Source organism: Bubalus kerabau, chromosome 2, assembly GCF_029407905.1.
Source record: "Bubalus kerabau isolate K-KA32 ecotype Philippines breed swamp buffalo chromosome 2, PCC_UOA_SB_1v2, whole genome shotgun sequence".
Lineage (NCBI taxonomy): Eukaryota > Metazoa > Chordata > Mammalia > Artiodactyla > Bovidae > Bubalus > Bubalus kerabau.
The window spans coordinates 120,014,792-120,086,880 of record NC_073625.1 but is presented as its reverse complement, the minus strand read 5'-3'; the positions used below and the strand labels follow the sequence as shown (position 1 = coordinate 120,086,880).

Below are 72,089 nucleotides of genomic sequence, written 5' to 3'. Positions count from 1 at the left end.
TCTATCCATGGGATTCTCCAGGCAAGAATACTGGAGTGGTTTGCCATGCCCTCCTCTAGGGGATCTTCCAGACCCAGGGATCTGTGTCTTCTGCATTGGCAGGCAGGTTCTTACCACTAGCACCATCTAGGAAGCCCCAAAATATAGTCACACCGGGAGCTAAAGCTTTAACATATGAATTTGGGGAGATGCAAGCATTTGTCATTAATACCATCTATGCCTGATGCTCTAGAGAAAGCCAGGCTGACCTAACATGGCAAACTGATGTCTAGGAAAATGCCACAATCTATTTTCCCCAGTAAGTTCTTGAGCACTAGCTGCTGCTCTCTCCGTTGCATGGGTAATTCAGCATCCACAGTGCCCACAGTTGCTCCCTCCTTTGTGGTGGTGTGGGCTCCATTTGGCAGTTCCTGCGTGCTCTTGGGATGCTTCTGGACAAGTTTCAAGGCAGTTGGTCTCTACCAATTCTGTGAACTTCTCCATTTCCTCTTAACAGCGCTGTCTTTTAAGTCAGCTAGCATGGGCTTCTGCTGCTTGGCCACAGGGAACTTTGATACATTTATCATGTAAGGAACAACTAAAGGAGTTGTCAGTATATGGTCTGAAGCAGGGCGCCTCATGCTTTCCAGGTGGTGCTTGGTGGTAAGGAATCCACCCGCCAACGCAGGAGACGTATCCCTGGACCAGGAAGATCCCCTGGAGAAGGAAATGGCAACCCACTCCAGTATTCTTGCCTGGAGAATCCGATGGACAGAGGAGCCCTAGTGGGGTTCAGTTCATGGGGTTGCAGGGTCAGACACCACTGAAGCGACTGAGCATACAACATGGGGAAGCCTCAGAGAGTTGCTGTTTATCGACAGAGAGCTGAAGGGCTATCACGTGAAAGAGAAACAGGCTGTTTCTATGTGGCTTTGAAAGGCAAAACTAGACCAAGGAGGAACGCTCTGGGGAGAAATACTTGGATTCAACACAAGGCATTATCAGTCGCAGTTCTGAGCTGCAAGCAGCAGAAGCCCATATTCTGCATATTTTCTATGTACAAGTCATCAGATACACGATTTGCAAAAATGTTCTCCCATTGTTTTGGTTGTCTTTTCACTCTCTCGATGTTGTCCTTTGAAGTACAAAATGCTTTTAATGTTCATGAGGTCCAGTTTGCACATTTGTTGTTGTTGTTGTTGATGGTTTTGGTGTCATATCTAAGAAACGATTGCCTAATCCAAGCTCATGGAGATTTACCCCTATGTTTTCTTCTCAGAGTTTTACAGTTTTAGCTTGACATTCAAGTTTTTTATCCATTTTGCTATTTTTATATATGATATGGGGACTGGGTTCAACTTCATCCATTCACATGTTGATGTCTAGTTGTCCCAGCACAATTTGTTGAAAACATTATTCTTTCCTTATTGGATTGTTTTAGCACATGTGTCAAAAATCAACTGGCCATAAATATAAAGGTTTAGTTCTGGGATCTAAATTCTATTCCTTTGATCTATATGTCTATCCTTACACTATGCTAAGTCACTTCAGTCGTGTCCGACTCTGTGCGACCCCATAGACGGCAGCCCACCAGGCTCCCCCGTCCCTGGGATTCTCCAGGCAAGAACACTGGAGTGGGCTGCCATTTCCTCCTCCAATGCATGAAAGTGAAAAGTGAAAGTGAAGTCGCTCAGTCATGTCTGACTCTTAGCGACCGCATGGACTGCAGCCTAACAGGCTCCTCCGTCCATGGGATTTTCCAGGCAAGAGTGCTGGAGTGGGGTGCCATCGCCTTCTCTGATCCTTACACTAGTACCATTATTTATTGATTTACTGCATTTCCATAGAAAGCTTTGAAATCAGAAATGTGGATCCTTCAAGTTGCTCTTCTTTTTCAAGATCGTCTTGACTTTTCTGAGTCCCTCAAATTTCCATATGAATTTTAGGATCAGCTTATTGATTTCTGCAAAGACTCAAGCTTGAATTTTCATGGAGTGCATTGACTCTGTAGATTAGTTTGGAGAATACTGTCATCTCAAAAAATTAAGCCTTCTGATCTATGAACATGGGATATCTTTCAATTTATTTAGAACTTAATCTTTCATCAAGTTTTTTTATGATTGTCAAAGTATAAGTTTTGCATTTATTTTGTTAAATTTACTCCTAAGCATCCTAATTATTCTTGATGATATTGTAAATTAAATTGCTTTTAAATTTTCATTTTGCTAGACTCAGGCACTAGTTCTAAACTTTTTTTAGTAGATTAACAACATTATTTTCTCGAAATAAAATCATGTCAACTGCAACAGTTTTACTTCTTCATCTCCAATCTCAGTGTCTTATTTTGTTTGTCTAATTGCCCTGGATGGACCATCTAGTACAATGTTGAATAGAAATGGCAAGAACGGATATCCTTGTCTTCCTGATCTTAGGGGGAAAGCAATCATTCTTTCAACATTAATTGTGATGTTAGCTGTGAGTTTTTTTATAGATACCCTCTGTGAAGTTTAGGAAGTTCCCTTCTATTCCTAATGTGTGGAGTGTTTGATCATGAATGCTGTTTTTGTTAAATGATTTTTCTGAATCTACTGAGATGATCATGTATTTTTTGTTCTTTGTTCAACTGATAAAGATGTATTACATTAATTGCTTTTTGAACTTTAAGCAAACCTTGCATTCCTGGGATAAGTCCCACTTAGTCATGGTATATAATCCTTTATATGTTTGCTAGTATTTATTGAAGATTTCTATGTCTACATTCACAAGAGATATTGGTCTGTAGTCTGTTTTTTTTTTTTTTTCTTGCAATGTCATCATCTGGTTTTGGTATCAGAGTAATACTGTCCTCATAGAACTAATGGGCAAATATTCTCTCCTTGTGTTAGTTTTTTTAGGGATGTCATAACGGATTACTGCAAACTGGTGGCTTAAGATAATGTAAAGTTATTCTCTCACAATTCTGGAAGCCAAAAGTCTGAAACCAAGGTGTCAACAGGGTTACTTCCTTCTGGAGACTCAGGGAAAGTCCATTCCCTGACTCCCTCCTGGCTTCTGACAACTTTTGGTATTCCTTGGTTCCAGTCCCTACCTCTGTCTTCGCATGACCTTCCCCTCTGTGTATCTCTGTATTTTCCACTTTTCTATCTCTTATAAGGATTTAGGGACCACCCTAAATCAAGAATGATCTCATCTCAAGATCTTTAACCAAACTGTATCTGCAAAATCTTATTTCCAAAGTCACGTCCACCAGTACTGGGAATTAGTGCTTGGACATACTTTTGAGGGGCAGTTACTCATCAGTCCCACGAACTGCCAGTCTTTGTAAGGTTTCACTCACTTGTCTGCTCACTCCTTCAGCAGTTATCCCAAAGATCATAGGAGGAAATAGAGCTGTAGTAATAAATTGGATAGAGTCCTTGATCTGAAGAATAGCACTGTCTTGTAGAACTTTGGGGCACAAATATAAAGAAGGAGATGGTAAGAGCCATAGGATTTAGAAGCTGAAGGACTAATGGGAACAGCCCAGAGGAGGGATGGCTTTCCAAGCAGAGGGTAACATTGTCAGCAAAGGAAAGTGTTAAAAAACCAGAGTTGCAATTTGGCAGAATTGTGAGGGATGTGGATGGGAACAGTGGGAAAGAGGGCTAGAGAAGCAACCACTCAGAGAACTCAGACTCTGACCGTCATTGTTCATCATAATGTGAGGATGGGCTGAGTTATTCTCAACCCTCAGGACCCCATGTTCATACCTTCAACAGCCTCTAAAAATAGCCTGAGGGTCTGTGACTTCAGGTAGAGCTCATATGAGCTGATCCTGCAGCTAGAAGGTGCAGGCTAACCATGAACCTCAGATGCCTTCCTTGGGGAGGCCTCTGTGGATGACTCCCCAGAACCAGTCAAGCTCCCCAATCCAGGCTTGTGATGAAGCCAATTCTGAAACCTCTTACTTCCTCATCCAGCAAGAAAATCTCTATAGCAAACTGGTCAACAACCTTCATTTCTTTTGCTACAAAATCCTGTGCAACCAACAGCCATGGGGCTGCTTCTTGGAGTGACTGTGGACAGGAGGCACTGTCTCACTTCCAGAAGTCATCATGGTGGCACTTGTGATAGGTGTGTGTGTGCTCAGTTGTGTCCCACTCTTTGTGACTCCATGGACTGTAGCTGCCCCCTGTCCCAACCCCCGCCCTCCACGCAGGCTCTTCTGTCCATGAGATTTCCCAGACATGAATACTGGAGTGGGTTGCCATTTCCTGCTCCAGGGGATCTTCCTGACCCAGGGATAGAACCCCTGGGGGAGTTACTATTGCTCCAAACCTGTGCTCGGGATCCTGCTAAGGGCTCCACGTAGGGAATGGAGAGCAGAGTATGGGGAGGAGAATCATGCTGGCTGGACTGTGGGGCCTCTGATTCTGACTAAGAGAAGCGTCTCCCCACCCTCATTGGACTTTATCCACGGCCTCTCCCCTCTAGAGAGCAAAGGCTAGGGGCAAAGAGGAAAACAGATTCCCATCGTAAAAACTTCTGGGTCTTCAGCCAAGGAACAGCAAGTTCCAAACAAATTTACACGAGGCTGTTTGAAGGGAAGCATGTCACAGACGCTTAACAATAAACAGCCTCGGTGCGCAAGCCACGCCGCTCTGCCACGGAAGAGCAGGCTCAGGAGCTGATCTCCTGGGAGGAGCCCCTTTGGTGGAACATTTAGACACAGGAAGAGCACACACTGGTGGGGACTTCCTCCCCTCAGCACCATCTGGGTGAAAAGAAGGTCAACGTGTGCAGGTTCAGAAGCACGAGGTTATGACACGGAACATGCAGAGACTTGCCTCTGCTAAACCTGGTTCCTCCTGATCCAAAATGAACAGCTTAAAATCCTCTGCACCACCCCGGCTTCTTCCTGTGGTGTCCGTTATCCCATCTAATTCACTCTGGAGCGTTCACTGAAACAGGCAGAGAGCACTGCTTCCCACCCCTCTGCATTCAGTAACATTGGGAGAGCAGTCCCTGGGGTCATCCCCACGTGCCCAAAACAGCTTGTGCTTTGCCCTCAGAAGAACTGAGGGCCACAGTGGACTAGGGCCAGGAGATTTCCAGCTCCAGCTCCTTCACTAACATGCTTGGTGGCCTGGGCCATGTCATTTAACATCTCTGGACCTGACTTTTCTCTCTGTAAAATAATCCAGTGTTAAATGACATGTGTGCATTGCAAAGCACAATAAGCTCCTTAGAGATCTAATCCAGGGCTCTACGAGCTACAGCTCACTAGCTAGTCTTGTTTACAGCCTGTTTTTGTAAATAAAACTTTTTTGAGACATGGCCACATCCACTCATTTGCATATGGTTTATAGTTGCTCTCACACTACCTGACGGAGTTAGGTAGAAGAGACACCAACTGTGTGCATGGCCCACAAGCCTAAATAAAGTATTTGCTGTTTGACCCTTGAGAGAACAAGTTAGCCAACCACTGCTTTAGGTCAACACTGTCATTATACTGGCAAGGAAACTGAGGCATGGACAGGGAGAGCAATTTGCTAAAACTCAGAGTAAGTTAGGACAGAGGCCGGGACAGCCCAGCTAATCCAATTCATGTCAGCCAAAAGTTCTCATCTGGCCTAAATATTGGGTAGAAGCTGTGTTGGGGGACAGAGGAGATGGCTGTCACCAGAAAAGTGAGTTCTACATGGCTGGTGAGATGTTTGTCAGTGTGGGGTTGCTGAGCCCAAGGGCAGAGTCAGGTGGCCCTCTTGAAAGATAGCAGCATTTCAGGTGGGACTCAGGTGAGAACTGGCCTCTAGGGACATTTTAACCACAGGTCACAGATCTTGGTAAACTTTACTTGGCTTTTGAACTATAGGGAGACATTTTTCCTTGCCTCTTTTCTCACTGGCTACTTCCTCCTTCTAGCATTTATTAATCTGACTGGTTAACCATTGACCTCAAATGCAGCCTCCTCTTGTTTCAAGTCTTGCTCTCCCTGTTGGCTTCAAGAAAAGAGCTCCCACTAAACAAACCTACTTTTCTTCTCTTTCTTCTCACAGCCAGAGTTAAGTGATAAAGGAAGGTGGAGTCAGGGGTACCCATTTTGCTATAAAAGACACACCCCCTAAAACTTGGGCCCCAAGAGGGAAAGGGACCCTTCCCATGCAGGCCAGTCATTTTAGAGAAGAGATTTATAAAGTGTTAATTTATAGTGCATTGAACAGAGTATCATATTTCCTGCTTCTAAACTCAACTATTGTTTTACTTTGATTTCCCTCCCAGTTAAAGGGGCATGTTTTAGGGAAAGAGAAGCAGGACAACAGAGGAGGAAACAGAGCCAGCCCCTGCTGGATGACAAGGGAAAAGCCTGGGGACAGAAGGGCCTCAGAGCCTGGGGTCAGCCTCTTACCACTTTCTTTGGAAATGTTAGAATCCTCTAGAATGCAAGCTCCATGAAGGCAGGAATTCTCTTTGTTCATTGCTGGGTTCCCAGCACCTAGCATAGGGTCTGGCATGGAGCAGGTACTCAAATACTTGTTGAATGAATGAGAGCTCATGATCACTGGTCACAGTCTTGATTCGGGCTCCACAGTCATTCATTCAGAAGCTTCTCCCCAGCTGGGAAAGAAGTTACTAAAGCAAACTTCGTTAGGAACAAGACAGACTCTGTCCTGAACTATTAAGACAAGCTCCAGAGAAACATCCCTCCCAAAGGTCATATTTCCACCTGGCCAGTGACCAACACAGACCTTTCATTTCTGTGCGTGCTAAATTGCTTCAGTCGTGTCTGACTCCGTGAGACCCTATGGAATGCAGCCTGCCAGGCTCCTCTGTCCATGGAATTCTCCAGGCAAGAATACTGGAGTGGGGTGCCATGCCCTCAGTCTCATTTAAGGGCAGTTACACTTTAGTAATACCGACTAGTCAGGGAGCACTTATTTTGTGCTCATATATATTTTTACTTAGTCTCACAATAGTCCTGCTAGGTAGATATTATTAGCCCCATTTGTTTTACAGAGAAGAAAACAACAGGTCAGTGAATTTGCCCAAGGTCACACAGTATGGCTTCCATCAGGCTTGTCTGACCCCAGAGACAGTACTCTTCTCACCAACCACACGCTCAGCCCCAAACCAGCTCTGTGACCTTGGGCGCACACACAGGGCAAAGTTCTGACCATCTTTCTGAGCTTCAATGTCTGTATTCTCAAACCCAAGGAGCCAAGCAACATTATGTAAGAAAGTGTTCCACACGTGGGTCTGTGAACAGGTAACCTCATTCCTTAGTGGGTCACAATGTAATTTTGCTTTTGGAAGTTGAAATAACAGCACCCTTTATTGAGGGCAACTCAAAGTGCTTCCTCCCACTCAATTTGGGGACAATGGGGCCAGCCGGCTAAGTTCTGGCTCTGTTTCCTTTTCTAAAGTAAAGAGGATTCCAGCAGATTTTCAGGACCAGCCTTGTTCTTCTGGCTGCAGTTCTTTACAAGGGTCCCACCTTTCTTTCCACTGGTTCTGTGCAACAGTGAGAGAAAGCAGGTCCCTCCGGGGGGCAGCATGCTGACACGGGGCCCTGCGTCTTTGAGCACTAGTCCTCAGGCAGCCTCTCGGATACCCACACATATGCTACTTTCTGCAGTTAAGTTGGTGGGGGGAAAAGATAAAGGTGGGGGGGTGCAGCTTCTGAAGGACGTAAACCCTGGGCAGCCAGCTGTGGGGCCAGGAGTCCTAATTCCCTTACTGCCCAACTGAGGAGATGGAGGAAATTCAGATCCTTAGACTAGAAGGAACCTGAATGATAATCACATACCTGGTCTTCAAGCTCTTTTTAGCTGCTGAGTCCCAGCTAATGGTGTGTAAAACAATTAAAAGCCCATCTTTCCAGTTAAATCCAGAGGAGAAGGGCCAACCACCTTCTTCTCCCATCTCCCCAACTTGTCCCCAGGGGAACTCCCAGGGTGTCCACAGAGCACTGTTGGAAATGATTTTCATCTGACCAGAATCCCCTAATTTTACACCCAGAGTCCACTAAGGTGAGCCATTTACCAAGGTTGACCTCCTGGCTGGTGGCAACCTGGAGCTCACATTCAGGATCCAGCCACTGCCTTGATAAGCCAGTGGATTATCAAGAGGACTGTTGTTCAGTTGCTCTGTCACGTCTGACTCTTTGTGGCTCCACGGACTGCAGCTCGCCAGGCTTCCTTGTTCTCCACTATCTCCCGGACTTTGCTCAAACTTGTGTCCATTGTGTCGGTGAAGCCATCCAAACATCTCATCCTCTGTCATCCCCTTCTCCTCCTGCCTTCAATCTTTCCCAGCATTGGAGTCTTTTCCAATGAGTCTGCTCCTCAAATCAAGTGGCCAAAGTATTGGAGCTTCAGCTTCAGCATCAGTCCTTCCAATGAATATTCTGAGTCAATTTCCTTTAGGATTGACTTGTTTGATCTCCTTGCAGTCCAAAGGACTCTCAAAAGTCTTCTTCAACACCATAATTCAAAAGCATCAATTCTTTGGCACTCAACCTTCATTGTGGTCCAACTTTCACACCCATACATGACTACTGGAAAAACCATAACTTTGACTATATGGACCTTTGTCGGCAAAGTAATGCCTCTGCTTTCAAATACTCTGTCTAGGGTTAGGAAAGATTAAAGGTTGTGCTGGAAGGACACTACAAACCGGATGTGGTTATCTGAGAGCCAGGCATTTCACCTGAGCTACCCTGAGAACAGGCTACTCTGAGAGCAAGGCCAAGAGTGATGCTCCCACTTTGCTCTATTCTTGGGGTTGTGAACCTCCAAATCTGTTATCTTAGCAAAATCTCCTATTCTCCCAGGGCCTCATCCTTTGGCCTTTCTTGCACCTGCTGTGAAATCTCATCCAGACCTCCTTGCTCTTGGTTACTCCATTTTCTATAAGTCTATCGCTCTCTCTCAGCTCATTTCTTGTTCTATCTAACTTTGGAACCATCACTCTAAGCAATCTCTAGCCAGTGCCCCAACCCTTCCCCCTCAGAAGTGCTCATCTGTACGTTCATCGAAGACTCTATGTTCCACACCTCCAGCCCTGACCTCTCTCCTAAGTTCCTATCCCATAGCTAAGTGCTGAGTGGGACTTGCTGGTGGGTGAAAGTAGAAAGCCCATGTTCTCCACATCTAAAGAAGGAGGGCAATAGCCAGGCACATGTGTTTCTTCCAGCTTGACCTTACATTAGATTCACCCAGAGAGCTTTTAGTCCATTGAGAAGCCTGGGCTCCACCAAAGACTAATGAAATCAGAATTCGTGGGGGTGAGAAGCCCAGTACTGGTGTTTTTAAAATAAACTTCTAAATTTAATGATAATATACTTCAGAAAATTATATAAAAAGCTTGGCAAATTTTCACAAAGTGAATACCCAGACATTACTATCACCTATATTGAAGGAAAAAAGCACTGCCAGCAGCCTTAAACCTCCCACACATTCCTTCAGCCCATGCTCCTCCCCAAGAGAGGAATACATTTCTAATTTAGTTAGAATTATTGAAATCAGACCCCGATGCTGGGAGGGATTGAGGGCAGGAGGGAGAAGGCGATGACAGATGACAGAGGATAAGATGGTTGGATGGCATCACCGGCTCAATGGACATGAGTTTGAGCAAGCTCCGAGAGTTGGTGATGGACAGGGAAGCCTGGTGTGCTGCAGTCCATGGGATCACAAAAAGTCGGACATGACTGAGCAACTGAACTGAACTGAACTGATTGAAATTTGTATTTGACTATTTGAAATTTGTAGAAACAGAATTGCAGAGTATGGCTTCTTTGTGCCTGATGTCTTTGATTCGATATTTTATTTGTAAAAACTCACCTGTTCTTTGGTTAGCTGTTATTTATTTTCATTGGTGTTTAGTATTTCATTGTCTGACTGTCCACACATATACCTACCTTTTCTATTCTTAACAAACATGTGCGTTGTTTGCAGTGTTTAGCTCTTACAAGCAGTCCTGCTATGAACATTCTTGTGCATGTTTCTTGGCACAGGTGTCTATACCTGAGTCTATATCTAGGAGTGGAATTCTTCAGATATATGCATATGTTCAACTTCCATGGATAATGGCAAACAGTTTTTAAAGTTGTTGTACCACATTGGTGTTTTGCAAAAGTTCCTCAGATGATTGCTAATGGGTGGCTGGGGTTGAGAACCCTGCCGAGCTTTATTTACTAAAGACTGACAAAACCAGTGTCACCACCAAACATCACCCTGGAACCCCTTCCTCGTCTCAAGACTGGCAAGAGGAAGGGGTTGGGGAAATCAGTGGCCTCATTCCAAGAGACAAGCGACCCCTTCTCTGCTCCATGGGGAAGGAAGGGGGCTATATCCAAGTGTAAGGCCAAGTGAAATGGTGTCTCCACAAGCATCTCTCTTAGAGATTGGTAGAGAATGGGATGTCTTCAGGTAAAAAGGGGCTTGATACCTCATTATGAGCCTACAGACAACACTCATTTCCTTTCTGGCCTTGCCAGACTGGCCAACAGCAACAGGGATTAGGAAGGACTGTGGAGTCTGAGCCTGCAAAGAGAAGCAGGCACCCTCAGCCCACCTCCACCCCATATCCTGCAGCCGTCTGACCATGACTGTCTTTTCTCCAGCTGCTCCCAGTTAGCAAGTGCAGAGCAGGGAAAGGACAGTAGGCATGGTGTTGCCTGGTGGCTGCCGAATGAGGGAGTCCCTTCGCAAAGAGGGAACTGGGGGTGGAGGCTGCCAGTAGGGGCCTGGTTTCAGGGGATGCTCTGCACCTGGAGGGAACAACGTGAGGCTGAAAATAGCAGTCACTCTTCCTAGTGACACGGCCACACCAGTGGAGGCCACCAGCAACTCAAAGAACCAGAATGAGGCCAGGGATGCCTCCTGACCATACATGAGGCCAGAAACACAAAATGATCTTCACTTCCCTAGCGCTCCTTCCTGCTTCAATTCATAAAACAGAGAGGCCGGGAACAGGAAGAGGAGACTGAAAAGAACTGGCCTTGCCCCTTCCTGACATAAATCCTAGGAGAGCCAGCCCTAGGAGAAGGGAAAGCTCTGAACCAGACGAGGGGTTGATGAATTAAAGGAAGTTCAACTGAATTATTATTTTTTCAGATAAAATTCATGTAACCTAAAATTCACTATGTTAAGCGCTTGAAAGTGTACAATTCAGTGACTTTAAGTACATTCACTTAACTGAGATTTAATTAACAGAAGATGGTGAAGTCTGTCCAAGATGCCATTAAGAGATAGAAGGAAAAGCAAGGATTTTCCCCCTGACTGGTTAGAGGGGAATGAAGAACAATTTTATGACAGTTCTATACACTTTAGTTAATACTGAGTATCTCCATTCGTTTATCCTTCAGGCAAGTCAAAACTCATCATGCCCGAGTGCATGTATATCTTGCTCCTCAATTCACCCTTTCAGGGGCAGAAAAAAAGACACCAGTTGATGCATTCCATCAGCCAAGTCCAAGTCTGATCATCCTGCAGATTCCTTCAGCCAGACCTCTTGTCAGCCATGAAGTCTGTACATTTTAGCATTGAAACAACCACCCTGCTCCCACCCCAGGTCATCCTCTCCTTTTGCCCCTCACCGCTGCAGCCTTTGCTCCAAGAACGGCTGTTCCTCCCAAGACTGCGGCAGCGGCCTCCTCTCTGGCTGCCCTCCCTCCTAGGCATGCTCCAGATCTTCATAAGCTCTGCCCTGAGAGCACTATACACCTGGCACCTGGGTGTCAGCAGCAGGGTCACGTTCACGGCAGGGCCTTGCCTGACCACCAGCTACTTGCCAGCCAAGCGCCACCATCGCTTGTTTTCATTCTACCTTTTTCGTCTTTTCCCCACTGCTTATTACTCTCTTGAAGTAACCTCGCTGATTTACCTACTTATTGGTTTATTCTCAATCTCTACTCTTCCACCCTAGAATATAAGCTCCATGAGAGCAGAGACCTCACCTGCCTTGTTCTCCACCTCATCCCCTGCATCTCGAGCTTGCCCTGCTCAGTATGAGGGCCATGAGCCATTGATGTGCCTTGAGCTTCTGAAATGCAGCTGCTCACAGTTGAGATGTGCTATTAGAAGTGTAAAATGTTACCAGTTTTGAAGACTTAGAATAGGATAACCTGAAATATCTCAACATTTTTTATATTGATGACCTGTTGAAAATATTTTGCAACTATTGGGTTAAATATTGATAAAATACATTATCATAAACCAATTCCACTTGTCACTTTTTCCTGTTTTAAACATGGCTACTAGAAACTTTAAAATGATGCACATGGCTCACATTGTATTTCTACTGGACATCTCTGCTCTAGACCATTACTGGCTCAACGAACCAGTAGATCTTGAGTGAACAATTGTCGAATGAAAGAAGTAGCCAAAGTGGTCTAAGAGCAAACCTCGTCTTGTAACTCACTGGCTATAAACTCTTAATTGGTCCCCAGTTTCAGTTAGATCAAATTTCTGTTTTATGACCTGGCATATGAGGCTGTCACGATCAGGTCCTGCCTCTCCTATTGGATTTATTACCTGCTCTTTCCCAACCAGGATAAACTGTCTCTTTGAAGGTGTTGTTGTTATGGTTGTTCATTTGCTAAGTTGTGTCCTACTCTTTGTGACCCCATGGACTGCATCACACCAAGCTTCCCTGACCTTCACTATTTCCTGGAGTTTGCTCAAATCCATGTCCACTGCTGCCTTTCTTCCAGTGTGTCTACTCCCAGGCAATTTTCTTAAAAAAAAAAATGTTAATTTAGTTGGCTGTGTCAGGCCTTCGTTATTGTGCACAGACTCTCTAGTTGTGGCTTGCGGGCTCCAGAGTGCACAGGCTCAGTAGTTACAGCAAGCAGGCTTAGCTGCCCTGAAGCATGGGGAATCTTAGTTCCCCAACCAGGGATCAAACTTGTGTCCCCTGCATTGGAAGGTAGATTCTTAACCACTGGACCACCGGGGAAGTCCCCCAGGCAGTTTTCAAGATGCTATTCAATGTCACCCTTTCAGAAAATGCTTTCTTATTCTATAGGCAGCATCACCTCATCACCTGGCAGAGCGACCAGTCTACTGTGAGCCTCCTTATTCCCGTGTGTTGGATAAAGTCACTGCCTCATGTGTATCCTCACCACAGATTAGGGCTCCCCCAGGGTGAGCAGGGCTGTGTCCTTTGCTGTACTGTGTTTAGTCGCTCAGTCATGTCTGATTCTTTGAAACCCCATGGACTGTGGCCTGCCAGGCTCCTCTGTCCACAGGGATTCTCCAGACAAGCATAGTGAAGTGGGTTGCCATGCCCTTCTCCAGGGGATCTTCCCAATCCGGGGATCAAACCCAGGTCTCCCGCATTGCAGGCACATTCTTTATGGTCTGAGCCACCAGGGAAGCCCACGAGTTCTGGAGTGAGTAGCCTATCCCTTCTCCAGGGGATCTTCCCAACCCAGGAATCAAACTGGGGTCTCCTGCATTGCAGGTGGATTCTTTACCAGCTGAGCCACCAGGAAAGCCCCGGGGCTGTGTTCTGTCATTTATTCTGTGGGCCTGGCAGAGTCTGCAGCGTGATTGGGGTCAGCTGCTATGTGGTTCCCACTGGGGTCTGGAGTTACAGTCAGAGGGAGGCTGGGATGGGGATCATCTGAAGACTCAACTAGGCTGTCACTGAAGATGGCTCCTTCACTCATGTGCTTGGTGTCTCACCTAAGGTGGTGAAAGAACTGGGTCTGGTTAATTGGCCCCTCCATGAGGCTAGTTTAGGAATCCTCATGCCATAGATGTCTTGGATAGCAGACTTCTTATGTGCAATGGCTTTCCTCACAGCAAATGTCCCCAGAGACCCAGGGCACAATTGCAAGGCTTCCTATGACCCACCTTGAAGTCAAGCAGCATCATTTCTGCCGCATGTGATGGCCTCAAAGTGAGTTGTGGGGAATTTGAGAAAAGGAGACTTCTCAAGGATGTGGATGTAGGAGGGGAGTTCATCTGGAGGCACCTTTAGGAACCGACTGCCACAAGTCTAATCTGAAACTTAAACCAGGAAAGACAACCTTAAGTATCTCTGGGAACAATACAGGGCAAAACCAAATACTTATTGTAAATAATGTGCTTAAACAAAGTACTTTCAGTAGGGCTTTGGGCCTCAGTTGTGTATCATATTCTACACCATTCAAGTCATCAGGGTAAACCTTTAACACTTTGGGACAAACTAATATTTGTAAGTCTTTACCAAAGACAAGGCACAAGGGTTTTAGAGGGTGGCCAAAGTCATCTGGAGAAATCTATAGAAAATATTTGCTTAATGCTGGGGCAGCATTTAACTGTACAGCATATAAGATATTCAACACTGTTACTTATAATAACAAAAAGCTAGGAAAGACCCTTGATACCCAGTGTAACCATCTGGCTGACCATTATGCAAGTATTCAGCTCAGTCATGTCTGACTCTTTGTGACCCCATGGACTGCAGCACGCCAGGCTTCCCTGTCCATCACCAACTCCCGGAGCTTGCTCAAACTCATGTCCATCGAGTTGGTGATGCCATCCAATCATCTCATCCTCTGTAAAGATGCTTAACAAATTTTAATGGCAAAATGCATAACAAAAGGTTAGGTGGAAAAAGAATTAATGTGTAAAACTATACATAAAAATTATTCCAGTTATGCTCAAATATGTACCTGCATAGAAAAAAGGACTTGAAAGATAGATATCAAAATTTCAATAGTTCAGCAGGATAATGGGAAATGTTTTACATGTTTCTCTTTTGTGCTTTTTGTATTCTGTAAGTTCATACAATGCCCTATGTTGTTCCCAGAGATACTTAAGGTATCTGAGTTTCAGTTGTCTTTAATCAGTCTCATATTTTTATAATCAGAAAATAAAATTAAGAGTGAGAGGAAACTCCACTGGGAAGCTGGGGCTGCATCATGGCTCCAAGGTCCCCCAAAAGCCTTTTCTCCCAGGGCTTCCTGGGATCAATATAATTATGCCTGGTAATTATATCAATATAATTATCCCTGAGGTCTTATCAGCTATTACCTTAGAACAACATTGTATGGTTTCTTAAGTATCTTAACCTCTCTAGACTTCGGTTATCTACTCTATAAAATTAAGGGGTTGGACAATAAGATTAAATCTATAGAACTGCAGAATTTACAAGCAGTTTCCCTTGTCCTAGTTGATTCTCACAGCAGCCTGATGTTAGACGCAAGCTCAAACCCATCATCACCATTTGGCCCATAAGGAAGTAGAGGCTCGGCAAGGTAAGGTCACTAGTCCAGGGTCACATAGATGATAAATAAGGCTCAGGATTTGAAATCAGGTCTTCAGGCTTTGTATCTGGGACCCTAAGTACTGAGTCAGGTTTCCTTTTCTATATGAGCTGTAAAGTCCCATCCTGTGATAAAATTCCAGCCAAACCTTCTGCCTTCTGAGGCTGCATGTAAAGACTTAATCTCTCCTTCATTTCCAAATTCCAGGGATCTTGCAGGCAGCTCTGATGTCTCCTCTGAGTCACATGCATCCTTAATTCCATCTGCTCTTCCTCAAATGGCATCGTCTGGGGGGCACACACCATTTCAAAATCTTAGAATTTCAGAACTGGAAAAGGTCTTTAAAGGTCATCTGGCCCAGGCAGCTCTGTCAACCTTTTACAGACACCTTCTCATCTGAAAGCTATGTCCCTCAACAAAGCTCCGGAGGGGGTGCCTGGGGCTGGGGCAGGCTGACAAACCTGCCCTTTCCCCCACTCTACCGCTGACATCTGCCAGGTTACCTGAATTCAAAGAGGGAATGTGGAGGCTTCGAGGCAGAGTGACTCAGCCTTTTAACAGGGACACGGCGCACAATGGAAAGATCTGAGAGTTCCAAAGGGAAAGAAAACCAGAAAGGCCAAGACAACTCCCACGCAGAGAGAGCCAGTTGAGAACAAATCTTAGGGCCAAGAAGAAACCCTGGGGAAAAAAAAAAAAAATCCCTCTCCTGGGAGAGGGCTATTGTATATGCTCAGGGTCAAAAGAGGCTGGCTGAGCAAAGGGGCTCCCCCACCTGCTGGGACTCTCCAGAAAGAGTTCTTTTTCTTCTGTCCGGGTTCAGCAAACTTCCTGCTTCCTCTGTCCCAGGGCAGCGAGCCCCCTCGGGGCTGGTCAGGGAGGACACTGAGGCTTGGCAGCCACCATGGCAGCTTGCCGGGCGCTGGCACAGACTTACTTGGTAAATACCGCAGCTTTGATAATTCTTGCCTCACTAGTCTCTTGGGATTCTTTTCATATACACTAAGAAAAAGAAGTTGCCCTTCCCTCTGCCCACAAATTCAGACACTTTTCTTTTGTGGAGGACTTCATGGAAACCGATACCTATTTCTAATACCAACTTGTGGAACAACACATTTTTAAACAGGTGACAAGCAAAATTTTTTAAAAAAGAAAGTTTTCCCCCAACCCCCCTCAACCTCAGAAAGAGCTCTGTTAATATAGACATTCAAAAGCAAAATTATTTCAGATTAAAACAGAAACATTTTATGATTGAAGTCTCTTTTAAACAAAATGGCTTGTACAAGTGAAAAACTATTAAGCATTTAAAATCCTACAATCATTTTCCCCTCCAAGTAACATCCTTTGGTGTGACTAAATGTTCCTTCACTGTATCCAGTTTCAAGGAGATCACAGAGACTCCTGTCAAGAAGCAACAGTTAGAACTGGACATGGAACAACAGACTGGTTCCAAATCGGGAAAGGAGTACATCAAGGCTGTATATTATCACCCTGCTTATTTAACTTACATGCTGAGTACCTCATGAGAAATGCCAGGCTGGATGAAACACAAGCTGGAAACAAGATTGCCGGGAGAAGTATTAATAACCTCAGATATGCAGATGACACCACCCTTATGGCAGAAAGCGAAGAAGAACTAAAGAGCCTCTTGATGAAAGTGAAAGAGGAGAGTGAAAAAGTTGACTTAAAACTCAACATTCGGAAAACTAAGATCATAGCATCTGGTCCCATCACTTCATGGCAAATAGATGGGGAAACAATGGAAACAGTGACAGACTTTATTTTTTTGGACTCCAAGATCCCTGCAGATGGTGACTGCAGCCATGAAATTAAAAGACACTTGCTCTTTGGAAGGAAAGTTATGACTAACCTAGACAGCATATTAAAAAGCAGACATTACTTTGTCAACAAAGGTCTGTCTAATCAAGGCTATGGTTTTTCCAGTAGTCATGTATGGATGTGAGATTTGGACCAAAGAATTGATGCTTTTGAACTGTGGTATTGGAGAAGACTCTTGAGAGTCCCTTGGACTGCAAGGAAATCCAACCAGTCCATCCTAAAGGAAATCAGTCCTGAATATTCAATGGAAGAACTGATGTTGAAGCTGAAACTCCAATACTTTGTCCACCTGATGCGAAGAGCTGACTCATTTGAAAAGACCCTGATGCTGGGAAAGATTGAAGGCGGGAGGAGAAAGGGACGACAGAGGACGAGATGGTTGGATGGCATCACCGACTTGATGGACATGAGTTTGAGTATGCTCCGGGAGTTGGTAATGGACAGGGAACCCTGGAGTGCTGTAGTCCATGGGGTCACAAAGAGTCAGGCATGACTGAGTGACTGAACTGACTGACTGACAGAGACTCCAAGGCCATACGCCTTTGTTTGGGGGATTCCATGAAATATCACACAAGGGAAGGAATCCTCATTAGATATCCCTATCAGAGAACTGTAAACCTCAGACATCAGAAATCATTTCTCTCCACCCCATCTGATGTCAGAGTCCCTCTAAGGCTGTCTGGCATCAACGGTGTGTCAGGCTGGTGCATGCTAAGAATTTGGAAGACTTTCTCTTCTAATTACCACAACAGCCAAAATGAGAGATGTGTAATCTCCATTTTCAAGTGATGAAACTGAGTTAAAAGAGGTCAAGAGATGTGTTCAAGTTCACAGAGCTGTTTAATAAGAGGGCAGGGCAGAAAGGTTCCCAAGTCCTTCTTCAGACGGTTATCTAGCTGCTTAAGTCACCCACTGATCAGAAATTCCCCTTCTTAGACAACCAGTCCTGTTTGAGGTTATTTTCGAGACTTCCTCCTTATTCTGAGCTACAGTCTGTCTCCTGGGACCATCCAACCACCAGGGTGATTTTATGCCTCAGGCAGAGCAGGGACCAGACTTGTCTTTGAGGATGTTACCTAGAGGACATTCTAGGAGGTGTCTACTAGGAAGTATTATTTCCAAGCTCGAGGTCAGAAGTTGAGGGTGCCGTCACACCAAACTCACATACTGCCCAGGATATGAACCTCTGGGTTTCAGGGGTGTGGTTAACACAGGAAGGGGAAGCAGACAGTAGATCACTGTCCTCACACCATACTCATTCACAGGACAGTCAACTCAAGAGGAGGACACATGCCCTCATTAGACATAATCTCAAGATCCCACCTTAATTTGTCTACAAGCCATTTCCTGGTTCTTGATGGCACAACCTGGAAATACAGGCTGTAGTGGTCATGATTCTAGAAAGGTCACGTGGAGCCCTTGCCAAGTTTCACAGGTGCTTATGTATTCTGCTGACACAGCCCTTTGTATATCCTCTTTAACACATCATCTCACTGGGAGCCGTTTGTATTAGTCGCTCCTCTAGACTGTGACCCTGTAGAACAAGGATAGCAAGCTATGGCCCACAGGCAAAAATCTCTCCCACTGGTTTGTATAAACCAAGCTTTGTTGGAACACAGTTGTTCTAATTTATTTTTATATTCTATTGCAATTATTGAGAAAAGCAATTTTCTCAATAATTGCAGAGTTGAGCAGTTGTAACAGACTATATGGGGCTTCTCAGGTGATGCAGTGGTAAAGAATACACCTGCCAATGCAGGAGATGTAGTTTCCATCACTTGGTCAGAAAGATCCCCTGGAGGAAGAAATGGCAACCCACTCTAGTATTCTTGCCTGGGAAATACCATGGACAGAGGAGTCTGACAGTCCATGGGGTCACAAAGAGTTAGACACAACTGAGTGCACGCACATGCGTGCTCACACACACACACACACCAGACTATATGGACCACAAAAATATCTAAAGCCTAAAATATCTACTATTTGTCCATTTACAGATAAAGTTTGTTCACCTCTGTTCTAGAGAGCAAGGACAGGGTGTCCTTCATCTCTCTATGCCTGAAATAGCCATAGTTTTCTCATATGCAAAACAGCAATGATACCTTTGTCGCAAAGATATAGTGAAATACACAGGCGATGTCATATTTAGGGGCAACATATGTAAAACACCTCGCACAGTGCCTAGCATAGGGAAGATACTCAATAAATATTTAGTGAATAAGTATGTAAAGTAGAAGGTCAGTCTACCCCAAATGAAATGATGGATGTGAAAGTGCTTCACAAACCATAAAATGCTCTCTAAGACCATGGTGGGTTCTCATCTCGTTGTCAAATACAGATATGTCTAGAGCAAAGCCTGCCCTTCCCTAGGGCTTTCCAGATCCTGATTGTATGAGTAAACTCTCACAGACAGTCTTAATTTGAACTGATTCACATTCTAATTTTTATGTGGCTCTTCTCCACGGGTCCCTCTAGATACTGATCCTTAGGTTAGAACTCAAGCTTCATAAATAAGAGTTACACAGTATTCATGGCTGGACCAGCCTAGTTGAGCTAAAAATGACTTCCTTTCTTTGTGTGACCTTTCCAGTTGACCAGAGAAACTGACATGAGGTTTGGAAGGCAGAGGGAGGGGAAAATCATTTCAGCTGAAGGTCTCCGCAGGAGCAGTTTGCTTCATGCTGGCAGGGCCAGCAATACACCTTTACTGTCCTGCCTGAGGCTATATTAACCCCTCAGTCTATTGTCATAATCCAGTCCCAGGGACCTTGATAGCTCTCGATTCCATGGGAAATCATACAGGCCTACCACATTGACTGGTCCTGGAGGGCAGGGAATGGCAGCTACTCTGAATACTTTGGTAAGAAAAATGTAAGCAGATGGAGGAAAATGAATATCACAGATAATCAAGAGGCAGATCTTTTGGTGAAATTTCTAAGAGTTCAGTGATGCGGGCATGTTAAGATGTTCTATAAAAAGTGAAAGAGAAATCGCAGCATTAAACAGCATATGATAACGCAGAAAAATTCCATAAAACTTACCAGCAAAGCAAACCACTATAAAAGGAGCATTTGCATAATCACCATTCAGGTCACCCCAGCGCCCCTTCCTGTCACACCTCTTCCATTCCAAAATCACTTTTGTTTTGACTTTTACGGCAGCCTCCTCCCTAATTTTCTCTCTGCTCCCATCACCTAAATATGTACTCCTGCTCCCTGAACACCAGGGAAGTGGCAGAATGCCCCGTGAACCTCTGGATTTGGGAGGCAACTGTACTTCATTCAGTCATGCTGTTTCAACTCACTTATTAAGTAACTAAAAGGCTGCCACCTCTGAGTTGGGTCTGGAAAATGAGGAGATTTTGCAACATATCCAGCCTGCCACACAAGATCCTTTGCCATCTACATGGAACATAAGGGTCAGTAGATTCATGTGTGCTAGGAGTGTCTTGTGGCAGATCAGGGAGCTTTATGGAAATCTTTAGCTGGTTCATATAAGTAAGTAATAGCATAAACCTTTAGGCTTTTTGTGCAGACCTATGCCATTCTCTGCAAGTAATTATTCTCCATTTAGGTAAATTTTCATTTTGCTCTTATTATTGAGCCTTCCATGGACCAGCAACTGACCATGAGACCCAGGCAGGCCATCATGAACTGAGTTTTGTCTCTGTGTATCCCAGTCTGTCTCTGCTGTCTTTCGCTTCATGTCCAGTGTTTCTTCTCAGTTCCTTCCCTGCTGACCTATTGCAGCTTCAGGCCACCAGCAAATGCAGAGCTTTATTTGCAGGGCTTTGTGGCCCCTGGTGGGTGACTTTTCTCTGATCCTCCAACTGTCCCCTTTCAATTTTTCACTTTTCCAGCTTCTACAACAATTGTGAAGGTCAAATTCCTATAATAGAACCTTTATTCTATACAGTCATAGTGGTTCTGCTTTCCTCATCAAACCCAAATGAGTATAACTGCCTATTAGGCACATACTTGAGTTTACTTTCCTAAGAACTCTGCCTGGCAGATTTAATCCCCAAGTTTTCCTGATGAAGAAGCTGAGAACTGAACAGTTTGCCAAGAGTCTCATTCTACGAACACTGGAATCAGATCCCACCCATGTCTATCTAATTCCAGAACTGAACTGCATTGCCAACTCTGGGGCATGGGAGGAACCTAAGGTCTTTGCCAAACTACCTCTGGGTACACCCTTTGAGTGTCTGGTATAAGTTGTTTCCATGGGCATCTTGGTCAACCCAGCCAGCAAAACTTAGGGATCTGCTCATTTAAGTGTTCTTCTTTCTCTGTGCCCTGTTTGGGTTAATATTGCATATTAAAACATTTAAATTATGAAATAGTTCAAATATGCAAAAAAGTCTAGAAAACAATATAGCAGACATTCTTGTCTTCAGCATCCAAAACTACCATACTTGCTTCAGCTTGACTTTATTTCCTATCTAAAAAAAATAGGAAAAAAAAAAGAATGTTGCAGCACTGTTTACAAATTACCCACGAACACAGGAACAGGTAATAAATGTGATGTTCAAATGCAAATAAATGCCACCTAGCAATTAAAATGAATAAGCCAAATCAATATTTTGAGGGGGAAGGGCAAATTGCAAGTGTAAAAGAACAATATAATAGTATTTATGTACCTGTTAAAAATCAATGGTTCCATAGCAATACAAGGTTACAAAATTTTACATTCGTTTCCAGAACTGGTCCCTCAGGGCTTTAACCTTGCCTCAGTGTATTCTTGGTTCTTTCCATCCTTGTCTCCATTTCCAATCTCAAAGATTTTTCTGAGATGTCATTTTATCTCCTTACAACTGATTCTCTTGGGATCAGCCACCCACCCACAGGAAGTCTATAACTCCATTCAGAGATTTATAACAATCTTCTGCATGTTGAAGCATAAACTATGGGCCTTTCCCTGAGAAGATAACTCATCATACTTATTTACAAATATTATAACTCTTTAGACTGAAATTGGTCTGGTAGCACACCAATCCCTGGTTATTTGCTTGGGATGCCCTCAAACCTCTTTGAGCCCTAAAACCTAAAAAAGGTTGGCGACACCAGGTTTTGAGGAGGATGGAGAGGCAGGAATTCTTGGGCCTTGCTGGTGGAAGTGTAGGGAGACGGGTGGAAGCACTCTGCAAGACTCTTTAGCAGTATTTACTAACTATAAAGCTACATCTGGTTTTTATGACCCCAGTAACTCCACATTCAGGAAGATCCCAACAGAAATGTATCCACAGTGATAAGAACATACTCAGCAATGCCATTCAACACAAATGCCCATCAATAGTCAAACAGATAAGTAAATCGTGGTATATTTCTATAGGGCGATGGTAGAAATACGCAAACTGCATGCTCACACCAGCATGGATGGTCTTGTTCCTAATATCTGAAAAGGGGAGCCCAACACAGAAAAGTACATGCACATGAGTCCATTGTATGGAGGTCAAGAGTTATCAAAATTAAATCCTGCTATTCAGGGACCAGGGGTACATATTTAGGTGATGGGAGGAGTGAAAATCAGGGAGGTGGTTGCCATAATAGTCAAGACAAAAGTTATTTTGAATGGAAGAAAGGAAGGGTGACAGGAAGAGGCACTGGGGTGCTGACAATGTTCTGTAACTTGACCTGAGTGGTGGTTTCACAAATACTCCTTTTATAGTCATTTGCTTTCCTGGTATGTTTTACTGTTTCTGTATGTATCAATATGCTGTTTAGTGGTTTCGAAAATCCCATGTATCACAGCATCTTGATAATTTTACAGTGAGAATGAAAAGGATGGTTTGCAGGATCTTTTGGAGAAAACTCAAATTTTCAAATGCCATTCTGGCAGTGGTTTTTCCCCACAAAACTTTCATTTCATGCCCTAGGAACAACATTTATTAGACCTCTTCACTTTCAAAAGAGGGCTTTTCTTTCTTTTTTTATTTTTCTTTTGCAGAAAAGATTTAATCACTTAACTTGTCGTGTGTTACTACATAGAGTAAAAATAGAGAGAGTGAGCACTTCCCACGGGAACAATGGGGTACACCAGGCACCCCCTCTTCACAGTGTACCCTGTTTCAGTCACAGATCCTGGGGGACCCTGGGGAATGACTGATACCCCCCCAAAAGTGCTAGGCTTATCAATCCAGTGATAGCCAACAGAATTACTTTGTCCACAATTTGTACAATTTGTTCATTCCCTTTCATGGAAGAGAAGTCGGTCAATTTTCTAGCTAGGAAGATGAAAACAGGCACATTGGATAGAGGCTTTCTGACTCTAGAGCCTGTGGGAGTAATCACCAACCCTTCTTCCATGCCCGGGCCATTGTCTAAATTGGGGATCGGCACATGTTTGAGAATCTTTAAATTCTCCCTCTCCCCATGGTCAAACAGCCAGTTTTTTTTTCCTTCCAAAATATCTTTTGATTCTGTCACTGACTTTTAATTTCCTCAGGTTAGCACTGGCCAACCTAATTCCTCATGTGATTTATTGCAAAAATCATCACCTGTTCTCTCTACAGAACTCCTGTCTTTCCAGCTCTGAGTCCACTGATGGCCGTCCATCGCTCCTTGTCAAGTTCAGATCCTCACCGTGACTTAAGGTGCCCTTCATGGCCTGGCCCCTGCTTTTTCTCTTCAAGCCTTACCTCCTACTCTTGTCTTTATATATCTGCCCACTAGTGACTCCAGACTATGTACTGTACCCGCTGCAGCAGGGATGTTCTAACTACAGTGCTTTTTCCTGACAGCCCCTCCCCCTGCCCCCTCTGCCATCTCTCTAGTCCCATTCATCCTTCTAGACCCAGTGCAAATGACAGACCCTCCAGAAGCATTCCTTAATGCCTTTCAGCCAGAACCTATTTCCCCCATTTCTCTGCATCTTTCTTGTCATCTTTATCAGAGTCTGCCTTGGCTGGTATTTGCACAGCTGTGACTGCCTCTAGACTGTAAACTCTTGAGAAGAAGGACAGTGTCTTACTTACCTTCTGATCCTTAAAGTCTGGCATAGAGCCTGACATATCCTAGCGATTCAGTAAGTATAAATGGTTCTGTATCACCCACTTGAGTCTGTATTCAGTGGAGAGGACTTACATGGCACCCTCTTTTCCTGACATTCTGACCTGGTTCATCCCAAAGCAAGTGGATAAAGCAGAAGTCAGGTGGATGGAGCTTTTTTTTTCCGGCCAAAAGGAGACACGTGATACTGGAACAGCACAGAAGACTATTTATTCAGGGTGCAACTCTGGCAGGATGCCCACCTGAAATAGACGTTCTCTGCCCCAGTCTGGGACTCCAAAGATTCTGACAAGGTGAATCAGGACAAGAAGAAGTGGAAAATTTCTCATTCACATTTCACTGAGAAACTTGAACTAGAAATCAGTGTTTCAGGCCAGGCCTATCTTGTTTTCCCAGACAGGACTCTCCAGTTCTGCAGTCAGCCCTGAAAGGAGCTGTAGCAGGAATAGCACAAAGTTGCGGGAAGGCTCTCGTGTGGCTTTCCCTGTTAGGAAAACACCATCCCCCTCTGGATGCCTTCAGGACACAGATTCATTGAGAATCTTTCCGTCCAGGCAGGGCATGGGGACTATTTTTCAAGGGAAAGCACCAGCATAACCACTGGAGAAATATACATGGTTAATTTCCCTTGCGTCCTTGAAGCTTTCTTTCTTCGATAAATCATCCTGCGTGATCATGTGACCTGAGACCGGGAAGTGGTTTTGTCTTGGCCCCAAGCTGTGGCCTCCAGAGGGAGAGACTCTGTCCCATTTGGACAACCACATGAACACACAGATGCTGCCTTATTCTTACACAAACAGGCAGACCAGATGGAGTTTCTAGAGTCTTTCATCTATAGGCCTTTTCAAGAGCTGAGCAGGTACCTGTCAACCTATCCACCTTGTAAATTTAAAGGCACTGGAAACGACTATGCTGAGAGAGATACTGAGGGCTGCAAGCATGGGCAAGGACATGCATGGGAGCCTTGGAGAAACCCAGTGTCAGAGTTGGCAGAGAACCATTGTCCTTGACAAACCTCTCAATTTACAGAGCCAATCACAGGCATCCATGGAAGAAAATCTTGTCACCAGTGTTTTCTAAGGACTGTCTCTTAAAATTACTGGGGGAACTGGTCACAAATGCCACCTCTGGCCCATTCTAGACTCAGTCTCTGGGAACTCCCACAGGAACTGGGGTTTTAACTAGCTTCCATGTGATTCTGATAGGTCCCAAATTTTAGGAAGCTGTGCTAAGCATTTTGGCCTTTCTGCTTGGACACCAGCTGGGCCCAGCCTTCTTATAGGCCTCATCTGGCTCTGTTTGCTTGTCCCTCCATTACTATCAGTCAATCCTGGGCTTTCTCACCCCCAGATCATTTCTCTCCCCTGACAATGCTCTCCCCAGCCTCCTTCTCCAGCCCCCCATCTAAGGCTTCTGGCACCCAAACTGCCAACATTCACCCCCACCATCTAACCCCAGGAGTGTTCCAGCTGGACAGGGCCCCAGAAAGGATCTAATGCTGCCTCCTCCTCCTGTTCCCAATCCATACACGTTCCTTCCTCCGCTTCCCTTTGTGTATTAAGCAATGACGTTATTTGTGGAAGCAATAACACCTGCTGTTTCCGGAAGCCGGAAGCACCATGTGGTCTCAAGAGGGATCTGTGAGACGATAAAGGCTTTTGAATTTGAGGACTTGCTCAAGGCTTCTTATAAATTATGTCCTGGGACTATTTAAAAAGAAATAACCATTTTGCCAAGTGTCTCTGCAGACTTTGGTGTATATGGTTCAAAGCTTTGCTAAATTCATGCGATGAAGCTTTGGTTGTTATAATCTCTTTCCTCCACCCACCCACTTCTAGCCATCAACCATTCATTTAAGTGAAGGTCATTTTGAAATTCCTTTGTGAGTGATATTTACTTGAAGGCAGGCCTGTCTAGCCTTAAAGGAAGCACAGAAGCAGGATGGAAACTCATAGCTGTGGCAAGCTGGGTCACATTCCTGCTCCACTTTGTGCAGCTGTCTTACCTGGAGGACTTTACTACTTCTGCCTAGAACTTCAGTTTTTTCATCTGCAAAAGGTTTGTCACATCTACCTTGCAGATTAGTGTTATAGAGTCTAAAACACAGTAAATATGCTGATGCTGACACATAGTGAATATCCTTCTCCTTTTTCTTAATTTCACAAATGGCAGTTTCAGATCATGTGCTGCAGAATTCCTACATTTGGTTCGCTGGGTTTTAAGACCCTTCCTGGCAGTGAGAGGATCCTTCTGGAAAGGACTAAAAGTTGTTGAAGAGAGGAGTAGTTTGAGTCATTACCATTGAAATGACAATTTTGCAAGTAAACATGTGGGATGCATTCAGTCATGGTGACTTCCATAATACATTTTGACCTGAGTGCTACTGCTGTGCTAAGTCACTTCAGTCGTGTCCAACTCTGTGTGACCTTATGGACTGTAGTCCACCAGGCTCCTTTGTCCATGGGATTCTCCAGGCAAGAATACTGGAAAAGATTGTCATGCCCTCCTCCAGGGGATCTTTGAACCCGGGTCTCCAACATTGCAGGCAGATTCTTTACTGTCTGAGCCACCAAGGTAGTCCCATGCATTATTGACCAGAGATGTATTAATATGTTTTAGGGAGTGATACAATTAACATCACTGTGTAAAGTTGCTAAGAGCTTAATATTTATCAGATTTATTATACAACTTATGATTGCAGTTATCATTCACTTTTTGCTCAGTTCAGTTCAGTTCAGTCACTCAGTCGTGTCCGACTCCTTGCGACCCCATGAACTGCAGCACACCAGGCTTCCCTGTCCAACACCAACTCCAGGAGTCCACCCAAACCCATGTCAATTGAGTCGGTGATGCCATCCAACTATCTCATCCTCTGTCGTCCCCTTCTCCTCCTGCCTTCAATCTTCCCCAGCATCAGGGTCTTTTCAAATGAGTCAGCTCTTTGCAACAGGTGGCCAAAGTATTGGAGTTTCAGCTTCAACATCAGTCCTTCCAATGAACACCCAGGACTGATCTCCGTTAGGATGGACTGGTTGGATCTCCTTGCAGTCCAAGGGACTCTCAAGAGTCTTCTCCAACACCACAGTTCAAAAGCATCAATTCTTTGGCGCTCAGCTTTCTTTATAGTCCAACTCTCACATCCATACATGACCACTGGAAAAACCATAGCCTTGACTAGACGGACTTTTGTTGGCAAAGTAATGTCTCTGCTTTTTAATATGCTATCTAGGTTGGTCATAACTTTCCTTCCAAGGAGTAAGCGTCTTTTAATGTCATGGCTGCAATCACCATCTGCAGTGATTTTGGAACCCAGAAAAACAAAGTCAGCCACTGTTTCCACTGTTTTCCCATCTATTTGCCATGAAGTGATGGGACCAGATGCCATGATCTTAGTTTTCTGAATGTTGAGCTTTAAGCCAAGTTTTTCACTCTCCTCTTTCACTTTCATCAAGAGGCTCTAGTTCGTCCTCACTTTCTGCCATAAGGGTGGTGTCATCTGCATATCTGAGGTTTTTGATATTTCTCCTGGCCATCTTGATTCCAGCTTGTGCTTCCTCCAGCCCAGTGTTTATCATTCACTTTTTGCTCAGTAGGTTTTTCTCCAACCTTGTTCATATTATAAATGTAAAACTTTCAAAAATGATCCATCATGAAATTTTCAGTGAAGAAGAATTTTTCAATGAATTTTATGCAGATACTTTCTCTGATTGTCAGGGTGACATATATACAAGTATCTTAGAAGATGACAGTTCTTGAGAATATAGTTATAATTCAGAAGATTGAATATTAGATCAACAAAAAGACAAAAAAAAAAACCTTAGTGACTGTTTCTTATATGGAAAGTGAAAATGAAACTCATGGTGTGGGAGAATGCTCCTTTGCTTCTACAGAAGAGTGGATTGAAGATAACATTTCACGAAAATTAGAAGATTTTACAGAAATGTCAGTTATAACTATTGAATGTAGCAATGTGAAAAGTGTTAGTGAAATAACAAAATTAATTTTTGGTTGACCAAAATAAAAAACCATAAGCCTTAAGCATTAGTTTCTGTAAAAATCCCCTGGTCAGTAATAAGAGAGAAAGGGACAAATTACCTGAACTAGACTAGATGACACCCAAGATTCTTCCCATTCTTATTATTCTGTGATAGCCAATTTGACATGGCATCCAAGGCCATCATCATCACAATCAAATCTAATAAGGTTCATTTAATATTATTCCACAAAACCCCATAATTCTTCTAGGCCACTCAGTTTACCATGTTCCACGAATATCATGTCCCTTCCTGCCACTGGACTTCTGATTCTCATATCTCCATTCTTCCTTCTTCATTCCAATACTAAATTCCACCTATCCTTGGAGGCCCTTTTCTGTCAAGCTCCTCCTGCTTCCTCAGCTGAGGCCCACCCCTCCAACTTCTCATCTGCATTTCTCTTAGGGTGCTAATGTTAAACTACCTTGTGTAATAGGTATGGGAGAACACGTTTTTCCAGTCTGAGGACTCTAAAGATATATAGTGGATCTCAAGTTTATTCAGAATGCCCCCAGAACCTGGTGAAAGTTGTCCACGGAATGTTTACTGAATTGAGTCAAGGAATCCTAAGGATTAATTCACATACACTAAATCTTAGGCTTTATTATTTTTCTTATTTAGGGCATGTTGGTATCAAGGATCAGATACCCTCTCAAACAATTTCAAATGAAAAGAGTGGTCACTGAGCGGATGCAGGGGGCTATCATTGACCTCCAAGGACAGGCAGGGGGTAATGTTGGGTCACAAGGGAACAGAAGAGGCTCTCTGTCCTTTCAGAGCTACAGGATCTTGTCTCTAACTCTTTCTGCACGTCAACTCCATTCTCTTCTTGGCAGACTGGATAGACCACTCTACAAAACTCTTATTTTCTCTCTTGCATAATATAGGCTTGCTGTGATTCCTGCTTTGTCATACACAGTACTAGCTACTCTCTCAATAATGCAAGATCTTTCACTTCAAGCATACTCGTACCTTGAGTGACTATGTCTCTCCATTCAAATTATTTCAAAAAAGATGCTGAGAGGCTTGCCCAGACCCTAGCCCAAAGTCATGTGTTCATCCTTGGGCCAATCAGCCAATAAAGAGCCATGGTAAATGATAAAGGCCCTGATGCTGGGAAAGACTGAAGGCAGGAGGAGAAGGGAATGACAGAGGACGAGATGGTTGGATGGCATCACTGACTATGGACATGAGTTTGAGCAATCTCCAGGAGATGGTGAAGGACAGGGAAGCCTGGCATCCTGTCCATGGGGTCGCAAAGGGTCAGACATGACTGAGCAACTGAACAACAACAAAAATGATATCAGTAAGACTTCCTGGGTCCCACTCTTCCATCAAGAAGGAAGTTTCAGGGAGGTCTGCATTGCTTTTCAATGACTGGGCATTGGTTGGACTGTCATCCCTAAATGAATGTAATACAATAATGTCTACAAAAAGCAGTGAAGGATATGGAGACTACAGTTCGGGTATTCAGTGTGGACCTACAAGTCAAAGTGTTGGCTGTTTCCCAGTGATTTCACAGGAGGTCCTTGGATGCTGCTGAATTTAGATCTCTGGAGCTGTGGGAACTTGTGGGATCAAGCCCCTTGAAGGTTGGCTCAATCTCCGTTAGAACATACACTTATATTTGTGTTTCCTTCCCAGGAGACACATGAATGGAGTGGAGAGGCCAGGTTAGATAGACATTTCCAGTCTCCTCTCCTAGTAATCACCAGCAGTATTACTCGAGTTGACAAGGTGAGGACCTGGGGGCAAAGGAAGAGAGTGAGTATGAAGGGTGAGGATCCAAGGAGTCAGGGGCATACCCACTAAGTCATGTAGAGGATGCTGGAATAGGACACTGAAGGTCAGTTAAAGCAGGTTTGGGCTAATGCCACAAGCTGATACTTGGGCACTGTGCCTTCCTTCTGAATCATTTTTTTCAGCATAAGACACACTGTGGTATTTTCTGTCTTAATTCTCCACTAGCCTCTTTCATCCCTTTCCACGGACCACCCCAGTTTTCCATTCAACTGATAACGATTACCAAATCCACAATCTCTCTGGGAGTTTTCCACAGAACTGGGGTATTTGTTCTTTGCCACAGAGATTTGGTAAGGTGCAGAGGATTGCTTTGCAGGAACTTCAAAGACCTTCAGATTTACAAACCACTGCATCTGCTTCTATTATCCTCATTGACTTAAACATTGAAAGACTAATACCTTAGTTTCAGATGGGGAAACCAAGCGGCACCTCCACCATGGTCCCCTTTCACTGTTTTCCCCTCTCTGTCTTCTGCCTTCAGGAGACTCTTACTCACCCTTCAATGCCCCATTGAAAAGTCTCTTCTTCTGCAAAGCCTTCCTTGACTTCACAGCCCAATCAAACCTCTCCTCCTCTAGACTCCAATACCCCCTCCTACCTCTCATGAAGGTAGCATTTGTCATGCTCTACTTGGGTCTCTCTGACAAGCCTGGGTGATCTGTGGTGGCAAGAACCACATCCCCTTCATTTTTATGGTAGTTGACACCTATAGACTCTGAGGATTTGTTGAAAGAAGACCTGTGCTCTTTTATCCCACTTATTCTTTGTGGGATATTCAGCAAGACCCAGTTTCCCTAAAGCTTAGCATATGCATCTCTAAAACAAGGTCAGAAATTAGTTTCATCCTGCCTACTCAAATCCCAGGAGACCAGTGATGGTGAAAGCTTCGCAAATCCCAAAGAACTACAGGGGTGTGTGGGGATTATTCTAAATGCCGATTGCACTGCTCTCAGGGACATCTGCTGACTTGGCCCAAGACAGAAGGGCATTGCAGCCATGCATGTTTTTGTTTCAGTTGTTGGATTACAAATCGTGAGTTGCCCTGAATACTGATGCCAGATGTACCTCCTTTGCCTATGTGGATCATTCCTTCGTCCTGGACAACAACCTCACAATAGCACCTGCCTAAAAACTTAGTTTATCTTTGTCCCAACCCACAGGGCACTGGTGTGTGAAACAGTTCTTCTCAAGCTCTTCATTCATACATTCACTATTTCAGTGCCCTTCCTGCCTGAGACAAGCAGGAGATGCCGAGTAGGAGGTGGTGAGCGCTCTAAGAGCGCCTCGCAAAAGTTCTCAGGAGAAAGGGGGGACCTGTAGGGGACTCCGGGGAGAAGCTTCCTGCGGAGGCTGACACCTGCGCTGCCTCTTGAAAGACAGGACTAACCAGAAGCCCCTGAGGAGGGTGGAGAGGGCTTTCCTTGCGACTGAAACAGCTTGTGCAAAACCTGAAGGTGAGCGAGAACTGGGTATGCTCAGGGAACAACAGATTGTTCAGAGCGGCTGGAGTGCAGAGCTAAGGGGTGCGTGGGCAGAGAGAAAGCCCGCACAGGAGGCAGGAGCCAGACGGGGAAGGATCTGATGAACCGCGACTTAGTACCTGCCGGGAGAGATGTCTGAAATTCCATCGCTAACACTTGCCGGAGGTCACGCAGTTAGCCTGCGGAGGAACACGTCCCAGGCTCCCGGGCCGTGCTCTTTGGCATCCTTTACTCTTACGTAGGTGGCGGCTGCCTCTGGCCACACGCCAGCGCGAGCCCTGAGCCTGGGCCGGGGAGGCGGCTTCCAGCGCCGGCAGGTCCTGATGCTGCCCTCAGAGCCTCTGGGCTGGGACCGAGGAGCCGCCAGGAGGCAGGCAGCCCACGGGGCTCCCCAAGACACCCATACCTTCCCCTCCCTGGCCAGTTTTCATTTTTCCGAAAGCTGTATTGGTTCAGGGGGCTAAGGAACACCCATCAGGACTCCCCGCCTCCCTAGGCGGGGGCTCTGCCTTTTGTCATCCCTCTCGGCATGGGGGTAGGGGTGGCGGCTAGAGGGTGGCCCCTGTCGTGTGAAAAGCGCCCTCCTCCCGCGCCCCCGTCCCCGCCTCCCTGCCCACCCGCAGCCGTGAGCCGGCTTCCAGCAAGGAGCCGGCGAGCCGCACAAAAGAAATGGCAAGAGGGTGAGTCACCCTGAGGCCCTGAGGCTCTCGCTGCCTGGGCTGCAGCCCACAACAGGACCTTTGTGCTGCACTGCGGCAGGACCAGAGGGATAGCCTCGGGGAGGCGGGCATTTCAGGGCGCTAACGCCGGGAGGGGGTGGAATCTCCACCGGAAGGAGGATCACTTCTGGGCACCGCCACTCTGCAGAACCATGGCTGGGGACGCTCAATATGCTGCTAGAGTGACCCGTGTACCATCTTGTCCAACTGCTTGTCCCCTCCGAGAGTACACCCTAACGGCGGGGGTCTGTCCCCTTCAGACCTCCTTTCACTGTGGGGTGAAAGGCTAGAGGCCTGGGGCAGAGCCATTCAACTCTCTCTTCCTACCACCGTCCTCAATACAGCATTGAGAAGATGCTGGAGATGGATATAGGATGGATGGATGGATGGATAGCTAGCTGGGTAGGTGGGTGGATGGATGGACCAACAAGTGGATGGAATAATTCATTCACACAAGTACAGCGTGTAAGCAGCTAGCCCAACACTCTCATCTCACAAATGGGGAAATGAAGGCCCAAGACTTGGGACGGCCTGGAGACAGATCCCACAGCCAGTAGGTGGCCGCTCTAGATTGTGGGTATCATGCTGCCCGGCCTGCTTTGCTCAATCATGTACCTGCTGTAGTGTGGCCCAGGGAACACGTGGAGGGCAGGATGGATGTGTGAACAGAAGTCAGAGTGGTAGAAGCCTCTGTGTGGATAACACAATCACCAAGGTTAAGGTCAGGTCCTAGGGACTTACTGGTGAGTGAGGGAGAGAAACCAGAGCAATGAAAGGCAGGGTTCCAGGCCGTAAAGTGATCACAATCTCTTGGCCTAGGCTGGTCATAGGGTTTAGTAATGAGCATTTGTTGAGGACCTCGTGTATGGCAAGCATGAATATTTACTCCTTTGCACAACCCTGAGGGTGGTATCATTACATATAAAGGAGCCTGGGAGACCAGTGCCCATTGGGACAGTCAGATGCCAGCTCTGCCAGGCTTCAGAATGACAGTCACCTGGTGGAGCCATCATGTGACAGGATTGGGTTCTCAGCCTGCAAGCCCAGACACTCAGTGTTTTCCTCAGAGAGGGTCCACCTCTCAGGACTAATTCACCTCACTGTCAGTGTCTGACATGTTACCAAGAGACTGAGGCACAGGGGATCTGAGCTCTTCTCCTGGAGAAAAAGTGAGTCTGTAAGGCTGGCAGGGGGCATGGAAGCAGAAGGAGAGGTTAAAACCCAAGCCAGGGAGCTCTGATTACCTAGGGCCCTCCCTTTCATAGTCGGGTGGCCTGCCCTGAACTTCTGAAGCCAGGCACACCCAGGGCAGCATGCAAAGACAAGGCCTTTCTCCATGGCTTTTTCTTTCCCAATTCCCTTGACAGTCATACTCACCACACTCCTTACAACAATCTTCTTTCAGTTCAAACCAAATCAACAGACTAGTCAAAAGCTTCAGACCAGCTGTTACAGCCACGCTCTGGAGACCACACCCTGGACGCCCTGATGAGATTCAGACAGTCCAGGAGTCCTGCCATCTCTTGGCAGACCATGGCTTAGACAGATGCAGCCCATATGTGGCAAGCATCACTCCCTACCTCTGGCATTTCCCAGTTCCTTACAGAAGCTGATTTGAATTTAAGGATGAGGGCACTGGACTTCCACCTCCACAGAGTTCTTAGATTATCCAGTTTAAAGATGAAGAGTTTAGAAGCTCAGTAACTTGCCCAAAGTCCTCCCAAAAATAATGGCACCAAGATTCAAATCCACTCTATTGTGGACGATTCCTCTCAAGACTGTTAACAACTGTTGTTGTTGTTCAGTCACTAAGTCATGTCCAGCTCTTTGCAATCCCCTGGACTGCAGCACACCAGGCTTCCGTGTCCTTCACTATCTCCCAGAGTTTCCTCAAACTCATGTTCATTGAGTTGGTGATGCTATCTAACCATCTCATCCTAATGATACTAAAGGCCACCAATGCCTGAGGGCTTGCTGTGTGCCAGGGATATGCGCTTGGCACCTTACATAGGTTTTTTTTAACATACTTCTCTTAGCAATGCCTGAAGACTGTTCTCAACTTCATTTCAAAGATGAGAGTGAACATGAGAAGCAGGAAAGAGACTTGCTCCAGCCAGGGCGACAGTTCAAGTGCTGAATTTCAAACCAATCATGAGCCTCTCTACCCAAGCTCTTTGCCACCCAACTCCAGGGCAGAGTTAAGCAGGATTTCTGCAATAAGACCCCCTTCTTCTCAACAGTACTCCTGGTCCTGCCCTGGGGAGGATAAGCCTGCAGCTTGGAGCAGGAGAGGGAGTAACAGCAGGGTTACCAAAGTCCAGAGTCTCCCCCTCTGCGTTTGTTGGTCTAGGGATTAGGTCTGTATCAGCTTCCCAGAGAGGGGCAGATTCAGGCTGCCTGACTTCCGATGACTAATACATTGATTCACCTGTGAGATACACCGGCCAGAGGAGGCAGTGTTTCAGAGCACTGGCTGGATCTGAAACTCTGTCCCTAGCTTCCTGTTCCTGAGACTTTGGACATGTTACTTACCCACTCTGAATCCCAATTGAAACTGGGGGAAATAAAGTCAACCTGGTGGGGTGACTGTGGCTTAAAAAAGTATTTGTGTGTGAAATGCTCAGTTCAGAGGTTGGTGTTTAGTAGGAGTTCAATAAATGGTAATCCCTCTAATTTTCATTATTACTAGTAAAACTGGACTTGGTCAGCTGATAAGGTCTCCTGCCTGGTGGGTGGATCACGCATTCCAGGCCAGAAGACCGCTTGGTAGGAAAGCCCGGGTAAGAGGGCAGGGCCTGAGCGCCCAGCACTCGATAGCAGGATGAGGGGAGAGAGCCTTGGACCCCACTTCCTCAGACTTCCCAGGTTATCAGTTTAAAGGCGAGGAGTTCAGAGGTTCAGTAACTTGCCCACAATCTCCCCTAAATATTCAAACTCACTGGTCCCTCCCACCCCCAGAGTATTTCTGTTTGAACCCCAGTGTTGGAAGTACTCTTGTCTTCTCCTGGATGGAGCTACTCATCATGACAACACTCTCCTTTCTCAGTACTCCCTTCTGACTGAAAATCAGGCCTGGGGCCCCCTCATCTTTGCAGCCCCTGGAGGGTAACATCGTGTGCTCCCTCCAAGACCCTGATCAAATGTACCTTTCTGTGTGAGGCCTCCCCAGCTCCCCTAGGCAGAGGTAGACCAACCACATGCTGGTGAGCTCATCGCAGTGTCTGAGACAGAGAGCAGAGGCCCACAGAAGTGGCTCTTGTCTTTCTGGAACTTGAAGTCTAGTGGGATAATAAACAAAGCCCAGAAGTAAACCCCATCATTACAGTTTCTGGTAACTGCCCAGAACAGAATAGGCAGCATGATGTAATAGACAATAACGCTAGGAGTGATGGGGTCGTCAGGAAAGGCCTTTCTGGGGAGGTGGCATTTACCCTGAGGCCGGAAGGATAAGATGGAACCAACTTTGCCAAGAGCGGGGAACAGAGGGTTCCCAGAATAAGGAACAGCTTTTCCCTCCCCGGGAGGGAAAGAACTTGGTGTGTTTCTCATTGAGAGAAAATCTGCTGGAGCAGATGGAGGGGCTGGGAGGAGGCGTAGCAGTCACACACAGGCAGAGGCCTCACTCCTCTGTGTCCCAGCTGAATGTGTGATGGTGAGAATAAGACCGATTGTCTTTTATTGAGCATCTACTATGTGCCACATCTACTATGCGTAGGCACTTTGCATGAACTCTCTCAGTTGATCTCCACTCTCCTGCCACTTCCGTCCACTACTTGGTGTCCTTCTTTGTGCTCATCTTGCTGCCTTGTCAGTGCTCCTCTGCAGGGTTGTTTCCTGTCCATTCTGTCCACTCCATAGCCCTCGTTAGACTCTAAGTGCCTCTGTAAGTTTTCCCTGGACCCATATATCTAGCCTGGAATAGGGCGCTGCCATGTATGTGGAGTTTTCAGCATCACTGCCCTTCATCTGGTCCTGAGCAGTTTTAATTTGCAGAATCAGTAAGACACTGAAATGTTTCAGGTAAAGTTTGTAGGAAACACACCAGACATCCTGATGTAATGATTTCAGAAAGCCTTAGTTGCATCAGTAGCATGCTCAGAAATATTTCTTAGGTCAGCCAGTTCTAGGACCTTCTACACAGGGAGCTAATCTCACCCCTTTGTGTGTTAGTGTCTATTGCAAAGCGTGGCAGTCCCAGACCTGCCCCCTGATGGTGGGGGTCTAGACAGGCCATGGGGACCATGCTGCAGCGAACAGGGATGAGCTTGTGCCTCTCAACACAGTCACAGAGCACCTACTACATCCAGACCCAGGCAGATGTTCTGCTGAATATAAAAATGAATTCAGTGTCCTTAGTCACAATATTACCAGGCTGACTGTGCACAGTGTTCTAATGGCAGGACCAGTTGCACCTGGTGATGGGGAGGTGAGTGACACAGCAGGGGCCAGATCACAGAGAATCATGAATGCCAGGCCAAAGGCTTTGGACTTTAGCATGTAAGTAATGGAAAAGCAGGGAACCCAAAGTGTAATTTTTTTTTTAAACTTTTTTTTTGAGAAGAGGACATTGCTGATACGTCTGTTTTGAAAGTCATTCTAGGAAAAAAAAAGTAAAGAAAACAACTGAGAAGGGTCTAGGAATAATTTTTAAAAAGTGTGTTCAGAGGATGGCATCCCTGATGGTAGGGGCTTGGAGCAGCCCGCTTCATTCACAGTGTGAGCGAGCTCTGGGGCTGGGAGACACAGAGAGATCAGAGAGGGATCTGTGTTGAGGAAGAGGCTGGGGGCAGGGGTGCAGGGTGGCCAGGGTAGGACTGTTTCTATGGAAATGTCAATCAAAGTTTACCAGAAACCCATGGTAATGGAAAAATACTGGTCTGGAGTTGAAATCAGGTTCCAATCCAATTTTAGTCACGATAAACCATATAACTTGGAATAAGTCACTTTATTCTCTGAATAACTTTCTTCAACTGAACAATGGAGAGTACAACCTCCAAATCTTGAATTGTAATAGATAAAAAGATGCAAAAGGCACTTATTCAATTTGAGTATACAAGGTCTTCCTCCAGGTGGTCAGTTGGAATGAATCTTTTTCCCCCATGCATGTTCCCATCTTTTTTCATCATATGACCTTAGACTGAGCCCTGTGACTCCTTAAGGCCCCTCTAGATCTAAACTTCTAGACTTCTATGACAGATTAGGATTTTGTCAGATTAAGTTGACTCAGGTCTACAGAATGCCCAAATGAAACTATTCTCCTAAAAAATATCATAGTCAGGTCTAAATAATAGAGCCATGTTGCATATTTAACACATATTTTACCAAATCTCAGCAGACTGTGCAATGTATTGTGGTTTGATTTTCAAAGAAAAGTGTTATTTATTTCTTAAAGGCAGACAGTAATGAAAAGGCAATTTTGTTCTCTGGCCATTAAAGACGGACTATATATAGTATCCTTCCTGTAGGTCTTCTCACCCTTCCCAGCTTGAAATTTTCTTCACTGAAATTTACCACAACCAGTGGAGATGGTTTGTTTTGAAAGTACAACACTGAGAAAAGAGAGAGTGCCACCCAGAAAAAGGGCAGATGAAGGGAATGCGCAGCCACCAGACAACTTTTCCAGTCTTGTTAGAAAGACATCGGCAGCTCTTTGAGGGAACTCTGACCAGAAGCTGATGAAACAATAGTGACCTGGAGCCGGGGCTCTGCATGGCTGGCCAGCCCAGCATCTTCTGTGCATGGAGCCTTGGTCTCCAAAGGAGCAGACCGTGTATGCTCCCACCTTCCTGCTTGGGAGTAGGAGGAGTTGGACTCGGAGGTTCTCTTGTTTCTTGAATCACCAAACCAGAGTTCAGAGATCTAAAACAGATGTAAGATCATCCCAGTGTGAAGGGTATAGTTAATTTACAGAACGGATGCTTCTACTTGTAAAATCTTTACTGTGCTTTCCTGTCTGACTTGGGGGCAATTTTGAAAAAGAATAGCAAGGTTGAGGAATGCTACCCTCACATGAGTGGGGGAGAAAAGACATAAAGTAGAAGATAGAGATTTGGCCTCAAGAAGACTAAGAGAGAGAAGCTCCCCAGGGACCATCGTCTTCTCTGGATGCTCAGGACAGGGGTGCCAGAACTCCACACAGATGGCCAAGGATGGTATCCCAGCCTGGGTCCTCACAGCAAGCAGCTCTACAGCACAAGCTGGTAGTTTATCTGGGGACATGATCCCAAGAAACAGGAGAGAGGCTGGGGAGGGCAAAGGGGAATGAGGAAGAGCCAATCTGAGGGTCAGTCCAGCAGGAAACCGGAGCTTGAACCTGGGGACTCACAGAGAACTGTGAAGGAAGTATTTATCGACCACTGGCTCTCATTGAGCACAGGTCACCTCATGGGTTGTAACCCCCCTTTACCCTTCTATTTCCAGATTTTCACCAGTGTCTGAGTGGGAAAATTGATTTCCTCAGGCACTCTGCATGATGGTGGCAGAGGAGCCTAGGGGCAAGAAGGGAGAAAAAGGAGGTGCTGGGAGCAGTTGCAGCGGGGTGGGGGTGGGGACAAGTTCTGGCTGCAGTAACAAGAAGGGCTGACAAGACGAATGCACTCATCAAGTTAGAAAAGTCAACACTTAGTGGCAAGTGATGATGGACTCACCGGTCAAAACTGGACTCCCAACCCACGGATGGGGAACGGGGTAGTTTTCCGTTTAATAGTTTTAGAAGATTCTAGAAAGACAATTTTCTTAGAAAGGAGGAGAGAATGGAAGAAAAGAAGGAAGGGAGGAAGAAAGAAGGAAGGAGGGAGGGAAGGAAAATTGCTAGAATCTCAGGGAGATGCAAATTCAGTAGTAGTCGCAGTGTTAAGTTGCTCAGTCATGTCCAACTCTTTGCTACCCCATGGACTGCAGCCCTCCAGGTTCCTCTGTCCAGGGAATTCTCCAGGCAAGAATACTGAAGTGGATAGCCATTCCTTTCTCCAGGGGATCCTCCTGACCCAGGGATTGTGGGTCTCCTGCATTGCAGGCAAATTCTTTACTGTCTGAGCCACCAAAAACAAACCTAGAGTTTTCTCTTTGTATAATTGCAAAGCTAATTCATGCCTAAAATATTCCAACACTTAGAATATACAGTGATTAATTTCTCTTCTATCCCAGATCTCAGTTTCTCTCCCTAGACGTAATTACTGTTAAGAGTTTCTTGTGTATCTGTCCCAAAATATTTTATGTGTATGAACATATGTATATTTCCTTTTAAAATCACAAAACACACTTTCTGTTTTCATTTTCTGTTTCAAAAATTGCTTCACAAGAACATATGTAAATCTAACTCATTAAAAAAAAAGTTCCTACATAATTTTCCAGAAGAAGGAATTATTTAATTAGTCTCCTTTTTATGGACAGGTAGTGGTTTTTTCCTTTTTTTTCCTTCACCGATTACAATGAACTGTTGAATATTCCTGTGTGTCCTTTGTACAGAGATGTAAGAAATTTCACATTTCTGGGAGTGACAAAAAAAAAAAAAGTGTGTGGTTAAACTTTGAGCAGAGATTGCCAAGTTGCACTTGAAGGATTCTTGCAGATGTGTGCTCCTACCCTGGTGGGGAGAGTGCCTGCTGGGGTTCCCAGTTCTCAACACTTGGTGATCTTTATGAATCTAGTAAGTAAAAAATGAATCTCCTTGTTATTTTAATTTGCATGTGTTTAATTGTGAGTGATACCCAACACTTTATCATATTTTTATAAACTAGGTGTTTTCTCTTTCTGACAGTGCTTGTTTAAGAGCCAAAATAGCAGACACACATATGCTTGGTGTATAGGCCTGAATGAATCATGATTGATCTAAAAACCTGTTGTGCCAGATGTGGCGGGGAGAACGGGGCAAAGGCGACACAGCCCCTGCCTGCAGCACTTAGGTCACGGAGGGGGGCACCCAGACACCAAGCAATGGCGATAACGTGCTTCGGTGTCACAGGGCGAACTGGAAAGTGCCCCACAGACAGCAGGCTAGCACCTTCCCAGCACAGCAAGCGGGGTTAAAAGTTAGAAGACAAAGTGTTCTTCTAACTTTGGGGCAAAGTGTTCTCAGTAGGCGGCAGTGGGGCCACAAGTGTGAAGTCCCCAAGGTGAGAGACAGCATTAAATGTCAGAAATTCGGAAAGGGTGACAGTGGGGGCAGGGAATTAAGAGGGAAGCTGGGGAAGGAGGAGAAGAGAGAGAGCCATGAACCAGCCCCATTTGCCAGAAACTAAGGAGAACCCAGGAGCCCCCTGGCTCATCTGGACGAATGTATCGCCCCAGGGGCTGAGGTCGCAGGAGGGGGCTGCTGATTAACTGTGCCAAGGATTTGGGACTTTTTATCTTAAGGGCAATAGTGAACAATTAGAGCTTTCAACAGGGAAGTGATATGTTAGGGTCGAATTTCTCTAGGTTCGGTGTTGTTTGGAGGAGGAAGGAGGGGGCGGCGTGGCCAGGCTGGAGCCAGGGAAGGAGTTTGCAGTGTCACAGGTAAGAGCTGAAGCTGCCTGGAACCCGGGTGGGATTGGCAGTGAAGACAAGAGCCGTGGGCAGACTCAGAACTACTTAGGAAGGAGAAGCAGCAGCTGGGCTTCAGGACCGACTGCTGTGGGAGTGAGGGAAAGAGCGGAGAGCACTGGGCGGTGCCAGTGTTCTCTGAGATGCGGAGCAGCCTGGGGTGGTGCTGGGAGGAGGGAGCAAATGGGTCAGAATTCAGTCTGTGGAGGCGAGGGGCCTGAGACACATGCTCACGATCACGCACAGGAGGCAGTTTGATCTGCAGTTCAGGAGAGAAGGTCAGAATGGACATACAGCTCGGGGCAACTTCACCTTAAAAATGCTACCTGGAATGTGTAAGAACCCCCATAGATGGGGAGGAAAGCCTGATTTAAGGCTGTAAAGATAATGACAGTCATTAAAAACAAACTGAAAAGACACTTTTCAAAAGTTCTAAGTAATTCACTTTAGAATAACTTAAAAATATTTAGTGAAATTGTCTTGTATATGTTTTAACAGGCTCTGCCAGAGCCTGTGTGTATACAGAACGAGGGGTCAGTATCTGGTAAGACTCTTCTAGATGCCCTTCAAGTCCAGGCTGCTTGTCAATAAGTTTGTGCTCACTAGACACAGAATCAGGAGGGAGAATCTGAGGGTGAAGACCTCAGAACACAAACACACAACATCCTCAGCTGCCCAAGCCAGGGACGCTGCTGGCCTGGGGTCTGGTGACCAGGGCGCTCCCTGAGATGCAAGCTCCTGGTACAGCCAGGGTGTGTTAGAACCAGGAGATGTCCTCGTCCCTGGCCACAGTGAGGCCCTATTTTGCTGTGAAAGTGCCGCGTATGTTGTGAGAGAGCAGGGCGCTTGCTGCACAGATCTGCAGAGAACAGCAAGGTCAAATAAGCTGACAGGGCTTGAGGAAGCAGGTCACAGACATCTGCTCACCAGGGCTGCAGGTTTGCTCCCTCCCCGGAGGCACATTGCTATATGTCTACTGTGGTTCTGCATCCACTGATCCCAGCTGACTTTGGGAAGTTCACCCCATGTACTTGTCCCTTTGCAGAACAGGCATCAGAGGCCTGATTTGTACAAACAGACTGCCCGGGAGGGTTGCCAAGGGAAGCGAGGGAAGATGAGGAAGTCCTGCCCATCAGAGAAGGTACTGGTCCCCTTTCCCGGTAGGCAAAATGAGATCAGATCCTTCAAATGTGTCCAGCATCTTAGCTTCTCAGAGTGGCATCATGGACAGTGATCCCTTGTCAGAGAGGAGCATATTTGTCCAGTGTTTCTTGGCCAATAAATGATAACAATGGAGCTTGGTCCTGGGTCTCTTCTATTACTTCACCGTCCATTCAGCAGTTGCCGTTTCCTGAGCCTTTACTAATCCTTTTCACGGCCCAGGACACAAAGAAGAGCGAGGCCCAGACCCACCCTCATGGGCACTATGCAGACACCTTCCTCGGTGAGCACACCAGCATCCTGCCCTGGACCAGTCTCTCACAAGGACCCCCACCCCATCCCACCTGGGCACCAACACCTGGGGCTGCGGTGCCCCCTGCACAGACTCCTCCTCACCCACCTGGGGTCTGACGGTCTGCAGGGCGCTACCCACTAGGCAGGGGCTTCCCATGTGGCGCTAGTGGTATATAACCCACCTGCTAATGCAGGAGGCATAAGAGACTCAGGTTCGATCTCTGGGTCGGGAAGAAGCCCTGGAGGAGGAAATGGGGCCCACTCTAGTATTCTTGTCTGGAGAATCCCATGGGTGGAGGAACCTGGCAGCTACAGTCCATAGGGTCGCAAAGAGTCAGACACGGCTGAAGTCACTTACACATACACACCCACACCCTAGGCAGACTCCCTCCTCACTCCACTTAGGGTCTTAGAGTGTCTGTGTCAGGGTGCACCCCACCCCCAGCCCCGAAAGACTCTCTTCTCACCCGTCTCAGGCCTGACTCTCCACACTGGGCCTCCCTTCCACTGGAGACCCCTTCCTGACCACAGGTGGTCTCTCCCGCACAGGGGGCCACCCTCCCACGTTGACAGCTTCCTCACTCCCATGGGCCCCAGCCTTACCAGGGCTCCCACCCACTGTGAGAGCCTCCTCCTTACTCTGGTTAACTCTGCCCTTTTGCTCTGGACACTGCTCAGGTGTGGAGACCTACTTGGCTCCACCTCACTTGATCCCTTCTGGACAGAATTTCCTGGAAAATGGAAGACAGCTCATTCTTGTGGTCTCTTACCATACCCATCGTCTCCTTTGTTCAAATCGGCATCTCCATGTCCCCAGGGCTTGTTGAGTTCTCCAGTTCACTGAGGTCTTTGTTGGGTCCCACCAAGTCTCCCCTGCCTCTGATCCCGTTTCTGCACCATCTTTGATGATCCAGAGTTCTTCAAGCACCAAAACTGTTGATTGGGTTCTGTTGGAAAATGTGAAAGGACACCTCTGATCACCACTCTGCTTTGTCACCCCCTGCATGTGTCATGGGCCCTGCATTTCCATCTGGAGTCAGACAGCTCTTCCAGGGTGTATCTGGAGTAGTCAGCTTGTGCCAGCCTCCCCATGCTGGGCTGGAGATAAATCTGAGTGACAGATACCATGTTGTGTGTGGAGTTCCCTGCCCTCTTCTTCTTAGAATCTGTACCTACCAGACCAAGCTTGCAATGCCCTAACTCCTGTTCTCTTATGATAAACCTCTTAGGGGGCGGCTGAGACCCCAGCATGAACGGACTTCTGGTTGCCCATTGCCACACACTCTAGATATTTCTAAACTCTGGCTGCGGGTACAGTTTGCCCTGAAACTGGACCACTTGCAATTATCTGGCTGAGATAATTGTCCTTAGACTATTTCCCTCTCCCCTTACTGTGCTCCATATATGGTGGGTCCTTGTTCTGTTACCCGGCCTTCGACTAGGACTCTTACAATTCTGAGGAATGAGGACTTGAAAAGGATCATGGAAGAGACAGACCAGGGCCCATCTGCTAAATTTAAGTCCACGCACACCTGAAAGGCCAGCTAGGGTCTTTTCCCTCCCATCCACTTCAGCCTTTAGCCAGCCCAGATGAAATTAGATTCTGTTTTCTCCTTTTATGATGAGTTAAGGAGGAATAAGATAAAGGGACATTTAAGCTACCTATGATCAGGTAACTTGTCTATGGAGATTTATCAGACCATGGCTAGGTCTCCAGGGAGGGTTGGGAAACCTTATTGCCAACAAACACTGAGTCTTGGAGAAGCTTTCATTGGCCTGGATCACCCAGTTCCACTGTTCCATTTGCCATCCTTTTCAATTTCTGGATTCTAACTCAGAGGGGGCTGTTTTTAAAAGTTGACGAGAGAAGGCACACACCCAGTTTATGAGTGTGTGGAGAGAAAGCTCCTTCTGCAGAAGGGAATAGAAGGAGGGTGGCCCAACTGAATCTGAGCAAGTCAGGAGGACTCCGCCCCATGGAAGTCCTGCTGGGAGTCCCAGGGAGTTGACGCCACCTGCTCTGGGACTTCCCCTCTGTCCCACGGGTGCCACTGCCACACTCAGCAGTGAAGCCCTGGCCCAAGAAGTGGAGGAAAGTAGGGAGATGGAGGGGAGCATCTGTTCTCGGGCACCTGTCTTTGTAGCTCCTGGGCAGCAGGAGCATGCAGAGGGAGGGGCACAATGCACCACCCTGTTCCGGGACACCATCACTCCCTTACAGCAGGGCTAGTCAATAGGACCTTCTGTAGCGCAGGACACGTTCTATATCTGTGCTGTCCAACAGGATGGTCATTTAGCCATCCATCTGTGACTCTTGAGCCCTTGAAATGTGGCTAGTGTGGCAATGAACTGAATTTTCCATTTTCTTTAATTTTAATTAATTTGCATTTATATTTACATAGTCACGTGTAGCTAACGGCTACCATATTGGACAGTGTGGCCCTGGGTGATGCCCTGCTCTGCTGGGCACTCTCATCTCACTCAGGTGTTGCTAGTGATGGCCTGGATTCCTTGAGGCACCAAAAAAGTGGCTTGTGGGTGAGTAGAGAAAACACCTCTTCCTGAATTATGCTCTGTGACAGGGGTCCTGGGGAGTGCTGTTCCTGCCTTTTTGGAAAAAGCTGGCTCTTTCTGTGTAATTACAGTGTCTAACTTTCCACTGGGTATGTGAGACTTAAACAGGGTCTGGAGTTGGTATGCAGGCTCCAGAGACCTGTGACTAAAGCATCCTACTGCATAGACTCCCCAGCCCTGGGCCATCTCTGCTCAGCTGGCACCCTCTCCCAGGAGACCCTCAGCATCCTGCTATACCGTTCTCCTCCCAGGTCCAAAAACCAGCTGCTTCCTTCAAGAAGCTTTCAGGCTCCTGAGAATACGCAGAAATTGCTTGGCAAAGGTGGAAATAAAACAACTAAGCAGACCAGGGCAGCCAAGGAGAGAGCAACTCTCTCTGGAGCCATGGTCCTCAAAGTGTGATCACTGAACCACAGCACCAGCATTAGCTGGAAACTTGTTGGAAACACAAGTCTGCTCAGACCCAGACTGTTGAACCAGAAATTCCAGGGGAGGAGCCCAGCAAACTGTTTTAACGAGAATTCAGAGGCTCTCAGAGTGTGAGAACCGTAGGGCGGAGATGGGTGGGGCAGAGGGAATAGGGCTGACTTCTCAGAAGATCCCAGAACAAGCTTCCAGGCCCTGAAGAGGATCACAGGGCAGTGGGGAAGGAAGGCGTGTCTAGGCACAGGCCCCTCACCACATCCCACAACTGTGTCCATGCTCCCCATACCTTCTGATACATATTTAATAAGCTTGGAATCACCATTTTGTAGATGTTACATTGTTTAGAGTAAATGGCAAAGTATTCTTCAGAGTCAAAATTGCTTTTTTTAAGTTTTTTATTTTGTATTATTTTATATATTATTTTGTAATTTATTTTGTAAATTAATAATGTTGTGATAGTGTCAGGTGAACAGTGAAGGGACTCAGCCATCCATATACGTGTATCCATTCTCCCCCAAACTTCCCTTCCATCCAGGCTGCCACATAACATTGAGCAGAGTTCCCTGTGCTGTACCATAGGACCTTGCTAGTTATCCATTTTAAATATAGCAGCGTGCACACGTCCATCCCAAACTCCCTGACTATCATTCCCCCTGGGATCCATAAGTTTGTTCTCTGACTCTGTGAGTCTCTTTCGAGTCAAAATTGCCTTGTAAAAGAGTTCTTGGTTACACCTGATTTTGTGTTCTAAATGTAGGTAAGGATTCTCTTTATGCTATTTTTGAAAGTTACAAAATTTACCTGATGAACTCACCCAGTCTCTTTCCTTTGACTCCTTTAAAGAAAGTATATAACTCTTAATGCAAAATGTCTATTCAAAGAAACCAAAGATGTATAGCTAAGACAATGCTTATTAATAATCCTCTTCTCTTGGACATTTATTTCTCCATCAGCTCTATTTCCCCTGCAATCCACCTACCCACCTTCTCCCTCCAACCCCCTATATACTTCCTGGCATTGAGCAAGGAAATCAGGCAACCAACTTGCTAAAACTCTACAAAGGTAAAGATGAAAATCTAGGTAAGAGACTTCCTCCCTTCAGTGTGCTTTTGTGCATGGATGATACATGGAAATTTCATGATTTAGTGAAGAAAGCACAGGTTGAATCCTAGCTCCACCTCTTACTAACTAGTCGTTAAGCTCTAAGTCTGTGCTTCCTCTTTGCCATGCCTTTTACATGAGGCTAAATGCAGTACTTGGACGCAATCTCAAAAACGACAGAATGATCTCTGTTCGTTTCCAAGGCAAACCATTCAATATTGCAGTAATCCAAGTCTATGCCCCAACCAGTAACGCTGAAGAAGCTGAAGTTGAATGGTTCTATGAAGACCTACAAGACCTTTTAGAACTAACACCCAAAAAAGATGTCCTTTTCATTATAGGGGACTGGAATGCAAAAGTAGGAAGTCAAGAAACACCTGGAGTAACAGGCAAATTTGGCCTTGGAATACGGAATGAAGCAGGGCAAAGGCTAATAGAGTTTTGCCAAGAAAATGCACTGGTCATAGCAAACACCCTCTTCCAACAACACAAGAGAAGACTCTACACATGGACATCACCAGATGGTCAACACCGAAATCAGATTGATTATGTTCTTTGCAGCCAAAGGTGGAGAAACTCTATACAGTCAACAAAAACAAGACCAGGAGCTGACTGTGGCTCAGATCATGAACTCCTTATTACCAAATTCAGACTTAAATTGAAGAAAGTAGGGAAAACCACTAGACCATTCAGGTATGACCTAAATCAAATCCCTTATGATTATACAGTGGAAGTGAGAAATAGACTTAAGGGCCTAGATCTGATAGAGTGCCTGATGAACTATGGACTGAGGTTCCTGACATTGTACAGGAGACAGGGATCAAGACCATCCCCATGGAAAAGAAATGCAAAAAAGCAAAATGGCTGTCTGGGGAGGCCTTACAAATAGCTGTGAAAAGAAGAGAAGCGAAAAGCAAAGGAGAAAAGGAAAGATATAAGCATCTGAATGCAGAGTTCCAAAGAATAGCAAGGAGAGATAAGAAAGCCTTCCTCAGCAATCAATGCAAAGAAATAGAGGAAAACAACAGAATGGGAAAGACAAGAGATGTCTTCAAGAAAATTAGAGATACCAAGGGAACATTTCATGCAAAGATGGGCTCGATAAAGGACAGAAATGGTATGGACCTAACAGAAGCAGAAGATATCAAGACGAGGTGGCAAGAATACACAGAAGGACTGTACAAAAAAGATCTTCACGACCCAGATAATCACGATGGTGTGATCACTGACCTAGAACCAGACATCCTGGAATGGGAAGTCAAGTGGGCCTTAGAGAGCATCACTACGAACAAAGCTAGTGGAGGTGATGGAATTTCAGTTGAGCTATTTCAAATCCTGAAAGATGATGCTGTGAAAGTGCTGCACTCAATATGCCAGCAAATTTGGAAAACTCAGCAGTGGCCACAGGACTGGAAAAGGTCAGTTTTCATTCCAATCCCAAAGAAAGGCAATGCCAAAGAATGCTCAAACTACCGCACAATTGCACTCAAAATGGCAACCCACTCCACTATTCTTGCCTGGAGAATCCCAGGGACGAGGGAGCCTGGTGGGCTGCCATCTCTGGGGTCACACAGAGTCGGACATGACTGAAGCGACTTAGCAGCAGCAGCACATGCTAGTAAAGTAATGCTCAAAATTATCCAAGCCAGGCTTTAGCAATATGTGAACCGTGAACTTCCTGATGTTCAAGCTGGTTTTAGAAAAGGCAGAGGAACCAGAGATCAAATTGCCAACATCAGCTGGATCATGGAAAAAGCAAGAGAGTTCATAAAAACATCTATTTCTGCTTTCTTGACTATGCCAAAGCCTTTGACTGTGTGAATCACAATAAACTGTGGGAAATTCTGAAAGAGATGGGAATACCAGACCACCTGACCTGCCTCTTGAGAAATCTGTATACAGGTCAGGAAGCAACAGTTAGAACTGGACATGGAACAACAACAGACTGGTTCCAAATAGGAAAAGGAGTACGTCAAGGCTGTATATTGTCACCCTGAGTATTTAACTTCTGTGCAGAGTACATCATGAGAAACGCTGGACTGGAAGAAACACAAGCTGGAATCAAGATTGCCGGGAGAAATATCAATAACCTCAGATACGCAGATGACACCACCCTTATGGCAGAAAGTGAAGTTTAAAAAACTAAAAAGCCTCTTGATGAAAGTGAAAGAGAAGAGTGAAAAAGTTGGCTTAAAGCTTAACATTCAGAAAACGAAGATCATGGCATCTGGTCCCATCACTTCATGGCAAATAGATGGGGAAACAGTGGAAACAGTGGCAGACTTTATTTTTGGGGGGCTCCAAAATCACTGCAGATGGTGACTGCAGCCATGAAATTAAAAGACGCTTACTCCTTGGAAGGAAAGTTATGTCCAACCTAGATAGCATATTCAAAAGCAGAGACGTTACTTTGCCAACAAAGGTCCGTCTAGTCAAGGCTATGGTTTTTCCTGTGGTCGTGTATGGATGTGAGAGTTGGACTGTGAAGAAGGCTGAGCGCAGAAGAATTGATGCTTTTGAACTGTGGTGTTGGAGAAGACTCTTGAGAGTCCCTTGGACTGCAAGGAGATCCAACCAGTCCATTCTGAAGGAGATCAGCCCTGGGATTTCTTTGGAAGGAATGATGCTAAAGCTGAAACTCCTGTACTTTGGCCACCTCATGTGAAGAGTTGACTCATTGGAAAAGACTGTGATGCTGGGAGGGATTGGGGGCAGGAGGAGAAGGGGACGACAGAGGATGAGATGGCTGGATGGCATCACTGACTTGATGGACGTGAGTCTGAGTGAACTCCGGGAGTTGGTGATGGACAGGGAGGCCTAGCGTGCTGCAATTCATGGGGTCGCAAAGAGTCGGACATGACTTAACTGAACTGAAGGATGTGTTGTGGGTATTACATGAAATAATCACGTGTGAAGTAGCTGACACTTAATAAACACTATTTGTTTCTACCTTCCTTTTCTTCTTCCAGGATAAATGTGGAAAACATGAAAACATCTCAGACTCCGAACAAGATTAATTTGAGTCTAAGGCAGCAATGTACTGTGACCTTGGGTGAATTATTGAACAGCTCACCATCCCAGGTTCCTCATCCTTAGAATGAGGGTGGGAAAAACCATACCCATCTCAAAGGGTCATTCTGAGGATTATAAATCTTGATACATGCCAAGGTCATGAAAGAGTACCTAAAGAGAGACCACAGCAAGCACGGAATGGTAGGTTAGCTTGTGTTACTGATGTTATTATTATTCTCAGTTCTCAACTGTTATGGACAATGAGATTGTCAGGGCAGTGGCCTGTAGATAACAAAGATCTTCCCATGCACTGAGACCTCCAGAGCCTTGATCAACCTCTTAATGCTACAAAACTATTTCCACGAAATAAACACTCATGTTCCCTCCAGAACCTCTTTCTCATTCCTTGAATTTTAAAAATTATATATTCTGATGAGTTTTGATGGTTTACCTGATCTCTATCACAGGACAGCCATTTCTCTACAGATCTCCTGAGACGATTTGGAGAAAATAATTTTTTGGGAAAGGGAAGCAGATTGATCAGTTGATCAGTTCTCTCACTTCGTTTCATAAAAAAAATTAAGATGACAAAGCCAAAGAGTCTAATTTTATGCTAGTTCTCTATTTTCTTTTAAAATTATTTTCACCAATCCCTCAAAAAACTGTTGGACTCAGGTCACTAAGGTCTTCCCAGGTGGCACTAGTGGTAAAGAACCCGTCTGCCAAGGCATGTGACGTAAGAGATGGGTTCACTCCCTGGGCTGGGAAGATCTCCTGGAGAAGGGCATGGCAACCCATTCCAATATTCTTGCCTGGAAAATCCATGGACAGAGGAGCCTGGCGAGCTACAGTCCCTGGGGTCGCAAAACAGTTGGACAGGACTGACACAGCTTAGCATGCACAGGTCACTAAATTAAATAAACTGACCTTTGGTCAAATGGTTTTGTGGGTCTAAATACTGTTCTGAATGAAAACTTGTCTTTAGATTGGGGCATGGGCTATTCTGATAGAGAATTGTTGAGGATATAGATAGATTTCTACTTAGAGAGTCTTGGCTTACTCTTCTTACCACTGAATTGCCTGGGATGGAAATCCCAAAGGTTCTCCATAGAAGTGAATACTCTTCATTGATAACATTTTGTTCAGAAGGAAGCAGAAACCTAGCCCTTCATCTCAGAATTCTGAGTCCCTTTGTCTCATGTTTTATTACTTAATCCCAACTTTGTTTGGTTTTTGTTTGTTTTCCTTCCTCCAAATCAAGCAATGTGATTTGCTCATTTCTTGCCTCTTAATGGAGTGCAAATAGCTCCCCCCTCCCCCCTTCCAGATCCATCCACTCCTGCAGGACTCTTCCCAGGACAAACCCACCTCCCCAAAGCCACTCTGCCCCAGACATCTCATGTATGCTACCTGACATGGTCTTTGAGTTCGTGGTGGTAGTTTAGTAGCTAAGTAGTGTCCAAACCTTTATAGCAGCATGGACTGTAGCACTCCAGGCTCCTCTGTCCATGGAATTTCCTAGGCAAGAATACTGGGTTGGGCTGCCATTTCCTTCTCCAGAGGATCTTCCTGATCCAGGGTTTGAACCCGCATCTCCTGATTGTTAGGTGAATTCTTTACCACTGAGCCAACTGGGAAGCCCACGGTCTGAGTTCAGTTCAGTTGCTCAGTCATGTCCGACTCTTTGCGACTCCATGGACTGCAGCACACCAGGCTTCCCTGTCCATCACCAACTCCTGGAGCTTGCTCAGACTCACGTCCATCGAGTTGGTGATGCCATCCAATCATCTCATCCTCTGTTGTCCCCTTCTCCTCCTGCTTCAATCTTTCCCAGCATCAGGATCTTTTCAAATTAGTCTGAGTTACTCATCTATAATATCCAGAAAACATCCTACTTCTTTATCAAAACAGAGTTATGTGTGGTTCCCAACTCTGCCTACACACTCGAATAACTTAAATAACCTATCTCTGACTAAATGCAGAGATGAGGCCCCATGGCCACACCAACTGAATTAGATACTGGAAGAGTGGGGCCCATGCATCAGCATTTTTCAAAGCTCCCAAAGGATAGCTGGGACTGAGACTCACTACTATGAACAGACAAGCCTAAGTGGGTCTTTGTTGTTGTTCAGTTGCTAGGTCACCTCCAACTCTGTGACCCCATGGACTGTAGCATGCCAGGCTTCCCTGTCCTTCACTATCCCCAGAGTTTGCTCAAATTCATGTCCATTGAGTCAGTAACACTATCTAACCATCTCATCCTCTGATCCTCTTCTCCTTTTACCTTCAATCTTTCCCTGCCTGAGGGTCTTTTCCAACGAGTCGGCTCTTCACATCAAGTGGCCAAAGAACTGGAGCTTCAGCTTCAGCATCAGTCCTTCCAACAAATATTCGGGACTTATTTCCTTTAGGATTGACTGGTTTGATCTCCTTGAAGTCTAAGGGGCTCTTAGGAGTCTTCTCCAGCACCACAGTTCAATAGCATCAGCTCTTTAGTGCTCAGCCTTCTTTATGGTCCTGCTCTCACATCCATACATAGTGACCTAGGTATGTGAGGACCCTCGGAAAGAGTCACAGAGACAACATGCCATGGTAAAGTGTGGTAGTGGTTCCTAAGCATAGCATGTTGGGAAGAGCCTTTCACATTGCATCATATGATCTGAAAATTCCAGACAAGTGTCTTCAGTTCAGTTCAGCTCAGTCGCTCAGTTGTGTCCAACTCTTTGCAACCCCATGGACTGCAGCATGCCAGGCCTCCCTGTCCATCACCAACTCCTAGAGTTTACTCAAACTCATGTCCACATTGAGTCGGACATGACCATCCACATTGGTCGACCATCCATATTAGTTGGATGCCATCCAACCACCTCATGCTCTGTCATCCCCTTCTCCTCCCGCCTTCAATTTTTCCTAGCATCAGGGTCTTTTCAAATGAGTCAGTTCTTCACATCAGGTGGCCTAAGTATTGGAGTTTCAGCTTCAGCATCAGTCCTTCCAATGAATACTCAGGGCTGACTTCCTTTAGGATGGACTGGTTGGATCACCTTGCGGTCCAAGGGACTCTAACATCCTAAAAATATTTTTTATTGTGGTAAAATATACATAACATAAAAGTTACCATTTTAACCAGTTTTATGTGTACAGTTCAATGGCATTAAGCACGTTCACATTTGTTGTGCAGCCGTCTCCACCACCCATCTGCAGAATTCTTTCATCTTATCCACCTGAAACTCCCCATTAAACACTAACTGTATTCTCCCCCTCCCACCAGGTCCAGCAACCACAAACTGTACTTTCAGTCTCTGAATTTGACTGCTCTAAGTACCTCATACAACTGAAATTAAACAATATTTGTCCTTTGGTGTCTGCCTTATTTCACTTAGCATATAGTCTTTGAGTTCACCCATGGTGTAACAGGTGTCAGAATTTCATTTCTCCCTTTTTAAGTTTGAATAATATTCCATTGTATTACACCACATTTTGTCTGTCCCTGAAATGTGTATTTGCAATGCTTGCCTATTTACTCATATCTTTACCAGTATTTATGATCTGATATTCTAGTGTTGGCAAATTTTGTGAGTATAAATATGATTTTGTAATTTTACTTTTTGTGTACTTATTAATCTAAACTTTTTCCCCTCTAGGACTTGCTCCCACATAGGCTTTGATCATTTTTCCACTGGATTTCCCATCTTTTTCTTTCTGGTCTACAGGAGTTCCTTGCTTGTCCTATCGACTTCCATTAGTTTAAGGCACTGCAAACATTATCCCTTCACCTGTTGCCCTTCTTAAATCTTTATCTAATGCATCCTTTGTTGAACACAGAAATTTAACATTGTTGTAGCCAAATCCATCACTAATATGTCTGCACTTCTGGATCCTTCTTTAAGAGTCTTTCTCCACCCCAAGTTCACAAATATATTCTCTCACCTTTCCTTCTGTAGATCTTTTACAGTTTTATCATTTTACCATTCCCATGTAAGACTTTAATTAATCTAAAACTCAACTTTTACACAGTTTAAGGTAGGGATTCTAACTTTGCTTTTCTTCAAAGTGAAGTGAAGTCGCTCAGTCGTGTCCGACTCTGCGATCCCATGGACTGTAGCCTATCAGGCTCCTCCGTCCATGGGAATTTCCAGGCAAGAGTACTGGAGTGGGTTGCTATTTCCTTCTCCAGGGATCTTCCCGACCAGGGAATCAAACCCAGGTCTCCTGCATTGCAGACAGACGCTTTTACCATCTGAGCCACCAGGGAAACCTTTCTTCAAAGAGTGGCCCATATTCCCGACCCCATCTGATCTCTTTACATCTTACATGTAGAAAAGTCAGGCTCCCTTCTTTGTGATAGAATTAAATCTCTATGAGAGAAAAAAAAAAATCTATGATTTATTTAAATCACAAAAATGATTTATCTTAATGTTTTAAATGAAATTTAACTAACCTGGGACCATAAATAAAGTAAGGAGATGATTATGTGCTTCAAGATTCCTCGACCAGTTAGTTCCTTCCAACCTATACAGCTCTGCTCACGCCTCAATACCCACTGCTGAGGCTCTTGACTCCTGCCACACATCTCTCTGGCAGTCTCCTCGGGACTCCTCCTGACTGACTGACCTTCATAGATGCCGCCCACGTGGAATGTCCATGTCAGGCCACTTCCTTCTTTCCCATGCCACACTCATCCCTCTGAAGATTGCTCATGGCCGTCTCTCCAGACCCAGCCCTTTCAGTGCTGCATGAGCACCCAACTCTGTACTTGGCCTTATACATCCTGGGCTCATTAAGCTCAGGGTGTATGTGTCCGTCTGTCTGCTCATCAAGATCTTCTGCTTTTACCAAACCCTTTCACATCTTCACTGATGAATCCTGTAAAGCAGGCAGAGCAGTAAATGTTTCTTCCATTTACAAATGAGTAAACTGAGGCTTGAAGAGTTCAAATCTCTTAAAACTTAAGCAGTTTGCTCAAAGCCATGCTATAGGAACAAGGAATGGCTGGGACTAGACAGAAGTTCTTCTGGTTCTAAATCTGGTTCTCATTCAACACACTACACTCTTTCTTAGCAAGGACACAGGGTCTGTCTCTACAATTAGATGGTTTGTTCCTCAAGGGACAAGCAGGGTTTGAACCTCCGAAAAGCTCTTGTCTCATCTGATCCAAATGAACCGCTGGCACAGAGGACGTTGTACTTACAGCCTGGTCTTGAACTCCTGACCTTTGGCTCAGGGTACTGACACCCTGCCCAAGCACAGAGCTGGAGCCCTCTTGTAATACTGTGCTCATCTTTGTCATAGTATTGATCACTGCAGGGAGCAAGTCACCCCTGTGCCATTAATATTTAACACCTGCCTGTGCTCCAATTTCCATGGCTGCATTCTCAGTGCAAGTTCTATACTCAGTAAATATTTGTTGAATGCACAAATGGATGAAAGAATGAATCAGTGAACGTTTCCCATGCATTCTCAGCCTGAACTCCTGTGCTAAGTGGACTAAGCACCTGTATGAGCAGAGCTGACACTCACCCACTTGCAGCCCCTTTACCACCCAGGCCCAACTGCAGTAAATCTCTCCCAGATGGGCAGCCGTGTTTGCCACGGACTTTTAGATCCAGCATGAAGACCAGTCCAGGGACCAGTGCCACCGTCATGATACCTTCTCCAGCCCAGCTTCCCCCTGCTTTCTGCCTGTTCTCCCTTGTTGGCCTTGCTTCCCCCATCTCTACATCTAACACATCCTGGGCCCGCAGCCTCCCAAATCAGGGTCCTCTGTGGCTCATTTTAGATCTAGTCTCATGCTCTGCACAAAACAGACTTTTAATAGATGATGATGAATAATGAGCTCTTTATTCCTCTTGGGAGTCAGATTTTTAATCTGTTTCACAGATATGAATGGAAAACACAGCTGATTGGTAAGTAGGAAAAAATGCTTCCTGCTTCCAGCAATGTGCCTCCCCCTGCCAATGTTCAGAAATGTCAGTGAACAACACATCAGTGGTAAATAATATCTCTTGAATGATTACTCTGGAAAGAAATGCAGCTCTAAGCACGCCATAAAATGTGAGCCTGGAAAAAAACCACTAAAATATTCTCCCAAAGCATGCAGAACCTGCCTAGGTGAGCTTTCCATTGGGCAGGGAGAGCAAATACCACAACACATACTAGAAGGCATTCACTCACACAGAACTGAGGTTGAATGGCAGGGTGGCTTAGGTTTTGGAGTCACACAGAACAGGTTTCAAGTTCTGCCTCTAATTTTTCCTAAGTTGTTTATTTACGGCAAACTACTTCTTAGGCTATGTTTCCTTACCTAGACACTGGAGTAATAATGTGTGTGCTGTGTGCTAAGTCGCTTCATCATGTCCAACTCTTAGCCCTGCCAGGCCCCTCTGTCCATGGGGATTCTCCGGGCAAGAATACTGGAGTGGGTCGCTATGCCCTCCTCTAGGGGATCTTACTGACCCAGGGATTGAACCTTCGACTCTTGAGTCTCCTGAATTGACAGGCAGGTTCTTTACCACTAGTGCCACCTCATAAAGTTGTTGCAAGGGTTAAATGAGATAGAAAAAAAAAAAAGCTGCACGAGTGCAATAAGCGACAGAGAAGGAGGGACTGTTAGTAGGATCAAAACTGTATTTTAAAAGTTTTCAAAGATCAGTATGTAGCTGTTGGGATGATGCAGAATAAAGATAGAAGGGAGGGCATCTAGATAGAGGTAAGTCAGAGCTAGGTGTGGGAAAAAGGTGAGGCTGGTGCTGGAGGTGGGAATGAAGTCCCGTGAGGACACAGTGAGGAGCAGGCTCAGCTCTAGGTCACAACTCTAGCTGTGGTCACTGTTCCATAGTCCCAGGGGGCAGTCTTGCATCTCCTCTGATCCTGTGCTATTACTTGCTTTTTTTTTTTTTTTTAACTTTCCACTGAAGTAGCCTTAGACATTCTGCCCAGCAGCTTGTGAAGCTCTGGGGGGTGGGGGTGGGGGTGGTGCCAGGCTGACTCATGAAGACACCCTGCCCTTGAACACACCATCTGACCCAGCCATCATCTCATCCTGCTCAGGGCCCGATGAACAAAGCTTGTCAGTGAGGTCGCAGACATCTCTAAAGTTCCCCTGTAAAGGCAATTCTCATTTCTCTTGTCTTTTAATTTTAACAAGCCAGTGAAGTTCTTCCTGCCCTACAAAGTCTCTCTTGCTTGGGGAAAAGGTATTATTTAAGGATTTGCTACTCCAAATGTAGTCCTTAGATCAGCAGTCTCAGCACCACCTAGGAACTTATTCAAAATTCCAATTTCAGGGTCCCCTTCCCCCAGACCTGCTGAATAAAAACCCCCGGCGTGTTTCCCAAGAATTTACATTTTAAACAAACCCTCCAGATGATTCTTTTTTTTTAATGGTTAAGTTTATTTTTTTAGACCACAGTTCCATGAGGGACATTAATAAATGTGATTGCTTTTGCTAGAAAACTGTTAATCCTGTGGTTTAGTGTGCTGATAATGGAACATGCTGTTCCACTGACATTTCCTCATTCTTATGCACAAAAATGTTTGCAAAGCACTGGTTTAAGACACAGTTTAGATGTATCATCCTCTCTTATGCTCATTTGCATCATCTGTAGCTACATTTTGCCATGAGCTTAAAAGTCAATTTATTCAAGAGAACAGGAAGTTCACTCTAAAACACAGTTCCCAAAGCCTTTGTTTCAAAATAGAAAAGATTTTTAGGTTTCACTGTGGGTCATCCAAGATTAATCACATAAACCGAACTTTAGAAATGTAGCTATTTGTACTGACCTACTGTATCAGAATTCTTTGACTGTAAGAAAGAGAGATGAAATCTCTCAAACAGAAAACGAACTTAGTAGAAGGGATAGGTAGGACCACTTACAGAATCAGAAGAATCAGTCTCAGAATGGTCAGGACACCAGGAAGGCCCTAGGGAACAGGAACTAATGGATGGTCTGGACTGGGAGCTGCTTGCTGATGGGATTAGGTCTTCAGTGGGCTTTCCAGAGCTGCACCTGACCGTCCAAGATGAAAATTTGCAAGAGAGAATCTGATTGGTTAAGACATAGTCACATGCCAAGACCTGGCCAATGGAAGGCAGGCCTCCCTGATTGATGTTCCCGGAGCCCCTGCAACACTGCCTACAGTGGACGCTGGATGGCTTCTCAAAGCAAAACGAGGTACAGTTCCCAGATGTGAGTGGATGGAGCCAACAGGCAAAGCAGGAGATGCTCCCTACCTCTCCAGGCTGGCTGGCTTTGACTGGTGGACACAAGCAGGAGAAATCCAGATGTGTAAACCTTGAGAGAGATGAAAGGAAATGTGAAAGTTTTCTTAGAGAGACTAGGGGAGTTCAAACGCTCAGAAAAACAGTGGAGACCACAGTTTGATTAGGTGTAGTTGTAAAGGCCAGAGAGAATGACCTTAGGTAATGACTTCAAGAAGCCCAGCTCCGGGAGGCTGGGAGGGGCAGACGCACTGTGTGCTCCTATGAGGGAGGGAGGGAGGCAGGGAGGCACAGGTTCAAAGAGGTGTCTGTGAGAGACCCACCCAGTGAAGGCAGTCGTTCCCAGTGCGGGCCCTGATGGGCATGCAGGCCTCTCCAACACACGCATGTAATTGGAGTGCCTGGTAACAGAGGGCATCACACCCTCAGGACCACAGTGTGGTGGTGGGGTGGGGTGGCCAGGGGGCACAGAAGGGGACCTGTTAGCTACACTGGGCCTATGGGTATATGCAATGTGACAGAGTCACTTTTATCAAAGAGACCACCCCTGACACTACCCTGACAGTGTGGAAGGACTTACAGATCTTGATATGTTTAAAAAGAAACATTGATCAAGTATTATTAAACCTTTATTAAAATAAACAAATAAAAATATAAATAATCTTTAAAAGATTTTAAAAAACAAAGAGAAAATTTGAAAACATCAACTTCTATCATAAGATAAAAGCTATATGCACCTATTGAAACCCAATGAAAGGCACTGCTGCTGCTGCTGCTACTGCTGCTAAGTCGGTTCAGTCATGTCTGACTCTGTACGACCCCATAGACGGGCAGCCCACCAGGCTCCCCTATCCCTGGGATTCTCCAGGCAAGAACACTGGAGTGGGTTGCCATTTCCTTCTCCAATGCGTGCAAGTGAAAAGTGAAAGTGAAATTGCTCAGTTGTGTCCTACTCTTCTCGACCCCATGAACAGCAGCCTACCAGGCTCCTCTGTCCATGGGATTTTCCAGGCAAGAATACTGGAGTGAGGGGGTGCCATTGCCTTCTCTGAATGAAAGGCACTAGAAATATATATAAGAAGTGGAAAAATTGCTGGTACTTAGTAAGCATCTACTACCTGACAGGCATGGACTTCCCTGGTACCTCAGCTGGTAAAGAATCCACCTGTCATGCAGGAGACTAGGGTTCGATTCCTGAGTTGGGAAGTTCTCATGGAGAAGGGATAGATTATTCACTCCAGTATTCTTGGGCTTCCCTGGTGGCTCCAATGGTAAAGAAGCTGCCTGCAATGTGGGAGACCTGGGTTCGATCCCTGGGTTGGGAAGATCCCTTGGAGGAGGGCATGGCAACTCACTCCAGTATTCTTGCCTGGAGAATCCCATGGACAGAGGAGCCTGGCAGGCTACAGTCCATAGGGTCACAAATAGTCGGACATGAGTGAAGTGACTTAGCACACATGCACAGCTGACAGGCATAATGCCAAACACTTAACACCATCTTACTTAATCCACAAAACAACCCTGAGACCTGTTTCACAAATAAGAGTTTAAGTGGCACACTCCTGATTATGTCAACCACACAAGTCTTTAGAAAGTCTTTTTAGGGTGTGTGTGTCAGGGGGGGGTTGGTTATCAGTTTTTCTTCTAGTGGCACCTTCATTTAACTGGGAATTGATACTCTCTGGAGTCTTCATAACATTGTGAACTACATCCCATCATTTTGCAGGCTTTACTATTGTTCAGTTGCTAAGTTGTGTCCAACTCTTTGTGACCCCATGGACTGCAGCATGCCAGCCTTCCCTTCCCCTTCACCATCTCCCGGAGTTTGCTCAAACTTATGTCCATTGAGTCAATGGTGCCATCCAATCATCTCATCCTCTGTCACCCCCTTCCCCTCCTGCCCTCAATCTTTCCCAGCGTCAGGGTCTTTTCCAATGAATCAGCTCTTCACATCAGGTGGCCAAAGTATTGGAGCTCCTGCAGGCAAAAGGTGCTCTCGGAGTGTGATCTCCCATCTTGGATTGGCCAAGAAGGCTTCCCTAGTGCCTTTCACAGCCCATGGATCTCCTTCCACACCAGAATGCTGACATTCCAACTTGATATTTAGAAGCTCGCAAGTTCCGACCTTAGCCCCAGGCCCTAGGGATCTCCTTTCTCTGAGAGTTTGCCCCCACTCCATCCTCTCACACCTATTCATTTCCTGGAGATACTTCTGTGTGTCCCTCACCAACTCCCAAGTCACTTAGAAAAGACAGTCTGTCTGTGATCCATCTCCCTGTTCATGCCAGTGCTTAGCAGGGTGCTTTATACTTGGCTCACACTGAATAAATACCTAGGCAAACTAAGTAAAACAAATTCTGAGAAGAGCTGTCTAGGAGGAGTCTGTGTACCTAATTTAGGAACTCTTGCTGGTTTATGCTTTGAGATGCAAATAAACATCTGCTTTTTCAATGCCTGCCGCAGATTAGATGTGTGTAAGCAATGTGTCTGGCACGTAGTAGGTTCAATAAATATTGACTAAATGAATGAATACATAGACTGAAGAATGCATGCAAGAACAGGAAGGTTATAATAAGCATTTCAGTAGTCCTCAAATCAAGAGGAAAAATCAATAGTGAGATTGGATGGCCTCCATTTCATGCTACAATGCATTAAAAATCCACAATGCTACAAGTTGCATGAACAACTAAAATTCTTGTGTCACTCCAGTGTCATTATACTAAATTATCAGCATATCAGAGAAGATGTCTGTTAAAATTATTCAAGTTACAAGGACCTATTGTATAGCTCAGGTAACTATATTCTATGTCTTATAATAACCTATAATGGAAAAGAACCTGGAAAAGAAGTAATTCTTTATGTATATTTACGCAAAACTGAATTACAGTTTTCTTTGCAGTACACCTGAAACACTGTAAATCAACTATCCTTCAATAAGAAGTTATTTTTAATTTCTTAAGTTATATTAACTTTTTAAATTATCAAATTTTTAAAAAGAAGAGATCTTGTTCATGGGAAACTTCTACAAAATAGAATTTAACTATTAACAAATGTACTTTAATTCCCTCCTTCTAGATTACCAAGGTCAGATTGCTTTCTAAGGTCTGGACTTTCTTTAGTGAGGAAGATGTGCAAATTAGGAATTAAACGAAAAAGTCAGACCTCGTCGTCTAGAAGCACAGCCTCTCTACTTTTTAATAGGCCTCTTTTCCATTTGGTTTGAGATAAAGTGGCCCCAATTATTTTCGAATCCTTTAAAGGAAAAGATATCCATAAATTAAGCTACAGTCCTCTCCTTATTTCCCAGAGAAATTAAATTCGTACCTTAAATGACTTAAATCGCATTGCACAGAACCAGACAAAACTCCTTTCTGTAGTATTACAAAAGGCAGACATAGCAGCAGAATTTTGGAGCTAAAAAGATAAATAGGAATAGATATAAACACACACCCCCACTAGCAAAATTCAATAGTAAGATCAAAGCTAAACTTTCTCCTTCACAGAGCTCCTGTTAAGATTTTTTTTCTCTTCTGTACCATAATCTGAGTCTCGGATACTTTCGTTCCTATTCAGTCTCAAGATCAAACAGCTCGCACACATCTGCTGGGGTAGGTTTTTTTTTTTTTTTTTTAAGCATTCAATAATTGATGGGGGTGAGCAGAGAAGAGGAGTTTGAACATCAACATAAAGGCAACAGCAAATACACCATCGCTCTCCGTCTGCCCATGGAATTGAGGGGCCCAATGGAAGATGTATGTATATGAGGGTGGAAATGTTTGTAAGAGGTAATACCAATAATTTCCAAAGAGGATTTTCTCAGCATGCTTCCCCTGCCATTTTAAATTATCTTAAAGATAAAAAAGGAAATATTGTTTTATTTCATCTCTTTCCAAACGGAATCCTGCCTCTGGTGGGTTTGGGGAGCAATGAAGCCCAGCACCTGGCCTTGGGAAGTAAGCTGTCACGCATGGGAACCAGGTGTATACAAAGACAAGAGAGCAAAAGGCAAAACGTGGCCACTAGTCAACATGGATCTTCTGTGGGAGTGCAGGGCATGAAATGCTGAATTTTGACTAGGGAAGAGAGAAGGCTTCCTGGAGGAGGTGATATTCAGACAAAGCTTTGAAGGATACATAGGGTTTTGCCAAAGAAGTAGATGGACATGTCTCAGGCAGAGGGACTAGTAGGAACAAAATGGTACTGAAAAAATCCAGGCACGTTCAGGGTCCAGTGTAACTAAGGTACAGGGGCTGGGACTGGGGAGAGACCCTGGTGACCAGTGAAAGTTCTGGAGGTGAGATGGATGACATTGATGTGATGTATGTGTTGTATTTATTCATTCTTCACTTTGTCTTTCCTCTAGTTCCCACCCTCCTTGAAGAGTATCCTTCTGCTTTCAAAGTGATAACATTCAGCAGCATGTAGCGTCCTCTGTTATAAATGATGCAGCTTAAGAAGAGTCATGTCCAATGATGGAAAATCAAAATAACCGATGAAGAACCAGGTCTAAATGAAACCCAAGAAGCAAGATTTCATAGTTTCTTCTTCTACTACCTTCTCAGGGTAACACAGTTTCTCCTCCAAAAGCCATGAGCTCTGATATTTGAGGGGCACAGTCTCAGTCATTTTGCCCTTTTCATGATACTTTGAATTAGTCAGGTTAAGTAAAGTTAGCTGCCATAACAAATAACACCCAAATCTCAGTGGCTTAATACAATATAAGTTTATTCCCACTCAGGTAAAGTCCCATTCAGATCAGCAGGTCTCCTGGGTGACTCTGTACATCAACCTTAGAGACCCAGGCTGCTTCCAGTTGCCACTGACCTGCAGTATAAACTTGGGATAATCATTTCCCTTCGGTGGACTTCACATCCTTCATTTATTTATTGATTTATTCATATCCTTCATTATTGTAACTGTCAAATCCTTAGTAAACACTAAATATAATTATAAAGGCAATTAACATTTATTAAACTCTTACTATGCAAAGACACTATGCAATGTATAATAAGCATCATTTCATTTAATCCTCATAACAACACTGTCACAAAAGTGGTAGCACTGTTATTATCATCATTAAGTGACTTTGTTTTTGCACTCATAAGTAAAATATAACTGTAAAAGAATATTCCTTGAACACATGGAACATACTCACACCCCAGGGGCCTTACAGGTGCTAAATCCTCTTTCAGGAAGGCCTAGCTCCAGTTATCAATAGGCTTTGCTCTCCAATTATTCAGGTCATGTCATATTATCAGAAAGAATGTTCCTATCCACTGTGTCTATCCAGTATCACTCCCCACCCCACCCCCATCATCCTACTTTATCCTTTGATCCTGGTTGATTGTTCTTTATACCATTTTAAACCCTTGACAAATGGGGAAATCATGATTATTTACTGTCAGTCTCTCCCAAACAGGCTGTAAGTTCCATGAAAGCAGGAACTTTGCTTGAGGCATTCCCTGCTATATCCACTGTCTAAAACGGGGCTTAGCACATAGTAGGTGCCCAGGAGATGCTAGCTGAGTCAGTAGGACCCAATCCTTATTTTACATTGCTAATTCATATGAGGAAATGATCCTTTATCACTCAACTTCTCTTTTTTCTGCAAAGACACTATTTCCAGGGCTCTGAGTCTAAAACATTGACCCTTTCAAGCTTAGGGGGATGAAACCTGCCAGCTGCAACCCATCAGTTCCCCCTGGTGAAAGGTTAGAGGGGCACACATGCTCTTCCAGCCAGTTCCCAGGCATCTGGGTCGCCCTTGCAAGCCTTGATCAAGTTATCATATCTAGCCAGTGTCTCCTGGACCCCGTCACTTCTGAATGAGAAAAAATTTGCAGACAAATTTCTAGCAGCAGGAAATTGGCGCTCTCCTGCAAGGCTGCCTAAAAAGCACCTGCGGCCTCCACAGCCTCCCTCCCAGTCCTGCTGGGAGGCAGTTTCCAACCTCAGGCTTGCGGACCAGGCGAGTCTCTGCTCCTTTGCTTCCAACCTGCTTGCCCCTCAGAAATGCTGCTCTGGTCCCCAGACTGCCCTCGGGCCAGGTCCAGATGAAACATACACCCACGTCCTCCCTGGTGACATCTCGTCAATGGACTTTTCCCGAGTTGCTCTGGTCAAAGAAGAGGACTAAAGCCTATCACCACCAGCAAAACCTGCCTTCTCATTGTCCTCATGCTCTGGGGCATTAGATTAAGTGCCAGCAAAGTTCGCTTACAGGAAGGCTCCTTCAGCTATTCCAGGGAGAAAGGGAATGCGCTGTTTTCCGTGCCTTATCCACATGTTCACTATTTAGAGAAATTGTGAGAGAGAAACAAAAAGCATTTTTTTCCCCCTTCCACAGGGGGAAAAAAAGATTTTTTTTTTCCTTATGAGAGAAAGTTTTGCTAGAGAAAAGGAGCTGAGAGGATAAAGATATTGGCAGAGCTTAATGCCATAAATCTGATTAATTTACCTTGTGACACTCGTAACAAAAAAGTTAAGGGTCAGAGCCTAGCCTGCGAAGCGACCTTTCACCTGCAGCCAAGGCAATCACAATGGGGGCCTCAACCGCCTTTCACAGCTACCTGCTGCTGCGGACAATGAGATTGGACACAGTTTTCAACATGATGGAGAACACCTCTAGAGCAGCGGCTTTGTTCTTTCTGCCTACCGAGTGCAGAGCGCCCAGGCTCACACCCTCACCATCCATTGTTCAAATAGGACCAGACAGGAGCTATGTCTCTCAGACAGGGAGCCAGGAAACTAAAACCAAGCCTTCTGACTATGACTCATCACAGGAGCATATATTTAATAACTTACAGAATCTACAAAGATGAATTCATCTTGATCTTGCCCTCAGGAAACACAGGGGGCCATGCCACTAAATAAAATAGGAGGCAATTAGTGCCTAGCCTAAGGGAGATGCACAGTCACAGAATGAATGATTGAGTGATTGATGGGGGAACTCTGTGTACAAAGGGAAACACTATAAGAGACAGAGTCTGAGATCCCCAGACTGAGGAAACTCAGAGAGTGATCTTCACCTTCGTCTCTTAAATTATGTCAATCCATGTAAGGGGTGGAAAGTCAGGTGAGCCTCCCTCTTCTCTTACTTATTTCTGTTAAATGATGTCCCATGCCAGTCACTGTCTCACGAGGCACGAACAGCATACACAGGGGCCCCCGTCATGGCCCTGGGTCTTTCTGGAAACAAGCGACCCCCCGTAGGACACTCTCAGAGCTTCCTCTGTTCCTGCATGTTGCCAGCAACGCTCGCAGCCTTCCAGTTCTGTGTTTCATCTTGGCTTTAGCAGAATGTATTAATAGAAGGGAACATCTGGCAGAATGGCATCATGAAATGGGACCCAGCTGCTCAGCCAAGTACCACCGAGAGTTGTTTATCCGTGGAATTAACCTTTTGTTCCACGTTTGTTTTGTGGTAGGACTGTGCTGCATTTTTAAGTTCACATTATTCCCAATCTCTTCTCAAGGCACCTAATTTTTGCTGATTCAGCACTTCACATTCCTGGCAGAAGGCAGTTCAGAACAGCTGGCTGCTTGAAAACCCTCCGGTGGGCAGTCGAACTTGGCTCCTTATAGACTGATGAAACCACAGATGGGCCCAGGTCAGCTCGTGGGAGAATCCCAGTTGGGCCCGACTCCATCTGCACACTGAAATGGTGTCTAGACAGGAGGCTGGGAACCCTCACCTCCAAATTCACTTGGAAAGAGCTCAAAGTGTGAAAGGAATTTACTGCCACTGAAAGATCTGGATCGTGCAGGCCAAACCCCAAGAAGTGCTCTGGGAGAAAGAAGGGAAGGGAGGAGGGACAGAAGGAAGGGCAGAAGGAAGGAAGAGAAGAGAGAGGGAAGGGGTACTTCCCAGAGAATGTACCTACTGAATTAGCAGAGCTCACAGGATCACTTCGTGCATGTACTGTCTCCTGCATGGTGATCGCGGGCTCTGAGCATCAGGCAGGTTGTCCCCCATGGCTCAGCTCCAGGAAGGAAACATGAATCCTCACATATCAGCCTTAGGGCTAGACATGGACCAAAAAGGGCTTGTTTTGTTATTGTTTTGCCTGGGTTTACATGGAAGCCCAAGATATAAAACAGAACAAAGTGAACTGGCTCTGATTGTAGGAGAAGCAGGAGGTGGCCAGGAGCCCACTCCCTAGGGCATTTCTTCCATTTCCCCCACCAACGCTCCATCCCCTTGAACCGGCCCAAAAAAACACATTGAGATTGAAACTAATGGATCCATGCCAAGGCTCAAGTGGGCGGAAGCCAAGAGAGGGGAATAGACTTCCCTATGAGTGAGTGGAGCACTGGGACTGGAAGTGTGTCTCCGTCTCTGGCAGGTACTGACACTTACACCCCCAGCTAGGTGTGCACCTGGGCATCCTCACTTCCTGATCCTACCAAGGAGAAGGCAGGTCTCTACAGTGATAGGAAAAGCACAAGGAAGCAAGCTGTGGATCCTCCCCACCCCAGGCATACATTCCCAGCTGGGGCACACGCACTGCATGCGGCCGCCGCATTCTAAAAGCACCTCCAGCCCTAGATTCAGACAAGCAGACTTTGTCTGCGTACCATATGTCTGGCTTCTTAGAGATTTCATTTTACATTAAAAATATAAACATTGGAATAAAGGAAAAGCTGAATTCATTTCATGCTTATTCAATGAAAGGTTTGTTTGTGATTTATTAATTTTTTAAAATAGAAAAGGAGAAGGGAACCACAAAGAAAAAAAAAAAAGGCAACAGATCACATATCCTCTAAGCAACCTGTAGGCTAATGCCAGCATTAGGCCTGTCTTAAACAGGCCAGCTTTGACCTCCTGAAAGATATATTTTAGTGGAGAAATCAGTGTGAGAACATGATACGATTTGAACAGATGAAGAATGTGAACAAAAGAAGTTCCCTGACTCTTAAAAAACATTGTTTTGGAAGATTACCCAGACGTGCAATTTAATACCAGATGTTGGCATCTGGAGAGACCCTGATTTGACAATCTGGCAGGAAATATGAAGAAAACACAAATGGTAATTAAAAAAAAAAAAAAGAAAGTCTGGCTGCAGTGATCCAGTAGAGCAGTCTGGGAATGTCAGAAAGCCAGAGTTTATCACCCGTGAAGCTTGAGTGATGGCAAGTGCTGCCTGAGAGCAAGGAGGGCTCTAGGAGGGTATATGAGAGCAAGGAAAAGGCAGGTTCTTTGGTGAGCACAGTCAGTAGTTGGGGAAGCAGGCCAGGGGGTGGGGAATGGCTGGTCCCTATGATGTGGCCACAGGGCTGGGAGGAAATGGCCCTCCCAACCTACTATTACAGCAGCTGAGGTTGGGCCCAGCCTGACAGCTGGGGGCTGGCAGCCTACACAGGAAGCTGGCTGGCCCGCCATCAGCACAGCGGGAACAGAGAGCACTTTCCCAAGCTCCGGATTCCAGGATCCACCATGGCAGACTCATTCCAGTAGCCTGACCATCCTCGGCTCATTCACTTTCTTCTTAACCAGATTGAGTGTTAATATTTTACCTTCCAGTCTGTGGCTAGAAATTCATTTTTTAAAAATGCTTTGTGGCATAATTTACATGCAGTCAAATACTAAGATCTTAAGTGCCTGATCAAATTTGACAAATGAACACAGTCATGGGTCCCAGACTCTGCTTAAGACACAGAACATTTCTATCCCCCCAAGAAACATCCTCCTTGCACCTTCCTAGTCAATATCCCTGAACACACATAAACTCAGCACGGAGCAGTCAACCACGGGGCTGACTCCCCTCCCCACAGGTAGAAGCTGCTATTCTAGAATGTCATACAAATGGAGTACCACGTATTTCTTTTTGTGTCTGACTGCCTTCACTCAGTATGCTTTTGAAATTTATGCAAGTTGTTGCATGCATCAGTAGTTAATTCCTTTTTTCCCCCTTCTCTCTGTGTAGTATTTTATTGGACGGATATACCACAAATACCATAATTTGTTGTTTATCCATTTACCCATTTTTGGACATCTAGGATGTATCCACTTTTTAGCAATTATGAATCTAAGCTGCCATAAACCTACTCTAGAAGTCATGTAAATTCATTCCTCCAGAGTAAATATCTAGGGGTGGAATTGGTGGACCATAGGGTAAATGATGTTTAATTTTTTAAGAAACTGCCAAACAGATTTCTAAGGTGGTTGTTCTGAAGTTCACATTTGCAGTATGCCTATCATGGTGGTCCCCATGCCCCAGTGCGTGTGAATGTACACTTGTGGACGTGGTAAAGAGCATCAGGAAATCCAAGGCATATTTGTACTGAAGTGTCCCAATCTCAGTTTCCTTATCTGTTGAGTGAGCTGGTTGAGCAGATGATGTTCAAAGGTATTTCTCATTCCATTCTGACATAATAAATCTTCTATTTCACTACTCTCTAGGAAAGCAAAACAAAAAATACATTAGTTATTACTCTCTTTTACAAGCCAATACAGTAAATCCTCTACATACATATGAGTTCTGTTCTGAGAGCACATTTGAAAGCCCAATTTGTTTTTAAGTCTAACAAAGTTAGCCTAGGTACCCACCTAACACAATCAGCCATATAGTACTATACTGTAATAGGTTTATAATACTTTCCACAATAATATACGAAAAAGTAAAGAAAACATGTTTAATCTTTTAGTGCAGTACCTTGAAAAGTACAATAGTACATTACAATAGCTGGCCTGTGTTAGACTGGCATCCAGTGACAGGTAAGAAGAGTTACTGACTGCAGGAGGGATAGGCGATGAGAGATGGGATGATACTGAAGGATCGTCAGCAATAGGAGATGGATGGCAAGCTGCAATTTCACTCATGCCTCATGCTGATGGCAAAGGTTCTGGTTCCTTGCTGGATTCAATTCTTGAAAAAATGACCCAGTGACGTCTGGGTGGTAGCTCTTTTCTTCCTATCATAAATGACGTGGTAGCATGAAAGGCTGTTGCAACCTTTGTGTACCATTCTATATTTGGGTCCTGGGTCTCAAAAACTAAGAGTGCCTCCTGAAACAGAACAAACGTATGTGGCTGGACATGCAAACTCATGTCTGCATCTGTGAAAGTTTGCAACTTGAAGCTTCCAGGCTTTCCCTGCCAGAGGGTGGATTCAGTCCCTGGTTGGGAAACTGAGATCCTACAAGCTGCAAGGTGCGGCAAAAAAAAAAAAAAAAAAAAAGACAGAAAGCTAATATCTGATTTGTAGCCCACTAACAGAGTAGCTAGGTTGGTCATCTAACATTTTCAGGCCCTAGGTCATTTATGGTACTTCTAACTGCAAGTATCAGAAAAGCTCATTGAAATTGACTTAACTAATAAAGAGGGGTTATTGGCTCATGGACCTGAAGCAAGCCCAGTCTTAGAGGCCAGGGATCAGACTGGAGGGACTAGGATTCCTGTTCCTCTGCTTTGTGGTTCCCTGGGTTTTGCCCTCCTTTCTACCATGGCTTCATCCTTAGTTTAATAACAAGATGTCAACAGTTCCAAGTCTCACTTCTATATACAACAGAAGAGAAATTTTCCTTTTCAGTTTTCTTAAACACGAGGAAAATTCTTTCCTAGAAGTCCTTAGAAAAATTTCCTCTCATATGGCTCATTGGCCTGTACTTGATAAGAGGCAGGCCTTATTTATTATATCTCACTTTATTGAGCATCACAGATACTGGTTTTTGTTTTCATTTTGTTTTTCTTATAAATTGAAGATTTGTGGCAACTGTGTATTATCAGATGATAATTAACATTTTTAACAATAAGATATTTTAAAATTAAGGTATGTGGCTCAGATGGTAAAGAGTTTGCCTGCAATGCAGGAGGCCCGGGTTCGATCCCTGGGTCAGGAAGATCCCCTGGAGAAGAAAATGGCAACCCACTCCAGTATTCTTGCCTGGAAAATCCCATGGAAGGAGAAGCTTGGTGGGCTATAGTCCACGGAGTTGCAAAGAGTCAGACACAACCGAGTGACTAACACACTAACAGTTTTTTAGACACTTAATAGACCACAGAATAATATAAGCATGACTTTCATATGTACCAAGAAACCAAAAAATGTGTATGATTTGCTTTATTGCAATACTCACTTTATTGCAGTGATCTGGAACCAAACTTGCAATATCTCTGAGATATGCCTATACATGCCTTTTCCTAACCAATCTCTGAGCAAGTAATGCCATGAGATTATTGGTGGCCTGAATTCCTGGGCCAGTCAGTGATCCATTAGACTGATCAGCCCTATCAACAAAGAGACCAGTTTCCCCTACAGCATGAGACTGTGTGGAGATGGAGTAGGCACCCCCCAAAAAAGAAGAATGGGGATGGATGCAGTAGGCAGCCAGTGTCCACATAAACCCTTCTTCACAGGTATAGAAATGTACCACATGGGTCCTTACCAGGACCATAGAATCTTGTAACATCACACAGCATACCCAGAAGCGGAGGCAATTCAAGAAGTATGGTAGATATAATGTATCTACTATGGTAGATCACAAATACTTTGCAGCTTCTCCTAGCAAATGGTCTAGCTCTAGTCCCCCATCCCTCGCCTCTGGCCTTGTTTTGGCCAATGGAATGTGGCGGAAGCAATACTGTCTGTATGCCATTGCTCAGATTTGCCTTTTCTGTTCTCACACAAAACTCCCAAGCCATATGAGGAAACCTGGGCTAAATAATTGAATGAAGGCTTCTCCAGTGGCTCAGTGGTGAAGAATCTGTCTGCCAACGCAGGAGACATGGGTTCGATCCCTGATCTGGGAAGATCCCACCCGCCATGGAACAAATAAGCTCGTTGCTATTGAGCCTGTGCTCTAAAGCCTAGGGACTTTCAACTACTGAAACGTGTGTGCCCTAGAGCCTGTACTCCACAACAAGAGAAGCCACCACAATGAGAAGCCTGTGCATCACAACTAAAGAAAAACCTGTGCAGCAATGAAGACCCAGCACAGCCGAAAATAAATAAATAAAAGTATTGAAAAAAAAAAATGGAAAGAGAGGAGACCATTGAGCAAGGAGACCCCATGGACAGCTGGCACCAAGGCTCAGAACACGCAACTGAGCCATCATAGATCCTCCAATTCCAGTTCAGCTGTTGCTGCAGATATTTCAGTGACTCACAGCAGAAGCATCACAAGAACTGCTCAACTGAGTTCAACCAACCAAGAGAATTATGAGAAATAATAAAACACTGTTGTTTAAGCCCCTATGTTTGGGATGCACTGAGGCAGAGGCAGGAAGGGCTCTTAAAATGCCTCCAATCTCTCCAGCAGCTGATTATCCACTGAGCCTGTCAGGCTGAGGCAGCCCTTTCCAGTTTGGAGAGCTCTCCTAGGGAGTCTTTCTACTGTGAGGCCAACTCAGCCTCCTGATGCCTCCAGTCCTCAGCCCTAGTTCCCCAGCTCACTGGGACCTAGGAGAACAAATACATCCCCTCAACTTACACAGAAGCACTTCAGCTATCTGGTTACTCTCTTCAATCTTCTCGAGGCTAAACAATCCTAGTCATCAACTCTTCTTTATTGCTGGGAACCTAGAGGGCCAGACCAATTAGGAGACTGTTGTAAGGACTAGATGAAGCCAGGATGGTATCCTGAACCCCTGGGGCCATGGCCAGATGGTCCCCTGGGGAGAAAAGTGAAAGTGTTAGTCACTGAGTCGTGTCTGACTCTTGCAACCCCACCAGGCTCCTCTGTCCATGGGATTCTTCAGGCAAGAATACTGGAGTGGGCTGCCATTCCCTTCTCCAGGGGATTTTCCTGACCCAGGGATCAGACCCCAGGATGAAATCCCATCTCCTGCATTTCAGGTAGATTCTTTACCGTCTGAGCCAACAGGCACACCCAGGGTATCTGAGGGAGAGGGCTGGAGAGGGCTGTGGGGCTAGGGGCTGGTTATGTGTGGGTGATGGAGTGGGTAGCGTTTGGTGAGGAGAGAATAGAAGATAGGCCAAAAATCAGATCATCAGGGGGTGTGCAAAGCAGAAGAAATAGGCAGTCAAAAGGATCCAGATTTTGGTCTTGGTTTAAGAGAAATGAGGCCAGCAAGAAGGGCAGAGTTGGTGTCCATAAGTTGTTGCTTGAAGGTCCATGGTGGGTTAGCTGAAGTAAAGGCCTAGGTCTGGCAGACAGACACCGCTGGAATTCTGTGCGTGTGCAGTCAGGGCAGGGGTGGTCACCTGCTTTGCAATGTCCTCAGGGTGGCCTCTGCCATCACACCCCTGCCCCCACTGCCTGCTCCTGGAGGGTTCCCAGCCACTGGCAAGCCTCCAGTCCCCCAGCAGAGAAGGAACCCACAGCTAGGTGTCCTAAGCTCTCAGAGTGCTAGGCGAGTGTGTGTGCCCATCCCAGCAGCCCTCGGTTGCCTTAGGACAGAACCACATTTCTTTCTTCTCTTTATGGGATGGAACGCGCGAGCACAGGGCTTTTCCAAGGCCTCACTAAATATTTGTCATGAGCACTTTCAAACAGAAACTACACGTCGACACTCCTGGATGAGATTACTTAAAGCTACTCCTCAGGTGCTGCCACAAATCCTCAGTGGCCTCAGCGGTCAGCCTCCCACTCCACCTCTGTGGGCCTCAGCCACTGAGGGGGAGTTGGAGGAGCCCCCCTCGAACTGGCACATGGACAGTGACTGTTGGGGGCACAGTGAGTCATAGGTGGGGGGCATGGAAGGTGTGTTCAGGAC

General features: G+C 45.3%; 1 long non-coding RNA gene across 1 annotated transcript; it reads right to left on the bottom strand.

Annotated features, from left to right (window-relative positions):
- Positions 1 to 37,473: 37,473 nt before the first annotated feature.
- LOC129644873 (uncharacterized) lies at positions 37,474 to 57,170 on the bottom strand. The gene is made up of 3 exons (XR_008711027.1): positions 57,068 to 57,170; positions 42,849 to 43,025; positions 37,474 to 37,959 (listed from the first exon to the last, which is right to left on the bottom strand). It is a non-coding gene; the product is annotated as an uncharacterized LOC129644873 (long non-coding RNA).
- Between the last annotated feature and the right edge of the window lie 14,919 nt (positions 57,171 to 72,089).